We start from the raw sequence: 72089 nt of genomic DNA, 5'->3' as shown, positions 1-72089 counted from the left end.
ATGACCATTAACTCTTGCACTATTATGTACTTTTGGTAAAAAGAACGATTTAGTAGACCTGGTCATTTATCCCATTTATTTAGAACTACTCATTGAAATCGACAAAAAAATTATTGAATGGGACAAACATAAAAGATTAAAAAATGAAATGAGGTCAGTAGCAAGTTTCAAGTAAGTTAAGCTGTAAAGGTTGTTTCTACCATTTGGGGTGCCAAAAAGGCAGGGCATATGGTATTTACGCAATAGGAGTGCCAAAACTTTTATTTTAAGGATTAATAAAGTAGGTATAAAATTTTTATAATTTTCAGTATGTATTCTTTTCAGTAATACTTCTTCCTTGCTCACTGACGGGTCGATTTTATGAACGAAGTGCAATGTTTTCTTCCTGCCATAATGTCCTGTAGATCTATGAACGTGCTCGATTTCTTTGAAGGATAGCGAAGTACCTATAATACCACTTGCTGCCATTTCAGAAGTTTTATCAATCAATTTTAACCAACTATTAGACACTCTAGTAAGGGCATCGGCCAGGTTAAATTCCGAAGCGACAAGCCTAATATCTACTTTGAGTTGGTGTACTGTTATTGATGTACCAAAAAATAATCCTATTAAAAAGGAGAATATTAAAAAAAGCTAGACTAACAACAAAAAAGGAAAAAGTGAATGAGCTGACATGAGAGATAATGAATAATTGAGATAACACAACATTTAATGATCAGATTCTGATCATTAAACGTTGTGCTATCTCATTTATTCCTTCTAAGAAGGGTGATAGAAAATAAAATATAAACAAAAAGATGTAAATAAATACTATGATAGGACAAAAAAAAAATGAAATCACTTGAATAATAGCAACAAATGCAAAATGAAACATAAGTAAAAATAATTAGCAACCACAAAAAAAAAAAAAGCATGACAATATAAACAGTACACATATGTCTGTATTGATGTACCAATGTTTTCAGAACAGTCACGAGTTATCTGATAATTTTATCTATAGGCCCTGATTCGAGATCCTCAAGTTGATCTCTTACGTTAAATGGGCAATGGGGGTTGAACCACGATTAGATCTGAAAATACACAAATTCACGCTTAATTTTTTCTGCACAAATTTTTTTTTTTTTTTTTTTTTAAATATCAAACATCAAGACACACATTTTTTTCTTCCATTATATTTGCAATATTCTTGAGTATTCTCCTTAACAGCATTTCGTTTGATGCGTTTGTCCTCAATCCAGATTTTTCCGCGAGTGTGTCGGTAACTAAATGGAACACCGCTTTCGAATCGATGCAGATGTGCAAAACATCCATTTTCGAGTTATTGCCCATATTTAGTCCTTTAATTACTGCATCAAGTTCGGACATGTTTATATGCGCTGTGTATGTTTTCTTAACCAACATGCGTCTTCAATTATATTGCCATTAAACTCGACAACCACGTCTAGTACGATTGAACTAGCATCTACCCAATTTGTTGCCTTACGTTTTTGTCAGGGCGTTTGCTGTTCTTTTAACATACGACAATGCTACACGCAACCAACCACAAACGTCTTGTTAGCCAATTCGGAATTTCACAAAAATCGTTATCTCTTCTCCAACGTAACTTTTTGTTTTCCATTCTGACTTGTAAACCAAGAACTCTTGCTCCATCGGATACGCGGACCGCCGGCTTACAATTAAGCCCAAAGATTTCCAAATGATCAAGCACGCGACAAACAGGTTCTATGTCTTCAACAAAAATATCATTAATGTATGATGACGTTCCTTTCCAGATTGTTTCACTTTGCGATAGCACTTTGTCCAATACCGCTTTCGTTATGACTGGCGCAACGTTTAGTTGGAATCCCAAACGTGTTAAACAAAACTTTGTCCACAGAACACAACATTTTGGTAAGTCCAGAGTTTCTCATCGATTTTTAGTTGCATATAAGTTGAAGATAAATCAATTATTAAAACATTTTTTCCAAACCGTCTCTAGTCTTGAAGTTTGTCAGCACACGCATCTGTGTTTGCAGTGAATGCTTTAATAAACGTGTTCAACTCCCTGAAGTCTAATACTGGTCGCACTTTCCCTTTGTTTCGCTGCACCATTGCCATGAGAGGAACCAAACCCTTTATTGGACCGTGTTTCTTCAAATTGTACTTTTGAAGCCATTTTTTCTCTATCCACCCTTCAATTTCTTTTTCGTAATCGTGTTTTATGCCAACAGGGATAGTGTATTCAGCAATCTTATTCTAGAGTTTCAGGTTTATTATTCCATTTTCAGAATTCAGAATTATTATTCCATTTCCACGCAATTATCCATTCTCGATTTTGTTTCTTAAACAAAGCTGTGAAATCCCGAGATATTATATTCGTATTACTGACATCTTTTGAAATATCACCTTTTAGTCCAAGTAAACATGATTCGTTTCTTCCCATAAAACAAACATCACGAGTTGCAGATATTGATACTCCACCAAAAGCCACTATTCCATACCCATCAAAAACAATAACAAAGTGGTTTGAAGTCAACTACAAGTGCTTCCACAAAAACTTCATTTTCATTAGGTGTGACAATTCTAGTTCGGCTAATGTTCTTCGTACTGTTGTTGTTGTCAATTAACAGTTACCACGCTAACTATTTTCTTCGTAATTTTTGGCGCACATTATTTATAAATGATGCAGCAGGTACATTCTGAGTCGATTAACACATTCCGAGAAACGCCATTAATGTCCAACCGTATAATAGGTAACGCCATTATTGATTGTTTAGGGAGAGAACTGGCGCAAACATCTTCTCCCTCGGCACGTTTTTTGGACATCTTGATGTGTCCTTTCTCTTGACACGAGTAAGACAAAACATCGCTTGTCTCCCGTCTTCGACCCGACTTGTTTCGATTACTATTTCTTCGCAGATGACTATCTCTTGCGAAATGAATGGGGAGTTAACATTCATAACAATTTGGTTGCGTTTGATCTTCAAACAACCTCGGCTCAGCACGTCTGTAGTTTACATACCAGTTCAACTTTTTCCAGCCATTCTGCGACTGATTGTTGATCGTTTCCACTTAACTCCGGAATTAACTTTAAATCAACTTTAGTCGACATTTAAGCCGAAATAGCTTTTTGTTTCAAAAAGCTATTTCGGCTTCATCAAAAAGAACTTTATAAGTCAAGCGTAAAACGCCTCTCTCTTAACGTAATTCAACATAATTTATATACTTATTCTCTTGATATTTACAATTATGTCTTTACATTATATACAAATACGTCTATATACATATACAATTATTTACAAGTAACTCAAATCGATCGTTACCTTTAAAACAATCATTAACTATAATTACACTTTACAACAAAATACTTGAACTCAAGAGATTTCATTTATTAAAATATTTAAACTAGAGGGACAATAGGAGTTGAGCAATTTGAAAAATTATATCATGAATTAAAAGTAAATCCTTAAATATTTTTTACGTTGTCATAATTATTTGTGATATAACGAAATATGATAAGTGCTAAAAAAACATATAATTAAGATTTACAATCGTAATAAAAGCTTTTATCGATAATGACTTTTATCGATAATCACAAAAACAACATGTTGTTTTTGTTATATATTTGTCATCAATGTTACAGTGTAAAACTAAAGAGCTGAAACACAATCAACTATAAAAGTTTTGTAATGTTACCATCGGCAACTAATGGTAATACCAGTAAACAAAATCATTTTTACCTTAATTATGTAGAATTCCAATTTCTCCCTAACTGTTATCTGATGATTAATAGAGTAAATTTCACATCATATAAATTTACTAAATTAAAACCATGTTTCAACAGTAGGCAAACTAATAAAGCAATGACAAACGCAACTAAAAAAAAAAGGAAAATTGTTGTTTAAAAAAATTATTATATATTAAAAAAATATATATTCATTGAAATGTAATTAATAATAAATACTTATTACAAATACTAAGATTTATACTTAGACTGAAACTAAAAGTGTTTACGGTAAAAATAAATAAATTGAAAGACAACAACACCACTTTCAGAGTTGAAAAAGAACCATTTAGTTTGTAAAAATTGATCTTATTCTTGAACATGCCTTTACTTAACCAGATCATCTTACTTAGTTAACCAGACCATCTTACTTAAGGGACTCTTGACTAAAATAAACCTTATTTATGTAACACAACTTTTTAGGCATTGCTATCATTCAAAAATCATGTATTCCTTTAAGACTATATATTAGAAAATTAGAAAATGAAAAACTATTTAAATAAGATTTTTTATCTACCATACACTTTTTGCCTACCATAACAAAAAAAAAAAAAAAAAAAAATTCTTAAGTACTAAAACTACATAAAAAAGGATTATAAATGTTAAAGTCAAAATCTCTTTTAAGTTAAAGTACTACATGGTAAAGTTATTGTGCATTGCGAACAAAACCATTCAACACTCTCACATTCTAAAATAAAATCAGGTATGCGTTCACAAACACGATGAAACCAACATTCACATTTTCCACATTGCACCATATGCCTAAATGTATTAACACATAAAAAACAGTAAAAAAAAAGTGAATAAAAGTAATGTGTAAATAAAATAAAAGTAATACGTGTGTGTGTGTGTGTGTGTGTGTGTGTGTGTGTGTGTGTGTGTGTGTGTGTGTGTGTGTGTGTTTGTGTGTGTGTGTGTGTGTGTGTGTGTGTGTGTGTGTAACTAGTTAGATTGAAAAGCTAAAACATAATTTAAATAATTCACTTATTTATCTTTGACAACTTTATCAGAAGCCATCCAAATTTGCCGACATACGCAATAAAGAGTAAAATTAAATTCTTTTTCTTTGCAAAACCTAGTCAATTTTCCAGTCTTTGGAAACTCATTTAAGTGGTTTTCTATAACACTTTTAAATAAATGGTTTCTCATTTCATCATTTTCAAATGAAATGTAGTGTGGATTTGAGCTGGTACAAGCAATGTGCTGTGCAAACGCCAATGCAAACAAACCACAGTCTACACCATTTGTTTGTTGTTGCACAGGTAAGACTCGTACTTTCAAACTGTCTTTGGTGCACTGCATTATTGCACAAATTTGTCTGACAACAAAATTTGTCTGACAACATATTTTTGCCCTTAAACATGCTGTCTAACAGAAATACCTCACCTTCAGAGCACCCAAAAGTGCTTACTGTCAGCCAGTGTACATCACCATCATGTAATACCTGTACAAAGGAGTCCTTTACCACACAAAATGACAAATTTTGCCCCAAAACTGGATCCTGCAGACCAGAAACACCAGTTATCATTTTTTGTACCGAATGGATGACATTGTCTGACAACATCTGATGGTTTGTAATATCATTCATATCATCTGATGAGAGTTTTGTCTTAGGAAGTAAAACCAGTTTTTCTACTAAATGTTCATCATTATTATGTGAAATAACTATCTCATGATCAACAACAAACCTTTCTTTGTTTACAGGCTCATCAACAATTTTATGTTCAATCGAGTCAACTAAGTAACTCTCTGCTACTATAAACACTTTAGAAGCATTTGATGTTTTTTCTTTTTGTGATCCAACACGCTTAGTTTGAGCTTTTATTGGTTTCCGTACAGGAATAGAAATATGTTTTTTGCTTAATTTATTATTTGTTTGAGTGACAGGAATCCCAGATTCTCTTACTCTTCCTTTGTTTAGTTTGTCTATTAGAGTGGAAAGAGTTTTATGTAACATCATTAGTTCATCAGAGTTTGCCTCAAATTCAAATGATAAGTTCTTAATAGTATTAAGCATCTCCCTAACATCGACACCAGAATAAATGGGAATATGTTTTTTACATATGTCATTCTGATCTTCTACAGTTGTATTTTTTTTTAAAGACAAAGATGACTCTTTTAAAGGTGAAAGCGACTTAGAAAAATTAAAAGGTTTTTTTTCATGGAATATATCATAGTTATCTTCATCTAAATTTAAGAATGGAGAATTTACATAAAGTTTTGATAATGTATTCCATGACCAAGCAGGATACTTTTTGAATATAGCAAAAAAATGTTTGCAGGGATAGCCTGTTGATATCCAATCATAACAAGTACATTTTGGCATAATATTTTCATCACCAAAATGCACAAAGTATTTTGTAGAAGAATCAATGGTACTAGATACAGTAAAGATAACATGTTTCATCATTACAACTGTGTTCAAATCCATATAATCAGCAGTAGATTTTCGCAACAAGCAATGCTTAACTAAACTACGAGGGCGATTATATAAATATTTTGGCACCCAGCAGCCATATCTCCTGTATCTTGCATCCATTTTGAAGTTGGCATCAGTGTAGCTAAATTGAATAGATAAAACTTTATAAAAATAAAAAGATTATATTAATATCATTACTGTGAACTTTTAAATTGACAATAGTCCCTTTTAAACATCAGTTCATTGACTTAACTTTTCTTTTAAACTAACCTTTTTAGCTTATCAGTGAAGAATTCTTCAATTAATAAAGTTAACATGCCTGTCAAAGAAGAGTTGTTATATTTCTTTAAATAGCAATACTTAAATGACTCATTTTGTCTTTCAACACCATTGTTTGTGTTGCAATTAATTAGAAGACGATTTTGCCTATACCACCAGATCCATCTCTAACCAATAAGAAAGAAATTCTACTTTTACATACCTCACCTTAAAATAATACAAACCAAACCAAATGATTGCCACAAAATGTATTCTCAAATAAAGGTTTAATTATTTAAACTCATGCTTAATAATAAATACCTTTTTTATAGGCATCCAATACATTTCAACATAATGTTTTAATTTAGAAAAACCATCTTGACACCAAAAGTCAGAAAGCTCTAACGCTTTTATAGCATCTACTTCTTCTTCACAAGATCTTGACCAAGCTATACATCTTAACAATTTTAAAATATCTTCTTTTTTACTAAAACAACCATTGGAAGTTTTTTTTATCCAACGATCCCATGCCTGTTCTCTATGAAAGTCGCAGATGAATACTTCACGCCCTAATAAGAGAACAAAATTTTATTTAAAATGATTATGAACTTAAATCGCATGAAATATAAAAAATGATTCCTTTAAAGAAGTTAATAACTTAAAAATTAAATAAGTAAATACAGATTGGAAAAACAAACCAATAAAAACAGATTCCAAAGCACGTATCTCCTCATTACAGTAGTCAGTCATGCAGTATAAAGGTTGAAAATCAAGATTCCAAGACTTGATGACATTAAGTGCTTTTTTTATTGTATCAAAAGTTTCACTTTCAGATACAAATGTTGCAACTATTTGAAAATCAACATTAGTTTTAACAACTAAGAAAAACAATGGTAATGAATATCTAGTGGTCTTATATGTTGCATCTAAAAACACCATTTCATTATCATATTTATTTAGAAGTTTTTTTTGCCAACCAGCTTGATAAACAAACAACAGCTCATCCTTACTATGACTTCTTTTTGGATGGTAATGTATTTTGACAGTGGCGTCAGAAACCTTCCACTCATTTATTTTGTTTTCTAAACAATCTTGATCAATGTTTGAGAATCTGAAAAATTAATAAATCAAAAAACTTTTTGATAATATGAAACATCTAAAAGTACTAAAAATTAAATAAAAAAATTACCTAAGCTTTTGACGTTCAATGACTATGTGTGTACGAATGATATTATTTTTTGGATAGAACCTTCTGTTGTTAGAAGGAGGCAAATCTTTTTTTCCAAACATATCACTAACCATAATTTTTAAAAGCCTCTTCATCTCACATACAGTGAGATGTGAAATGCCTTGTTTCACAAATTCAGAAATCTTTGTTGACAACCGATGGTCAATTTTCTGAGACAGGAGTTCACTCTAAAAATAGTATTGAGTAACACAAAATGTAACTACTTATCTGCATTAGTACTACTACATCAATAAATAAAACAGTAGCAAGATATGAAAGGTACATATTATTACGCACAAATAATATAAAATTAGTTATAACTTTGTACATGTATAAAAATCATGCTTAGCATTACTACTAGCATTACAATATGAAAAATATGTTTCAAAAATATAGTAATAATAATAATAAAAAGAAGAATTAATGATTAACACAGTTTGCAATATAGTATCAAAGCGCAAAGCAATTACTTTTCCAAGTGGATGATTTCGGTGACATAATAGGCAGTCTATTTCAACTTTAATTTTTCTACAAAATACAAAAGTATTATGCTTCATCAAAGAATTTCGAATATCTCTTGATACTTGGTTTTTGTAATAATTTGTCATGTTGACAAACTGAAAATAAAATGACAGAATTGATCATTCTTTTTATTGTTATAATTTTTCTAACAACGATAGATTCATTAAAAATGTGACTAAAAAAAAAAAATGCTGTTTTGTAAAATACCTTTAAACTAGTAAAATATACGATCTCTTTCATGTTAACTTTTGCAGGACATTCAAACTTCTTGGTGTCTTGAATAATCACATATTCACCTCTGTACCAATGATCAAACTTCTGTAATAATAATAACAATAATAATATCATATTATTATTATTATTATTATTATTATTACTACTACTATTATTAGTTGTAGTAGTAGTAGTAGTAGTAGTATAATAAACATAAATATCTTTAATTTAAAGAATTTTAAGTGAAATTAAAGAACATTTGTTACAATAATAAATAAGACTATTTAATTGTTACTTTTTGATTTTCTTTTGCATCGATATACTTTTGCTTAGCATTAGAATTCCAATCAACGCCATGATGACAATCAAACCTTTTTGATGACAAAACAACATAAAGCGTATTAAAAAATTCTGGGGATGTTTCCCTTAACACTTTGTGCTTGTGTGAAAATATATCTAAAAAATGAAACAAAAGTTATTCAAAAATGTATTTATATAATATTAAACTCATTAAGCTTTAAGCAGTTGAAAACAAATATTTAAAGAGAAATGGAATCATTAGGGTGTCTGTCTAAGAGTTGCTCAACTGCTTTTTAATAAGATGAAAAGGTTAACAGTTTACTTTTATCTCATCAATACACAGTTTAGTCTGTCATTCAAAAGTCATTCAAAGCTTTCATTGACCTCCCTGATTGAAAACCAGTTTTAAAAGCATATTGGATTACATGAGGTTGCAACTTTTAGTTTTAGGAAGTTTAGGAAATTCTTGTTGCTCACACTGCTTTTTAATAATATCAAGAGGTCACCATTTTACTTTTGGGCCATCCACACACAGTTTCGTCAGATTTATGCAATTGATTGTTGCCAAAGATGTTGTACTCAAGTAAATTTTTTGGGTGGCCCAAAATTTGAGTCAAAGTATTTGTATTCAGCATGATTTAGATTGCTATTCCAAAATCAAATATTTAGATCCATTTGAAAATTTTGAAAAGAACCATTTAAAGATTTCCTGATATTTTCTGTTAAAAGTGTAAACAATGCTAAAGACCAAAACTAATAACTAAATTTTTTTTAGAATAAAACTTAAATTTTTTTCATAATGATTAAATATTAATATATTTGAACAATCTTTTGAGCGATATGATTTTTAAAATAGTAACCTAAAAAAAGAATATTAATACAAAATTAAAAAATTCCCTGACTTTCCCTGATTTTAAACGAAAATTCCCTTGACTTTCCCTAAACTCCCTGATTTGGTGGCAACGCTGTATGAACTGTTTATTATTTAAACTGTATAGATATAACCATAAGCTGTAAACACAGTAGAGACAAAAAACTCCATAAATTTGAATAACTGATTATTGCAAAGTGTATATCACAACTTAAATAAAGTAACTCTGAACTTTCATTTAGTTTACATTGTTCCAAAACTTTTTACCTGTACTACCAAAATCCTTTGGAGTTGAAAAAGCAGCAAAGCGAACAGTATTATCTATCTCATAGTTATGAAGACACTGATTGGCTTCTTTAACCGAATCACATATGAAGATATCACTTTTACCTGAAATGTGAAGATCTTATTAATTTCAAAATAAATGCAAAGAAAATATTGTAGAGCAAATAATAACTAAAAATCTTGCAAACTTGAAATTTTTGTTGGTTCATTAACAGAGAGAAGATAGTGTTCAGCTTCTTCGACAGAATTGTAAATACAAACCGTTTTTTTATCTAAAATTTGAATTTGCATAAGTCAAAACCATAATTACTTTGAATGTTTTTGATATAAGTAAAAATTAAATATTCAAAAAAAAAAAAAGTTAAACAAATCACCCTGAAGACTTAAATCATCTTTTGCCTCATTATTTGATATGTCTGAATCATCGTAATCTGATACATCTGAACTAATAACGTAATGATAAAAATTGATAACAATATTATCGTAATCAATAATTAATATTATTATTATAATATTATAATAATACTACTAAAATTATATGATTATTATAATATTATTATTATAAATGTTATTATTGATTATTAACCTACTAATAATAATAAATAATAAATTACTGCTATTTATTTTATTTACATTAATCAATTAATCAATATATTCTGAATTACATGATTTTACAATTCAAGGATGTTTACAAATAGTATAATTACTAATGATTTGTAAACACCTAATAATAATGAATAAGAGTAAAATAATAACAACTATAAAAATCATAACGTTAACAATAATAATAACATTAATAATAACTATCATAATAAAAATGGTATTAATAACAATAAAAATAATGGTATTAATAAAAATAATGATATTAATAAAAAAATGATATTAATAAAAAATGACAATATTAATAAAAATAAAGGTAATAGCAATAATAACAATGATAATAATAACAATGGTATATTTAAATATATCTATACTTATACACGCACACATACATACATACATACATACATACATACATACATACATACATACATACATACATACATACATACATACATGTCACACATACGCTTATATATATACACATAAACACACATACATCCATACACATACTCACATACAAACATATATATATATATATATATATATATATATATATATATATATATATATATATATATATATATATATATATATTATATATATATACTATATATATTATATATATATATTATACATATATATATATATTTATATATATATATATATATATATATATATATATATATATATATATATATATATATATATATATTTATACACACACACATACGCATATAAACGTATACATACGCACATACATCACATACATACATATACATACACACAACACACATACATACACATATACACACACATTATACACGTACCCATACATATACCCACACATGCATACGTACATACACATTCAATTATTGTACAAGGACGACAAAAAAGCTGTACAAAAATGTAAAGATTCTTAAAAAAAAAAAGGCATAAAATAAAAAATATATACATAAGAGAGTATTTTTTAATAAGACTATTAACAGTGATATATTGCTTTTATTGGAGTTATTATTCTAGTAGCTATCCAAATATTGTTTTTTTAATCTATTGAGAAAATTATAACGAGAAATTGAGTTTTCGGTTTTTCTCTTTTCAAAGAATGAGGGAGATTGTTCCAAGCATTGGTGCACTAATGTTTAATTGATTCGCTGCCAAATTTTATTGTCCTAGTATGTTCTACAAAGATATTGTTGCATGAAGAGGATCATGAAGGAGGAAGTGAGAATGTTTAAGTTTAACTATAAATAACCAAATTATAACTGATAATGCCCTAATCACTAACTCATTTAATGACTATTTTTCCACAATTGCAGAAAATCTTTCTAAAACAATCATCTCTCCTAAGCATAACTTTAACCACTACCTTAAAAATACTCCTTTTATATAACCCCTGTTACACCACAAGAAATAAATGATTATATATCCAGTATGAACCCTAGAAAAAGCACTGATCCTAATAGCATTCCTACTCAAATATTGATCTTAGCATCGAAAGATTTAAGCTACCCTTTGAGCATTATGATGAATAAATCATTCGAAATTGGAGTGTTTCCTGACTTGTTTAAAGTTGCTGAAGTTGTACCTATTTTTAAAAGTGGATCCAAACTAGATAATTGTAACTATCAACCTATATCTTTACTTTCAAATATTGGCCAACTAATTGAAAGATTCATGTTTAACAGACTAGAAAACTTTTTAAATCAATCTAATAGTTTCTATAGCCTTCAATTTGGCTTCCGCAAAAAGCACTGTACAAATCAAGCACTCATTGATATAAATGTGACAATACGTGAAGCTCTGGATCAAAAATAGTTTGCTGCTGGAGTGTTTGTTGATTTGCATAAGGCGTTTGATACTGTTGATCATGAGATTTTGCTGACTAAATTAAATCATTATGGTGTCAGAGGAGTTGCTCTCAAATGGTTCAAGTCGTACCTGTATATGCGCTCTCAGTTTGTAAGCATTGGAAACACTTCCTCCAATACTAGGTTTACATGTATTGGTGTTCCACAAGGTTCAATCTTAGGTCCTCTACTCTTCCTCGTTTATATAAACGATCTGCACACATGTGTAAAGTTCTCCAAAACATATCATTTTGCTGATGATACCAATCTTCTTATTGTTAGTAAATCTCTTAAAAAACTAAATAAAAATCTTAATTATGACCTCACATGTTTGGTACAATGGCTACAATCAAACAAAATTGTACCAAGTCTGAAATAGTTATCTTTAAATCTCAAAGCAACAAAATTACAAAAAAACTTAATTTCAGAATAAGCGGTAAAAAAATTAATACTATATATAATATCAAATAATATAGGCATTATATTAAATGAAAGTCTATTGTTTCACCGACAAGTAAAAGCAATATCTTCCAAACTAAGTCGAGCTAATAGAATGCTTTCCAAAGTAAGGCATTTTGTCAACTACGAAACATTGATAAATATTTGGCATGTTATATTTAATTCCCACCTAAGGTATGGCTGCCAAATTTCATCTACTCATCTTAAAAATCTCATAAAACTTCAAAATAAATCTATACGAATAGTTCATTTCCAGCCAAGTAATTTTAATACAGACTTATTGTATAGTTTATCAAATATCTTGAAGTTAGATGAACTCATCTTTTTTTTAAACTGTGTTTTTGTGTGGGATATCATTTATAATACCATGCCTATTGCTTTCAACAACTATTTTAAATTCACAAGTGATATCCATAGTTACAAACTTAGCACAATATCTTGTTATAAACTAGCTCTACCTTCAAAAAAACTAGCAAATATGGTATTCAATCAACTAAATACCAATCAATTCACTCTTGGAACTCTCTGCCACTTTCAATAAAAATAAATCTCCCAAACATTACTAGAAATGCTTTCATTGCCAATATCAAAAAATTTATCCTTCATAAAAATACTCAATAAAATTCTAACACAGCATTTTCACTATCTTATATCTTCAATTAATTCTGTCTATTATTCTAAAATATAACAGCTTTTAGTTTTCCCGAGTTTTCTCTTTTTGAAACTACCACAAAATGCTATTTGAATTTATATGTATCATATATGCTACTATGGACTTTTTAAGTATACATTGTTACCAATATATATATATATATATATATATATATATATATATATATATATATATATATATATATATATATATATATATATATATATATATATATATATATATATACATATACATATATATATGTATATATGTATATGTATATATATAGCTCGAGTCTTCTGCGGCTGAAAATTCAGCCTCTCTAAACGTTAATAAATTGCTTCTGCGGCTGAAAATTAACGCATGCGCAAATTTCACACTTTCTACTGTTTGTTTTGATTTCAAGTTTTGATTTTTGAGCGACATTTAAACTTGTGACTTGATTAGTGACGAAGTCAAAAAAAAAATGTGTTACAAGTTCTGTCAACAAAAAAGATTGTAAGAATTTGAATTAAAGAATGAATTAATTATAATTTAGCTAACTACAAGAAGCAGTTTTTTATGTTAGCAGTATTAATGGATTTAATCAACTGAAATTATTTAAAAGTTGTAAAAAAACTAGTTTTTTTACAAATTGGAATCAATTCTAAAACATAAAAATGCTTGATCGTAATCACTCATAAATATAAAAGGATGGAAAACCATAATAGCACACTTGTTTGGCACATTACTAGCCTTTAGAACCTTATTAAAATTTTATAAAATTATGAAAAAAAAAATTTTCAATTTATGTAAACTACAAATACTTTTAAATGAAAAGTGTTTTATTGAATTGACACAACACAAAACTTGTCTTTCTGATCTATAGAGCATTATATACAAATGTTTTTATGAATAACATCTTTATGATTCTGCAAAAGGTATAGAAAAATTCTTAAAAATTTTTCATTTATATAAATAGTAAATCCAATAACTGAAGAAGTAAAGAAACCTGATTTAGGTACTGTATTAACATATTTTAAACATTATACAATGGTGTTTTTTATAAATAATATATTTATAATAATTTTATATTATGATATCTATAATACAAAATTAACTTTATATAAACAGTAAACCAAAGGTTTACTATTTATATAAAGTTGTTGTGAATTGACCTATCTTAAGTACGTCTTTTATTACTTTTAAACATTAAACAATTGAGTCTTTGTAAATAAAATTTTTGATTTAAAAGGTATAGAATAAATATTAAAACATTTTAATATAAATAGTAAATCAAATAATTGAGGAAGTAAAGAAACCTGACTCACATACTGTTTTAATTAATTTTAAACAATATTCAATAATGTTTTTGTAAAAATATGTACTATAAATTAAAAAAACAATTTATATTTATTTAAAGAAAAGAAACCTGCCTCAGGTATGTCTTTTTATTTGTTGTAAACATTAAAAATATGATATTTTTACTATAACACAAATTTTTTATCACAAAAATTTATGGTATATTTATTACAAGTTTATTTCATATAAATAGTAAATCCAGTAATTAAAGAACTAAAGAAATCTGACTAAGATATTTTTTTAACCTGATTTAAACATTATACAATAAATTTTTTAAGAATCATATAATTATAAAAAACTTTTTCATTTTATATAAAGTTTCAACTTTATATAAATTGTAAACCAAACAGTTGAGAAAGTGAAGTAACCTGATAAAACCTGAACCTGAAAAAGATGACGTTAAGCCTGTTTATATGAGAAGATTAAAATCAAAAGTTGTGAGTAGGCCTGACCCTATTCTTGTTGAACTTTCTGATTTAAGTATCAGACATCCCGTTCTGTTGGCTGCAAAAAAATTTGACAAATGGACTTTATATTAAGGAGGGAGAGACCCTTTCGACATGGCATATGTGGGAATCAAGTACCAAGATTTAAAAAGTCTTTCTAATCAAGCACAATCCCAAAACAGTTCAGTGTTTTTGAATTCATTAAACATATGGCTCCTAAAGAAACTTTGAAATCCATGTACTTTAATGTAACATCTTTAGAAGATAAATTTGAATCTTATTGGTGTTAGCAAAACTTGGTTTAAAAATTTTTCGGTTGTTAACATAAATGAATATAATCTTTACAGCAAAGACCGATGTGATGGTAGAAGTGGAGATGGTGTATGTCTTTATGTTGATAATTCGATTGATTCATATGAAATCAGTGAAATTAGGTTACTTTGGTTCATGCAAAATTGAATAAGTATGGATTGTCGTGTATTTTGGTAAGAAAAGCCTAATTTGTTGTCTGTATAGGCTGAGTGATTTTATTGATATGGTTGATTTTGATTTAGTTTTTCAAGAAGGAATTGATAAGAGAGGATTTAAAGATGTTTTGATAATCGGAGATTTAAATTTTCTGTCAATCTGTTGGTCTAATGGTAGTGCATCTTCAATCAAAAACAAAAATGACATTGAGCAAAAATTCATAAATCTGTCAAACGAAGCCTTTTTATATCAACATGTAAATATCCCTACATTCCAAATGTTAAATGAATTCGCATCAATTATGTTAGCTGTAATTTTTCCAACTGAATCTGGCAACATGTTTGCAGTAGAAAAGAAATCTCGTGCTAGGAAATATTGACAAGGGGCATATGATTATCTTTTTTTGATTGCTATTTAAAAAATAAAGTAAGTACTTTCAAAAGACAGATTTGTAAATTCTTTTACAAAAAAGTAAAATTTGATAAAATATCACAATTCATTTTAAATGTTGACTGGGTCAATTTATTTGAGAATAAACAGGTCCAGGATATTATTAGTTCTATTTATTATACCATCGTATAATAAATAAACAAGTAATTTATTCATTCACTTATTTATTTGCTGATTTTCACTTCTTAATAATAAAGCAACTCTGTGGATAAAGAATTAAAAGATCTTATCAGAAAAAAAAGAATCTATGTTATACAAACTGTGCTGGTAAATTAAAAGATGTGAATTTGGGCAATGACTACAAAAATTTATATGCGTTGTCTTGTAAAATCAAGAATGTATACGATTTAGCTAACTAAAGAGATTTAGTTTTGAAATCAACGAAAAAATTAAATTGTTCGCTAAATACATTAACAATCAGTTAAATGTAAAAGAGTCAATAAAGACTTTGAGAAAACCTGATGTAGAATTATTTCAAGATCAATTAGAAATTTCAAATATTTTAACTAAATTTTTTGTAATTGAAGACCAAGGTGAACTACCATTCTTTAAATCAAGAGTACAAAATTGCACTAGCAGATTTACAGATCTTTATCCTGAGGAAATAACATACAATAAAGTTTTAAATCAACTTCAAAAACTTGATTAAAACAAAAGACGTGGTCCAGACAATCTTCATCCGGCAGTACTCAAAAATTCATCAAATGCTTTTGCTCACCATTAACATCAAATTTTAGGAATCTTTAGTTACTAGTCAACTGCCGATTCAATTTAGATCTGCAAACCTAACTCCACTTTACAGAAAAGGCTATAAAACTGTAGCGGTAAATTATTGTCCAGTTTCTCTCACTTCAGTTCCATGTAAGATACTAAAACAATAATCCAAGCAAATTTAAAAAAATATTTTTATGGTAACAATTTGTTGGCACAACAGCAACATGGGTTTGTGAAAAAAAAGTCATGTACAATGCATAGAAAATGGTTTAAAAAAAGATACTGTTGCGCATTTTTAAACTGAATAAATGAAGCTTTTGTGTGACCTAAGGGGGAGTTAATTAAAATTGTCCTATTCATTAAGAGAAGTACCTTAATGAATAGGGCAGTTCTCTTGAAATGCTCTTTTTAACTTCATAAAGTTGCTTAACTTATATATTGAAAACAGTTTGATGACCATTAACTCTTGCACTATTATGTACTTTTGGTAAAAAGAACGATTTAGTAGACCTGGTCATTTATCCCATTTATTTAGAACTACTCATTGAAATCGACAAAAAAATTATTGAATGGGACAAACATAAAAGATTAAAAAATGAAATGAGGTCAGTAGCAAGTTTCAAGTAAGTTAAGCTGTAAAGGTTGTTTCTACCATTTGGGGTGCCAAAAAGGCAGGGCATATGGTATTTACGCAATAGGAGTGCCAAAACTTTTATTTTAAGGATTAATAAAGTAGGTATAAAATTTTTATAATTTTCAGTATGTATTCTTTTCAGTAATACTTCTTCCTTGCTCACTGACGGGTCGATTTTATGAACGAAGTGCAATGTTTTCTTCCTGCCATAATGTCCTGTAGATCTATGAACGTGCTCGATTTCTTTGAAGGATAGCGAAGTACCTATAATACCACTTGCTGCCATTTCAGAAGTTTTATCAATCAATTTTAACCAACTATTAGACACTCTAGTAAGGGCATCGGCCAGGTTAAATTCCGAAGCGACAAGCCTAATATCTACTTTGAGTTGGTGTACTGTTATTGATGTACCAAAAAATAATCCTATTAAAAAGGAGAATATTAAAAAAAGCTAGACTAACAACAAAAAAGGAAAAAGTGAATGAGCTGACATGAGAGATAATGAATAATTGAGATAACACAACATTTAATGATCAGATTCTGATCATTAAACGTTGTGCTATCTCATTTATTCCTTCTAAGAAGGGTGATAGAAAATAAAATATAAACAAAAAGATGTAAATAAATACTATGATAGGACAAAAAAAAAATGAAATCACTTGAATAATAGCAACAAATGCAAAATGAAACATAAGTAAAAATAATTAGCAACCACAAAAAAAAAAAAAGCATGACAATATAAACAGTACACATATGTCTGTATTGATGTACCAATGTTTTCAGAACAGTCACGAGTTATCTGATAATTTTATCTATAGGCCCTGATTCGAGATCCTCAAGTTGATCTCTTACGTTAAATGGGCAATGGGGGTTGAACCACGATTAGATCTGAAAATACACAAATTCACGCTTAATTTTTTCTGCACAAATTTTTTTTTTTTTTTTTTTAAATATAAAAAATAAAGACAAACATTTTTTTCTTCAATTATATTTGAAATATTCTTGAGTATTCTCCTTAACAGCATTTCGTTTGATGCGTTTGTCCTCAATCCAGATTTTTCCGCGAGTGTGTCGGTAACTAAATGGAACACCGCTTTCGAATCGATGCAGATGTGCAAAACATCCATTTTCGAGTTATTGCCCATATTTAGTCCTTTAATTACTGCATCAAGTTCGGACATGTTTATATGCGCTGTGTATGTTTTCTTAACCAACATGCGTCTTCAATTATATTGCCATTAAACTCGACAACCACGTCTAGTACGATTGAACTAGCATCTACCCAATTTGTTGCCTTACGTTTTTGTCAGGGCGTTTGCTGTTCTTTTAACATACGACAATGCTACACGCAACCAACCACAAACGTCTTGTTAGCCAATTCGGAATTTCACAAAAATCGTTATCTCTTCTCCAACGTAACTTTTTGTTTTCCATTCTGACTTGTAAACCAAGAACTCTTGCTCCATCGGATACGCGGACCGCCGGCTTACAATTAAGCCCAAAGATTTCCAAATGATCAAGCACGCGACAAACAGGTTCTATGTCTTCAACAAAAATATCATTAATGTATGATGACGTTCCTTTCCAGATTGTTTCACTTTGCGATAGCACTTTGTCCAATACCGCTTTCGTTATGACTGGCGCAACGTTTAGTTGGAATCCCAAACGTGTTAAACAAAACTTTGTCCACAGAACACAACATTTTGGTAAGTCCAGAGTTTCTCATCGATTTTTAGTTGCATATAAGTTGAAGATAAATCAATTATTAAAACATTTTTTCCAAACCGTCTCTAGTCTTGAAGTTTGTCAGCACACGCATCTGTGTTTGCAGTGAATGCTTTAATAAACGTGTTCAACTCCCTGAAGTCTAATACTGGTCGCACTTTCCCTTTGTTTCGCTGCACCATTGCCATGAGAGGAACCAAACCCTTTATTGGACCGTGTTTCTTCAAATTGTACTTTTGAAGCCATTTTTTCTCTATCCACCCTTCAATTTCTTTTTCGTAATCGTGTTTTATGCCAACAGGGATAGTGTATTCAGCAATCTTATTCTAGAGTTTCAGGTTTATTATTCCATTTTCAGAATTCAGAATTATTATTCCATTTCCACGCAATTATCCATTCTCGATTTTGTTTCTTAAACAAAGCTGTGAAATCCCGAGATATTATATTCGTATTACTGACATCTTTTGAAATATCACCTTTTAGTCCAAGTAAACATGATTCGTTTCTTCCCATAAAACAAACATCACGAGTTGCAGATATTGATACTCCACCAAAAGCCACTATTCCATACCCATCAAAAACAATAACAAAGTGGTTTGAAGTCAACTACAAGTGCTTCCACAAAAACTTCATTTTCATTAGGTGTGACAATTCTAGTTCGGCTAATGTTCTTCGTACTGTTGTTGTTGTCAATTAACAGTTACCACGCTAACTATTTTCTTCGTAATTTTTGGCGCACATTATTTATAAATGATGCAGCAGGTACATTCTGAGTCGATTAACACATTCCGAGAAACGCCATTAATGTCCAACCGTATAATAGGTAACGCCATTATTGATTGTTTAGGGAGAGAACTGGCGCAAACATCTTCTCCCTCGGCACGTTTTTTGGACATCTTGATGTGTCCTTTCTCTTGACACGAGTAAGACAAAACATCGCTTGTCTCCCGTCTTCGACCCGACTTGTTTCGATTACTATTTCTTCGCAGATGACTATCTCTTGCGAAATGAATGGGGAGTTAACATTCATAACAATTTGGTTGCGTTTGATCTTCAAACAACCTCGGCTCAGCACGTCTGTAGTTTACATACCAGTTCAACTTTTTCCAGCCATTCTGCGACTGATTGTTGATCGTTTCCACTTAACTCCGGAATTAACTTTAAATCAACTTTAGTCGACATTTAAGCCGAAATAGCTTTTTGTTTCAAAAAGCTATTTCGGCTTCATCAAAAAGAACTTTATAAGTCAAGCGTAAAACGCCTCTCTCTTAACGTAATTCAACATAATTTATATACTTATTCTCTTGATATTTACAATTATGTCTTTACATTATATACAAATACGTCTATATACATATACAATTATTTACAAGTAACTCAAATCGATCGTTACCTTTAAAACAATCATTAACTATAATTACACTTTACAACAAAATACTTGAACTCAAGAGATTTCATTTATTAAAATATTTAAACTAGAGGGACAATAGGAGTTGAGCAATTTGAAAAATTATATCATGAATTAAAAGTAAATCCTTAAATATTTTTTACGTTGTCATAATTATTTGTGATATAACGAAATATGATAAGTGCTAAAAAAACATATAATTAAGATTTACAATCGTAATAAAAGCTTTTATCGATAATGACTTTTATCGATAATCACAAAAACAACATGTTGTTTTTGTTATATATTTGTCATCAATGTTACAGTGTAAAACTAAAGAGCTGAAACACAATCAACTATAAAAGTTTTGTAATGTTACCATCGGCAACTAATGGTAATACCAGTAAACAAAATCATTTTTACCTTAATTATGTAGAATTCCAATTTCTCCCTAACTGTTATCTGATGATTAATAGAGTAAATTTCACATCATATAAATTTACTAAATTAAAACCATGTTTCAACAGTAGGCAAACTAATAAAGCAATGACAAACGCAACTAAAAAAAAAAGGAAAATTGTTGTTTAAAAAAATTATTATATATTAAAAAAATATATATTCATTGAAATGTAATTAATAATAAATACTTATTACAAATACTAAGATTTATACTTAGACTGAAACTAAAAGTGTTTACGGTAAAAATAAATAAATTGAAAGACAACAACACCACTTTCAGAGTTGAAAAAGAACCATTTAGTTTGTAAAAATTGATCTTATTCTTGAACATGCCTTTACTTAACCAGATCATCTTACTTAGTTAACCAGACCATCTTACTTAAGGGACTCTTGACTAAAATAAACCTTATTTATGTAACACAACTTTTTAGGCATTGCTATCATTCAAAAATCATGTATTCCTTTAAGACTATATATTAGAAAATTAGAAAATGAAAAACTATTTAAATAAGATTTTTTATCTACCATACACTTTTTGCCTACCATAACAAAAAAAAAAAAAAAAAAAAAATTCTTAAGTACTAAAACTACATAAAAAAGGATTATAAATGTTAAAGTCAAAATCTCTTTTAAGTTAAAGTACTACATGGTAAAGTTATTGTGCATTGCGAACAAAACCATTCAACACTCTCACATTCTAAAATAAAATCAGGTATGCGTTCACAAACACGATGAAACCAACATTCACATTTTCCACATTGCACCATATGCCTAAATGTATTAACACATAAAAAACAGTAAAAAAAAAGTGAATAAAAGTAATGTGTAAATAAAATAAAAGTAATACGTGTGTGTGTGTGTGTGTGTGTGTGTGTGTGTGTGTGTGTGTGTGTGTGTGTGTGTGTGTGTATGTGTGTGTGTGTGTGTGTGTGTGTGTGTGTGTGTGTAAATATTTATATTGAAAAGAAAAAAAATAATTTAAATAATTCACTTATTTATCTTTGACAACTTTATCAGAAGCCATCCAAATTTGCCGACATACGCAATAAAGAGTAAAATTAAATTCTTTTTCTTTGCAAAACCTAGTCAATTTTCCAGTCTTTGGAAACTCATTTAAGTGGTTTTCTATAACACTTTTAAATAAATGGTTTCTCATTTCATCATTTTCAAATGAAATGTAGTGTGGATTTGAGCTGGTACAAGCAATGTGCTGTGCAAACGCCAATGCAAACAAACCACAGTCTACACCATTTGTTTGTTGTTGCACAGGTAAGACTCGTACTTTCAAACTGTCTTTGGTGCACTGCATTATTGCACAAATTTGTCTGACAACAAAATTTGTCTGACAACATATTTTTGCCCTTAAACATGCTGTCTAACAGAAATACCTCACCTTCAGAGCACCCAAAAGTGCTTACTGTCAGCCAGTGTACATCACCATCATGTAATACCTGTACAAAGGAGTCCTTTACCACACAAAATGACAAATTTTGCCCCAAAACTGGATCCTGCAGACCAGAAACACCAGTTATCATTTTTTGTACCGAATGGATGACATTGTCTGACAACATCTGATGGTTTGTAATATCATTCATATCATCTGATGAGAGTTTTGTCTTAGGAAGTAAAACCAGTTTTTCTACTAAATGTTCATCATTATTATGTGAAATAACTATCTCATGATCAACAACAAACCTTTCTTTGTTTACAGGCTCATCAACAATTTTATGTTCAATCGAGTCAACTAAGTAACTCTCTGCTACTATAAACACTTTAGAAGCATTTGATGTTTTTTCTTTTTGTGATCCAACACGCTTAGTTTGAGCTTTTATTGGTTTCCGTACAGGAATAGAAATATGTTTTTTGCTTAATTTATTATTTGTTTGAGTGACAGGAATCCCAGATTCTCTTACTCTTCCTTTGTTTAGTTTGTCTATTAGAGTGGAAAGAGTTTTATGTAACATCATTAGTTCATCAGAGTTTGCCTCAAATTCAAATGATAAGTTCTTAATAGTATTAAGCATCTCCCTAACATCGACACCAGAATAAATGGGAATATGTTTTTTACATATGTCATTCTGATCTTCTACAGTTGTATTTTTTTTTAAAGACAAAGATGACTCTTTTAAAGGTGAAAGCGACTTAGAAAAATTAAAAGGTTTTTTTTCATGGAATATATCATAGTTATCTTCATCTAAATTTAAGAATGGAGAATTTACATAAAGTTTTGATAATGTATTCCATGACCAAGCAGGATACTTTTTGAATATAGCAAAAAAATGTTTGCAGGGATAGCCTGTTGATATCCAATCATAACAAGTACATTTTGGCATAATATTTTCATCACCAAAATGCACAAAGTATTTTGTAGAAGAATCAATGGTACTAGATACAGTAAAGATAACATGTTTCATCATTACAACTGTGTTCAAATCCATATAATCAGCAGTAGATTTTCGCAACAAGCAATGCTTAACTAAACTACGAGGGCGATTATATAAATATTTTGGCACCCAGCAGCCATATCTCCTGTATCTTGCATCCATTTTGAAGTTGGCATCAGTGTAGCTAAATTGAATAGATAAAACTTTATAAAAATAAAAAGATTATATTAATATCATTACTGTGAACTTTTAAATTGACAATAGTCCCTTTTAAACATCAGTTCATTGACTTAACTTTTCTTTTAAACTAACCTTTTTAGCTTATCAGTGAAGAATTCTTCAATTAATAAAGTTAACATGCCTGTCAAAGAAGAGTTGTTATATTTCTTTAAATAGCAATACTTAAATGACTCATTTTGTCTTTCAACACCATTGTTTGTGTTGCAATTAATTAGAAGACGATTTTGCCTATACCACCAGATCCATCTCTAACCAATAAGAAAGAAATTCTACTTTTACATACCTCACCTTAAAATAATACAAACCAAACCAAATGATTGCCACAAAATGTATTCTCAAATAAAGGTTTAATTATTTAAACTCATGCTTAATAATAAATACCTTTTTTATAGGCATCCAATACATTTCAACATAATGTTTTAATTTAGAAAAACCATCTTGACACCAAAAGTCAGAAAGCTCTAACGCTTTTATAGCATCTACTTCTTCTTCACAAGATCTTGACCAAGCTATACATCTTAACAATTTTAAAATATCTTCTTTTTTACTAAAACAACCATTGGAAGTTTTTTTTATCCAACGATCCCATGCCTGTTCTCTATGAAAGTCGCAGATGAATACTTCACGCCCTAATAAGAGAACAAAATTTTATTTAAAATGATTATGAACTTAAATCGCATGAAATATAAAAAATGATTCCTTTAAAGAAGTTAATAACTTAAAAATTAAATAAGTAAATACAGATTGGAAAAACAAACCAATAAAAACAGATTCCAAAGCACGTATCTCCTCATTACAGTAGTCAGTCATGCAGTATAAAGGTTGAAAATCAAGATTCCAAGACTTGATGACATTAAGTGCTTTTTTTATTGTATCAAAAGTTTCACTTTCAGATACAAATGTTGCAACTATTTGAAAATCAACATTAGTTTTAACAACTAAGAAAAACAATGGTAATGAATATCTAGTGGTCTTATATGTTGCATCTAAAAACACCATTTCATTATCATATTTATTTAGAAGTTTTTTTTGCCAACCAGCTTGATAAACAAACAACAGCTCATCCTTACTATGACTTCTTTTTGGATGGTAATGTATTTTGACAGTGGCGTCAGAAACCTTCCACTCATTTATTTTGTTTTCTAAACAATCTTGATCAATGTTTGAGAATCTGAAAAATTAATAAATCAAAAAACTTTTTGATAATATGAAACATCTAAAAGTACTAAAAATTAAATAAAAAAATTACCTAAGCTTTTGACGTTCAATGACTATGTGTGTACGAATGATATTATTTTTTGGATAGAACCTTCTGTTGTTAGAAGGAGGCAAATCTTTTTTTCCAAACATATCACTAACCATAATTTTTAAAAGCCTCTTCATCTCACATACAGTGAGATGTGAAATGCCTTGTTTCACAAATTCAGAAATCTTTGTTGACAACCGATGGTCAATTTTCTGAGACAGGAGTTCACTCTAAAAATAGTATTGAGTAACACAAAATGTAACTACTTATCTGCATTAGTACTACTACATCAATAAATAAAACAGTAGCAAGATATGAAAGGTACATATTATTACGCACAAATAATATAAAATTAGTTATAACTTTGTACATGTATAAAAATCATGCTTAGCATTACTACTAGCATTACAATATGAAAAATATGTTTCAAAAATATAGTAATAATAATAATAAAAAGAAGAATTAATGATTAACACAGTTTGCAATATAGTATCAAAGCGCAAAGCAATTACTTTTCCAAGTGGATGATTTCGGTGACATAATAGGCAGTCTATTTCAACTTTAATTTTTCTACAAAATACAAAAGTATTATGCTTCATCAAAGAATTTCGAATATCTCTTGATACTTGGTTTTTGTAATAATTTGTCATGTTGACAAACTGAAAATAAAATGACAGAATTGATCATTCTTTTTATTGTTATAATTTTTCTAACAACGATAGATTCATTAAAAATGTGACTAAAAAAAAAAAATGCTGTTTTGTAAAATACCTTTAAACTAGTAAAATATACGATCTCTTTCATGTTAACTTTTGCAGGACATTCAAACTTCTTGGTGTCTTGAATAATCACATATTCACCTCTGTACCAATGATCAAACTTCTGTAATAATAATAACAATAATAATATCATATTATTATTATTATTATTATTATTATTACTACTACTATTATTAGTTGTAGTAGTAGTAGTAGTAGTAGTATAATAAACATAAATATCTTTAATTTAAAGAATTTTAAGTGAAATTAAAGAACATTTGTTACAATAATAAATAAGACTATTTAATTGTTACTTTTTGATTTTCTTTTGCATCGATATACTTTTGCTTAGCATTAGAATTCCAATCAACGCCATGATGACAATCAAACCTTTTTGATGACAAAACAACATAAAGCGTATTAAAAAATTCTGGGGATGTTTCCCTTAACACTTTGTGCTTGTGTGAAAATATATCTAAAAAATGAAACAAAAGTTATTCAAAAATGTATTTATATAATATTAAACTCATTAAGCTTTAAGCAGTTGAAAACAAATATTTAAAGAGAAATGGAATCATTAGGGTGTCTGTCTAAGAGTTGCTCAACTGCTTTTTAATAAGATGAAAAGGTTAACAGTTTACTTTTATCTCATCAATACACAGTTTAGTCTGTCATTCAAAAGTCATTCAAAGCTTTCATTGACCTCCCTGATTGAAAACCAGTTTTAAAAGCATATTGGATTACATGAGGTTGCAACTTTTAGTTTTAGGAAGTTTAGGAAATTCTTGTTGCTCACACTGCTTTTTAATAATATCAAGAGGTCACCATTTTACTTTTGGGCCATCCACACACAGTTTCGTCAGATTTATGCAATTGATTGTTGCCAAAGATGTTGTACTCAAGTAAATTTTTTGGGTGGCCCAAAATTTGAGTCAAAGTATTTGTATTCAGCATGATTTAGATTGCTATTCCAAAATCAAATATTTAGATCCATTTGAAAATTTTGAAAAGAACCATTTAAAGATTTCCTGATATTTTCTGTTAAAAGTGTAAACAATGCTAAAGACCAAAACTAATAACTAAATTTTTTTTAGAATAAAACTTAAATTTTTTTCATAATGATTAAATATTAATATATTTGAACAATCTTTTGAGCGATATGATTTTTAAAATAGTAACCTAAAAAAAGAATATTAATACAAAATTAAAAAATTCCCTGACTTTCCCTGATTTTAAACGAAAATTCCCTTGACTTTCCCTAAACTCCCTGATTTGGTGGCAACGCTGTATGAACTGTTTATTATTTAAACTGTATAGATATAACCATAAGCTGTAAACACAGTAGAGACAAAAAACTCCATAAATTTGAATAACTGATTATTGCAAAGTGTATATCACAACTTAAATAAAGTAACTCTGAACTTTCATTTAGTTTACATTGTTCCAAAACTTTTTACCTGTACTACCAAAATCCTTTGGAGTTGAAAAAGCAGCAAAGCGAACAGTATTATCTATCTCATAGTTATGAAGACACTGATTGGCTTCTTTAACCGAATCACATATGAAGATATCACTTTTACCTGAAATGTGAAGATCTTATTAATTTCAAAATAAATGCAAAGAAAATATTGTAGAGCAAATAATAACTAAAAATCTTGCAAACTTGAAATTTTTGTTGGTTCATTAACAGAGAGAAGATAGTGTTCAGCTTCTTCGACAGAATTGTAAATACAAACCGTTTTTTTATCTAAAATTTGAATTTGCATAAGTCAAAACCATAATTACTTTGAATGTTTTTGATATAAGTAAAAATTAAATATTCAAAAAAAAAAAAAGTTAAACAAATCACCCTGAAGACTTAAATCATCTTTTGCCTCATTATTTGATATGTCTGAATCATCGTAATCTGATACATCTGAACTAATAACGTAATGATAAAAATTGATAACAATATTATCGTAATCAATAATTAATATTATTATTATAATATTATAATAATACTACTAAAATTATATGATTATTATAATATTATTATTATAAATGTTATTATTGATTATTAACCTACTAATAATAATAAATAATAAATTACTGCTATTTATTTTATTTACATTAATCAATTAATCAATATATTCTGAATTACATGATTTTACAATTCAAGGATGTTTACAAATAGTATAATTACTAATGATTTGTAAACACCTAATAATAATGAATAAGAGTAAAATAATAACAACTATAAAAATCATAACGTTAACAATAATAATAACATTAATAATAACTATCATAATAAAAATGGTATTAATAACAATAAAAATAATGGTATTAATAAAAATAATGATATTAATAAAAAAATGATATTAATAAAAAAATACAATATTAATAAAAAAAAAGGAAATAGCAATAATAACAATGATAATAATAACAATTGTATATATAAATATATATATACTTATACACGCAAACATACATACATACATACATACATACATACATACATACATACATACATACATACATACATACATACATGTCACACATACGCTTATATATATACACATAAACACACATACATCCATACACATACTCACATACAAACATATATATATATATATATATATATATATATATATATATATATATATATATATATATATATATATATATATATTATATATATATACTATATATATTATATATATATATTATACATATATATATATATTTATATATATATATATATATATATATATATATATATATATATATATATATATATATATATATTTATACACACACACATACGCATATAAACGTATACATACGCACATACATCACATACATACATATACATACACACAACACACATACATACACATATACACACACATTATACACGTACCCATACATATACCCACACATGCATACGTACATACACATTCAATTATTGTACAAGGACGACAAAAAAGCTGTACAAAAATGTAAAGATTCTTAAAAAAAAAAAGGCATAAAATAAAAAATATATACATAAGAGAGTATTTTTTAATAAGACTATTAACAGTGATATATTGCTTTTATTGGAGTTATTATTCTAGTAGCTATCCAAATATTGTTTTTTTAATCTATTGAGAAAATTATAACGAGAAATTGAGTTTTCGGTTTTTCTCTTTTCAAAGAATGAGGGAGATTGTTCCAAGCATTGGTGCACTAATGTTTAATTGATTCGCTGCCAAATTTTATTGTCCTAGTATGTTCTACAAAGATATTGTTGCATGAAGAGGATCATGAAGGAGGAAGTGAGAATGTTTAAGTTTAACTATAAATAACCAAATTATAACTGATAATGCCCTAATCACTAACTCATTTAATGACTATTTTTCCACAATTGCAGAAAATCTTTCTAAAACAATCATCTCTCCTAAGCATAACTTTAACCACTACCTTAAAAATACTCCTTTTATATAACCCCTGTTACACCACAAGAAATAAATGATTATATATCCAGTATGAACCCTAGAAAAAGCACTGATCCTAATAGCATTCCTACTCAAATATTGATCTTAGCATCGAAAGATTTAAGCTACCCTTTGAGCATTATGATGAATAAATCATTCGAAATTGGAGTGTTTCCTGACTTGTTTAAAGTTGCTGAAGTTGTACCTATTTTTAAAAGTGGATCCAAACTAGATAATTGTAACTATCAACCTATATCTTTACTTTCAAATATTGGCCAACTAATTGAAAGATTCATGTTTAACAGACTAGAAAACTTTTTAAATCAATCTAATAGTTTCTATAGCCTTCAATTTGGCTTCCGCAAAAAGCACTGTACAAATCAAGCACTCATTGATATAAATGTGACAATACGTGAAGCTCTGGATCAAAAATAGTTTGCTGCTGGAGTGTTTGTTGATTTGCATAAGGCGTTTGATACTGTTGATCATGAGATTTTGCTGACTAAATTAAATCATTATGGTGTCAGAGGAGTTGCTCTCAAATGGTTCAAGTCGTACCTGTATATGCGCTCTCAGTTTGTAAGCATTGGAAACACTTCCTCCAATACTAGGTTTACATGTATTGGTGTTCCACAAGGTTCAATCTTAGGTCCTCTACTCTTCCTCGTTTATATAAACGATCTGCACACATGTGTAAAGTTCTCCAAAACATATCATTTTGCTGATGATACCAATCTTCTTATTGTTAGTAAATCTCTTAAAAAACTAAATAAAAATCTTAATTATGACCTCACATGTTTGGTACAATGGCTACAATCAAACAAAATTGTACCAAGTCTGAAATAGTTATCTTTAAATCTCAAAGCAACAAAATTACAAAAAAACTTAATTTCAGAATAAGCGGTAAAAAAATTAATACTATATATAATATCAAATAATATAGGCATTATATTAAATGAAAGTCTATTGTTTCACCGACAAGTAAAAGCAATATCTTCCAAACTAAGTCGAGCTAATAGAATGCTTTCCAAAGTAAGGCATTTTGTCAACTACGAAACATTGATAAATATTTGGCATGTTATATTTAATTCCCACCTAAGGTATGGCTGCCAAATTTCATCTACTCATCTTAAAAATCTCATAAAACTTCAAAATAAATCTATACGAATAGTTCATTTCCAGCCAAGTAATTTTAATACAGACTTATTGTATAGTTTATCAAATATCTTGAAGTTAGATGAACTCATCTTTTTTTTAAACTGTGTTTTTGTGTGGGATATCATTTATAATACCATGCCTATTGCTTTCAACAACTATTTTAAATTCACAAGTGATATCCATAGTTACAAACTTAGCACAATATCTTGTTATAAACTAGCTCTACCTTCAAAAAAACTAGCAAATATGGTATTCAATCAACTAAATACCAATCAATTCACTCTTGGAACTCTCTGCCACTTTCAATAAAAATAAATCTCCCAAACATTACTAGAAATGCTTTCATTGCCAATATCAAAAAATTTATCCTTCATAAAAATACTCAATAAAATTCTAACACAGCATTTTCACTATCTTATATCTTCAATTAATTCTGTCTATTATTCTAAAATATAACAGCTTTTAGTTTTCCCTTATTTTAAACCTATTATCAGTTATCTCTTCTACCACTCCTTACCCTTCTGTATATGTATATATTTGTATGAACCTGAGTGTGCATTGTGTGTATGTATGTGTATATGTATAATGTGTTTACTTATTTTTTTATATGTTTTTATTTACATTAATGCATATGTGTGATTATGTATATGTATGTATTGTGTGTATGTTTGTATATATATATATATATATATATGTATATATATATATATATATATATATATATATATATATATATATATATATATATATATATATATATATATGTGTGTGTATGTATATGTATGTATGTATGTATGTATCTGTATATATAAATGTGTGTATATGTATATATGTGTATATGTGTGTATGTATATATATATATATATATATATATATATATATATATATATATATATATATATATATACACATACATATATATACACATACACATATATATACATATACATATATACACACACACACACACACACACACACACACACACATATATATATATATATATATATATATATATATATATATATATATATAAATATAATGTATGTGTGTGTCTTAAATAAATGTAGGTATAGCTTATATGGTATTATTTATAGCACTTCCTCAAATGACCACTTCTATGCCACATATTGTTATTGTAAAGTATTAGTATCTCTATAATTGACATTATTATTTTTATTATTGCTACTGTTGCAAATTACTAATGTTATTATTAAAATTATTATTGTTATTACTACTATTATTATCACAATTATTATTACTGTATTATCATTATTAATTTTATTACTATTATTAATTTACTAATAAGTTTATATACTTTTACAAATTTACGGATAATATTTGTAGGTCGTCACGTTTTTGTCAGTTACATAACTGTTTGTGACTGATCCTAGCTTTGTATTAATTTTATTTTATAAAGTAAAATAAATGATTGATTGATTATTGTCAATAATCAATCAATCATTTATGTCAATAATATTGACAATAAGTGCAATTTTTTGTGTAAGTTACGCTTATTGACAATAAGAATAAAAAACTTATACAAACTGGAAAAATCCTTACAACGGCTTATTAAACTTTAGAATTAACACATACCTTGTCATTTCTATATCCATTTAAAACTTTTTTTAATTTTAAAACTATAATTTTATTATTTTTTAGCTTACGAGCACGCTGTCAATAACAAGCTTTATAAAGATGGAATAATTAAAATAAAATTCGCATAACTTAATTTAAATAATACACGCATAATTACGTATTTTTGTCATTGGACTTTGATCGTATTCTGAGTGATACTTTCTTGCGCTGACCTAATTATACCTTAAGCGAATTACGCATAATAGCAAGTGGACGTTGATCGACATTTGAGTGATAGTTTCTTTCGCCAACCATAAAAACAAGGCCGTTAAAATTTAATTATTGTGCCTTAAGCTCGTTTATTGGTTAAATATGTCACGTGTCAAAACAAACTCCGATTTCATATATTTTCAATTCCAATCATTGGGAAAATATTTGAACCGTATATTTAAAAAATTTCATTTCACTCATACTAAAAAGATGTAAACTAGTTTTGCATGCAAAGATACCTTGTTATAATTTAAGGATTAAAAATCAGTTATTAAGAAATGTTAAGATTCTCATTTTGTGCAGTTGTGAATTCGTGACGCCAAAACAACTGAAGCTACTAGAAAAACCATTCCAAGAAAAGCTGCTATAATAGCTCCACAGACAAAGTATCACTATATAAAGTATTGCTGTAAACACAGTGAGAGGAAATTTACAAATAAAGGCAATGGAAAACGTTAAACTTTGTTAATTGTTAGGGGGGGGGGGGGGAATATTCCGGACTTTTTCCGCAAACAATTTTTCGGATTTTTCAAACTTGACCTGGATGATCTATTATATATATATATATATATATATATATATATATATATATATATATATATATATATATATATATATATATATATATATATATATATATATATATATATATATATATATATATATATATATATATATATATATATATATATATATATATATATATATATATATATATATATATATATATATATATATATATATAACTTTTATTAAAATTGACCTATTTCTACAAAAAAAAAAAGTCATTGAATTTTTGAAATTTTAAAACCATTCGGAATTCCGCGGTATACGCGGTTCCATTAGGCTACCTAACCTGATATTGTATCAAAGTTTAATGTGTTTATAAAAGTAATAACTTTTTGTTGTAGGTTGATGACCAATGGTTTACAATCAAAGTTCAATAAAGCTGGCGGTGAGGGTAAAGAGAAATTTGAAGGCACAAACATTTGTAAGGTTGTTGTTGGTAAGTCATGAGAAATGTTATCTGTTATTGAAAAACACAATTTGATACTTTGGTGCTGCTTTAATTTCAAGTTCTTGCTGTATTTGTTGCAAATTACTCAGGCAATACTTTTTTTTATAGAGAGCGTCATGCTTAGTAAAGCGACTGCTATGGTTGCTGAAGTCAGAACAGATATCATGAGTTTGTTGAAATATGCCCCCGACAGATCCAATGGTGGTGGTCGGTGCGTAAATGACGATTCAAATATGTTAATATAAAATGTATAGATAAAATGTTAATATTCTATCTATTTCTTATATAAACTCCCTTAAAATAATTTTTTGAACATGAAATACACTACTTTTAGCGCAAAATATTGCAAATATTGCCAAGTCGAGACAATTTAACATGTTAACGATGACAATTTAACATGGCTGCAGCCTATTGGATATAAGTTATATCCAATAGGCTGTATAATTTTTATCAAATGACCAAAATTTAACGTTGAAATTAAGTTGTTTGAACGTTGTTCTAACGTCTTATCGACAATATATCAACCATCTATGGTTGAGATATTGTCGATAAGACATTAAAACAACGTAGTTTCAACGTTGAACTTTTAATTTTCATTTTATTGAAGTTGAAATATGGATGATATGTAGTCGATAAGACGTTACAACAACGTTGAAACAAAGTTTTCATCGACGTTGTTTCAACGTCGTGGTTTTCAACGTCGGATTTTGTTTCCAATTCCACCAAATTTCAACGTTGTTTCAACATTGCATTTCGTCGGTTTGCGACGTTGTTTCAACGTTATTTTAACGTCATTGTGCCCACTGGGATTATAAGTATAATGATATTGATAAGTTTCAGTTAGTAAATTTTTATAAACAAACCTAGACTTTCATAAAATATACTAAAAATGTCTTTCAATGAACAAGAGTTAAATAGTGAACATAACTTGAACAACATAAAATTTCCTATTTTGGGGGAAAAAGAAAATTTAGAGCATGTAAGTCATTTGTTTGGGATCATGTAGATTTGCCTCAAATAGTAAATCGGTCAAAAAAAAAGGTCATTATCGAACTAATTTTTACTGTAAACTTGTCGTTAGTTTAACTCAAAGACAGTTTTTCTCCTGTTCCTTTCTTTATATTAATTACTTACCCGAAGTTGTGAGAGACCAGTTAATTAGTCCCTGAGTCAGTAAGTTAATGGAAAAAAAGAGACGGTTTTATACGAATAAAATTGCGTGATTGGGAAACAATGCTGTTGTTGAAATCAAAAAAAGATATAGGTCATCTAATCAATCCTAAAAAATAACTACTCCATAAAGTACGTACACTTTAAATTTGATCCTCCCCTTCCCCGCAATTTTCAACATCGCAACGTTATTGGAACTACACAACCGCTGAAAGTTTTAAAGCTCTGGCTATTTTGAAGAGCAGTAAAATTTAGTTGCAAGATTTTGCAGCAAAAAAGCGGGTACGTAAAATACAACCGTTTCCCGAGTCTTCGCCCCGGGAAACAAAACATAGAAGCTCACCAGGAATGTACAAGCGCTGAAAGTTTTAGAGCTGTAGCTAGTCTGAAAATTAGTGATAAATTAATAAAAAATGTAATGGAACTAAATATTTTACTAAATTTTAAGACAATAAACAACCGAGTGTCGGAAGTGAACCAAAGTCGGTACTTGATAAATATTAATGCATGTAAACACTGGTATAGGGACATGTTGCGGAGAAAGCGTTGTCCTTTCCCTCAAAACTAACTTAAAGTTTCAGTTTTTTCTATTTAAATTTTAGCTGCGTAACTTTCTTAACCTTTCTAGGTCACTGTGTATATATATATATATATATATATATATATATATATATATATATATATATATATATATATATATATATATATATATATATATATATATATATATATATATATATATATATATATATATATATATATATATATATATATATATATATATATATATATATATATATATATATATATATATATATATATATATATATATATATATATGTAAAAACTATTGAAGAATCATTTAACAACATTCTTTTATTTAAATAATAAATAATAATATTTTTTTGTATAACAGTTTAATGAATGCTTTCGAGTTTATTCCGTAAGCGCACATTCCGAAACGCTCCTTCCGTAAGGAACTGTTTCGCAAGTATTCTTTCGAAATGATTTGTTTCGCAAGTTTCTTTTCGTAAAGAGCTATTACGGAATAATTATTATTTATTTTTTTCGTATAACGCATTACGGAAGGTGAATTTGCGAAAGAACAACTTCCGCAATAGCAACTTGAAATACGGAAGATAAAAATGCGAAATTTTCGTAAGTTTTTGTTTGCGGCGAACAACCCTATCGCAATTACAGATTTTTTATTAGGTAAAAGAGTTCAAACGTAAAAGAAAACCAAAGTGGCGCCTAGTGGCAGCCACTTTGGTTTTTGAAATTATTAAAGCAAACATATATAAGCTTTAAAATATCTGAGTATAAAAGCAAGATGTAGCAATAAAAAAAATATATTGTCAATTAAAAGCAAAAGTTAGACATTAAAATATAACAAATTAAGCATATTTAAATTTGCTATAAATATGTTAATTACATACCAATTTTAGTCTAACAACTTTTAAAATCTAGATAATATATAGAGTTATAATATTTTAAAAAGTGCAATATTTTATGTAAATTTTATTTATTTCCATCGATTTTTTAAACAACATTTTTTTCTTTATAATTTTTTTTTTTAATTTACATTCGCGCCTACTTCAACCACAGCATTATTTATTAAAACTTTAAGTGTATATAAACGGTTTTAAATTGTTTTATAATGTCTTTACAGAGGTTTGACACCATTTAGGCATCAAAATTCTGATTTTGGTTTTTATACTTTTGTCCAGTCACTGGCCCACTGTGCACTGCTTTTAAAAAACTAAAATGATAAAACTTTTTTAAATATTTATTAAGGTTTCTTATTAATGCAAAAAGTTTTCATAAGTCCTTGATCGAAAGAGGATTTTAAGAAGTCCGTCTATTATTTTTGAGCCCGTAGTCCATCTTTTTTTTTTTTTTTTTTTTTATTTTTTTTTTTTTTTTGCATATAAATTTATTAAAGTCGTAAAGCATAATATAAATACAAATAGCAGGGGCAAGAAGAAGACATAATTGGTCTTATCACCAAGCCCCTTAGTCTATACCGTAAATATAAGACAATAAAAATTAAAAAACGCAACACTATATAATATAAAACGTTTTTCTAAAGACTTAATAGATTAAAAATCAATCTTTAACAAAAAGTTAAAGTCCTACTTTAACTTTTTGTTTTTGTGTTGGTTAAGAAAAATTAAAAAAAAGAGAAAAAAGAATTTGTACAAAGAAACTATATTACTAAATAGCAAGCAAGTAAATACGCATATTCCTGATGCTTTCCTTTTAAAAAAGCCTGTACCTTTACATATGTGAATAATTCTTATAAACCATAATTATATATATATATATATGTATATATATATATATATATATATATATATATATATATATATATATATATATATATTTTTTTTTTTTTTTCAAACCTCATTAAAACTTCAGAAAAAGCTGAGCGCTACGTCGATCATCTGTTGTTTTTGCTTTAATTTATTCTTAAACTCATTTAGCATAGAAATTGTTTTAAGTTCATTAGTTAATATTTTATTCCATAACTTCGGCCCTCTAGTAGAAATTGAAAATTCGGTCGCCGCAAAATAACTTTTGGGTTGAATATAACTGTTATTTGAAAATCTGGTGAGATATCTATTCTGATTTATTTTGAATAATGGGTAAAATATTTTAGGAGATATATTTTTATTAATTTTGAACATAAATATAAGAACTTGATAGACATTTAATTGATAAACATTCATTATATTTAAATTAACAAATAATGCTTGGGAGTGTGTATAACGGCCCACATTGGAAATGATTCTAATTGCATGCTTTTGTTTATTAAATAGTTTTTTTATTTTATTTTTATTTGTACTGCACCAAGCAATATTTGCATAATTAAGATGGCAATGAATGAACGAGAAATATAAAAGCTTTAAGCAAGTTGGATTTAAAAAAGGCTTAGCTCTGCATAGCAGGCCTATGTTCCTTGAGATTGTATTTTCGAGATATTGTATGTGATCTCTCCACGTCACATTTTCATCAAGAAGCACGCCGAGAAATTTTAAAGTGGTTTCTCTTTTTATGTCCTGATTGGCAATACAAAGTTTTGGAAGTTTCAAGGGAATTTTATCTCGGTCATGAAAACGATGGAAAAAAGTATATTTTGTTTTGGTTACATTTAGAGATAATTTGTTTGCATTAAACCATTCAGTAAGATTTAATAGCTCTTTGTTTACTGACTTAAACAGAATATTTATATCATTATGTGCATAAAATAAATTTTTGTCATCTGCAAATAAAATTGTATCTAGTTCAGTACAAGCTTTGCTTAAATCATTAATAAAAATGAGAAATAGGAGTGGCCCTAATATAGATCCCTGAGGAACCCCACATGTTATGTTCATATTGGTTGTTTTACCTTCATTATAAGAAATGTATTGTTTTCTATTTGACAAATAGCTTTTAAACCACGCAATATTTATATGTTTAATACCATAGTTTTCTAATTTTGTTAATAAAATGTAATGATCGACAGTGTCAAAAGCCTTACTGAGATTAATAAATACACCTAATGTATATTTATTTTCATCAAATGATTTAAAAATATCATGAACAAGATGAACAATAGCGTGATCAGTAGAGTGGCTCTTTTTAAACCCAAATTGCTTACTATAGAGAATATTGTTTAAATCTAAAAAGTAATACAATCTTTTATATAAAATGTGTTCTAATAACTTTGAAAAGCATGATAGTATGAAGATAGGCCTGTAATTGGAGACACTAGTCTCATCTCCTGATTTTAGTATAGGTAGGGGAGAGTGGGGTAATGGCGAACGCGGGGTAACTCCGAACATGGTCAAAACAGCATTGTAAAAAAATAAATTCGACAATTTTTTTTTACCTGCTGAGAAGGGATCCTATGCTCAGTTCCAGACGTGCAGTAGTGTAATGAAGCTGCGGATGTTGTTCACTATAATTTGATTTTAAATTTTTCTGATAATTTTATGCAACTTTTTTCTTGAGTAACACTCTGTTGTAGCTTCTATGGAAATAAAGTCACTCCTTTTTTTTGTTTTTGTTGCATAATATAGTTTTTAGACTTAGTTATTACAATTAGCTTTTTATTCGCTATTACACAACAGTGCTTGTGATTGCCCCCCAATGTGTTCGGAATTACCCCACGTAGGCAGGGTAATTCCGAACACCAATGGTTTTATTTCTGGCATAAATTTTTATTTTATAATAAGATTTTTAAAAATTCCTTTTGAGGGTTTGTGACTGAGTAGTTAAACTAATTGATAAGCAATAAATATGATCAATTTTGTATAACTGGTGTCTTTAATTCGCATTCCCGCTTAGGTGTTCGCCAATACCCCACTCTCCCCTATTACCTATCCTATTACCCTTGCAATTTTAAGTTTATCGGGAAAGATTCCTTGGTTTAAAGAGAGCGTAAATATATGCAAAAGCGGAATTTTTAAATAAGGCATTGATTTAATTACTACATTACTGCTTACATCATCAACTCCATTACCTTTATTTGGTTTAAGTAAGTACATGGCATCTAGCAATTCTGTTTCTGTTAGCATATTATTGTCCATTATATTATTATTAGAGTTTAGGTATGATTTGAAGCAAGTTTTACTTTTATTTATTTTTGATGCTAAACTTGGACCTGTGCTAACAAATGCATGGTTAAACGAATTAGCAATTATTGTGTCGTTAATAATTTCACAGTCATTTATAATTAGTTTTTTTGGTAAACGACTAATACTCATATCTTTTTTACCTATAACCTCTTTTATTATGTTCCAAGTTTTTTGTATATCATTTTTGTATTTTAGCAATTGGCTACTATAGTAAAAATTTTTTGAGCGCTTTACAATGGTCACAAAAAGGCGATTATAGCTTTTATAGTTTGTTTCATTTTTAAAAGTTCTTTTTTTAATGAACTTCTCGTACAATCGTTGCTTTTTTTTCGAAGATTTTATGATTCCGGGTGTTATCCAGGGATTTTGTAGAGTTTTTGTTTTAATAAATTTAGTTGTTATTGGGAATGCTTTATTGTAGTGACATTCAAATATATGATAAAATTTATCATAAGCTTCATTAACATTTTTTGTTTTCAAAACGGATTCCCAGTTTGTTGTCGATAAAAGGCTAATAAATGTCACAAGAGAAGCGTCCTTAATTACTCGTTTTTTAGTTTTTACTTTTTTAGAAGGTTGATTTAACGATTTTTGTGCTGTTATAAAAACCGGAAAATGATCAGATATGTCTGTAATAAATATTCCAGTTTTAATTTTTATGTTTTTGAAATTATTAATTATAATTTGATCAATTGAAGTAGCAGTATTTTTTGTAATTCGAGTAGGTTTATTTATAGTAGGAATAAATCCATTTTGAAACATAATATTGAAAAAAGTTCTGACGTCTTTGTTTTTGTTGTATTCAAGTAAATCTAAATTCAGATCGCCTGCGAAGTAAACGCATTTGCCACATAATTTTTCGCTTATAATTAAGCTTTTAATTTGTTTGTTAAATGCTTTTTTATTACCAGAAGGCGGTCTGTATATGACGTGTACAACTGCGTTCTTGCAAGTTTTGTTTACAACTTCTATTAATAACAATTCAAAATCATGCGTAACAGCAAAATAAATTTTGCGTAGTTTGAAATCTAAGGAGTTGTGAATAAAAATGCATAATCCTCCGCCTGTTTTTTCAGAGTCTCTAATTTGATGCAAAACTTTATAATTATTAAGTTGAAAATTAGAATTGTTTTCAATTTCCTTAACGCGGCGCCATGTTTCGGTTAGACATATAATTTGAAAGTTAATTTTGACACTGAATAAAAATTGCTTAAATTTCTCAAAATTTTTTTGGAGGCTCCTTATATTAAGGTGAAGGATAGATAATGCAGTTAAATTTATGTCAGCAGTAATACATGAGATATCTGAACTATAGTAATAAGGACTTATATTTAATAATCCCTCCTCATCATTATAAAATTTAATATCTATATCTGATTGATTTTTTAACGGTATATATTTGTTTATTAGGAAAGGTTCAAGATTATTTATGTCAATATTATTCAAAGCGCTATTATCAAAATTATTCCTAAATAATCGATTAGTTTCCATGTTAAAAATATAAATTTAAGATAGCAAATATAAATAAAAATAAAAAAATAATAATTACTATTTCTTTCGAATCCACTCTCGAACGATTAGTTTATCGTAAGATATTACTGCAAACTTGCCAAGCTCTCGTTCCTTTTTCATTCGCTCTTTTAGATCTTTTCTTATTAATATTGCTTCTGCGCAGTAATCTTCATTAACGTAGATTTTTTTTCCTTTTAATTTTTGGACGTTTTTTAAAATAGCAACTTTATCTTTATAATTTAGAAGTTTAATAACAACTGTTCTAATCTTTTTCGAGTCTCTAATCCCAGTCCTATGGGCCGTTCAATTTTTATATTTTTCAATCCAAGTAAATCTTCGAAGAATTTTTGCACTTTTAATTCAGTCTCATTCCAATTTTCGTTTTCACTTTCTTTTAATCCGTCAATTCTCAAGTTATTTCTTCTTGAGCGGTCTTCTATTTCTCTAAGTTTACTCTTTATTTTTGTGATCTCACTATTATCTTTTATCTTGTTATTAATTTCTTTTATTTTTTTCTTCAGTAGTTCTAATTTACCTGAGATAATATCGTCGTTTGCTTGAATGAATTTCTGCATTTCACTGAATTCAGTTACTAACAACGTCACGGATTTATTTGTTAATTCAAGGTCGTTTGTAATGGCAATTATTTTATTTGAGTTATCAATATTATCTTTGTCATTCTTTTCAAGTCGTTCAGTAATAATTTTCATGTTTGTAGCTGTTATGGAAGCAAATATTTTTTCGTGCTCTTTTAATAATTTTCTAGTTTCGTTTAGGATGTCGATTTTTTGCTTTTCAAGCATTTCAGAGAATAATTTTTCGATACAATTTATATCCATAACAAGAATTTGAACGATACCAAGAAAATAGAAGAAAAAAGTTTTTAATAATAGTAAAAATAACAACAAAAATAAAAAAAAGTTTCAGCTGAAAATTTTCTAAGCTTTAAACGCGTCTGCTTTCAATTGAAGACCTTGTCTTGAAGACCATCGCCACCATTTAAAAAGACAATTGAAAGACCATAAATAAAATAAATTGAAAGACCATAAATAAAAGACAATTGAAGACCATCGCCACCATTTAAAAAAGTTTCAATAGATTAAAGGAAACTTGGTTTATAAGTTCTGAGAAAATCTCATTGTTGCTAAAGTTATTAAGGAAAATTCGGTTTTAAATCCTTCGGCAACAATAATACTTCTAACAATAAAGAAATGGATTATAAACAATATCCATAAGTATCTTCCATATATAACGCAAAGCTAAACTTATTTATAAAATAGAAGTAGCTGATCATTTGCTCTTTTGTGGGGTGATTTTCACTGGGTTTGAACGCCTATTGGTATTTTTGGTTTAAGTAAAGACTGTGAGGAAAAACTTTGGATCTTTTCTTTTTTTTTTTATTTGTTAAATTCAACGATACGTAAATTATTGACGACCTCTAAGTCCTTGACCAAAATAGAATTGTAGAAGTCCAACTAATTTTTTTGTTTCGTTGTAATTTTACTGGTAGAGTGTAGTCTTATGGCTTACTTTCTCGCGGTGTCCCTTGTTAAATAAGGCACGTTTTACCCCTACTTTATGAACGGAATAGTTAAGGCATCACGTAACAACTTCAATCTGAAGTTAGTTTTCTCAACTAAGTTATACAGTGACATTAAATATGAAAGCTATTAAATTGTATTCGAAAAAGATTTCAATATATAAAACAGATTATATAATTTTCATTAAATCATACCAAATTCTAAAGGTGACAAGAAGCTATGATACTCAAAGTGTGACACTCATCCCTTCGGCGAGTTTTATACATTTCAAATATGTAAATAAAATAGCGTGGGTGCGAATGACGTTACATCATAACAAACAGCGCATGCAAGCAGCAAGCAAGAAAATATAGTTTTACTAATATATTTTCTTCCATTTCACGGGCTGTTTCTTTTTCAACTCTGATCAATGCTAGACTGCCAACTCTCGCAAGCCTAATCGTAGATGGCTGGGATGGGTCGATAGAGGGATTAAACACAACGGTAAAAATTATATTGGGGTAACAAAGTAGGTAAAAACATTATTAGGTTTTATTTTTGCAAAATGTTTTCTTACTTTTGCTATTACACTGTAGTCTGTGGTTGTTTTAATTTTTGCAAGTTGTTTTTTTTTTTTTTAAGTTATCGTTAGAAAAAGAATAGGATTAAACTTTTAAATTTTAATAGATTTTTCAGCTTTAATACTTTTTCCAAAAATTAGAATGAAAATGATTATTTACTTTAATTTTATTTACTTTTTATAAATTATATACTATATTCCAAATGCCTTTAAATTATTTATCTACCATCGATACCATTTATGAGCTTCCAGCTTTTAAAAATATAAAAAAGTCGGATATAAATCTCATACCTTTATGTTGTATTTAAATTAGTCGAGTAGTAAAAAATGCAGTTTCTTGCTTTTAATTTGTTCTTTAGGCTAAAACTAGGAAGAAAAAAAGAGAGCCAAACAAGTTTTCACATTTGTCGTTATCTTTAGTAATATAACTTTGTCTATAATAAAATAAAATAAAACTTGGAATTTAAACAAAAACTGTGTCATTGGAAATACTCGTCTAGATACCTCCATCTCAAGATATGCAGGGTATATAAAAAATACTGACCGAGATTTTACCGACCATCACAAAACGACTAAAAAATTGGTATTTTTATTTTACCATTATTATATATCAATGTTTCGTTTAAAAAGCTGTTACTCATATGAGTTTTATATTTAAAGCAATTGTAAAAATGGGAATTTAAATTTGTTCGTTGGATTTTTCAATAACAAATGTATCATGAAGTAAAACCATTTTTTTTTTTGTTTAAAAATAATTTCTTTTTTTATATAAGATGATCTATCGAATTCATCAAAGGTAGACAAAATCCCGCAATCTTTGATACCTAAAACAAAATGTTAATTAATTACTATCAAATTGCACTTAAAATCAGTAATGACAAGAAGAAAATTATATTTTTTTGATAAAAGTTTACAAAAATTATCTTCTTTGATACAATCAAATTGCACTAGATATCAGTAATGACCGTAACAAAATTATATTTTTTTGCACATGTTTACAATTGTCTTCTTTGATACAAGTTTCATCTATGATTTATAGATGTAGTTATAATGAGCTTTTTCAATAAAGTTCGTTTAAAGACAGAAAAGAATTCATATATGTTTTTAAGCATCGCTTCATGTGCCTAATGTTTTTCTTTTGAATAGTTAATTGTATATCTTATGTTACAAATGCTTCATGGTTTCCAATTACAGATAAATTAATCTCGTGAACAATTTTCAACGCAATGTACTGTTTCCTTTAGTCAGTTGGATGAACAGGATGCAACGGTAGGCTATACGCGTTGTTTTTAGCAGCATTTTTTTTAAGAAGAGCTTTAAAAGCTGCCGATGTCGGCAATAGAGATGGAGCATTGTTTAACAACTAAAATAAAGTGCCCAAGTTCTTTTTCTCTCATTATGAGAATTTTATTTAACATAGGTTATCTAAAGGCTGGGAAAGCAATGCTTTTTTGTTCAGTCAGTAAGCGAATTTAAACTTTTTAGTTCAGCTAGTGGACATATTTGGGCTTATTAGTACATTTTTAAACTGATTTTTTAAACTTTTTTTTTTTTTATAATATTCGCCTTTTTATTACTTTGCCAACTTGAATTACTGATCACTCTGCTACAATTATTGATAATATTTTCTCTAGTTTAATAGTTAATGAAATTGTTTCAGGAAGATTGACAACTTCTGTTTCTGATCACCTAGCTCAATTTTATATTTGCCCCAATAAATTATTTATACCACGCAGACACAATTTCTATATAGCAGGAGTTTTAAAAACTTTAATAAAGATAATTTTTAATCTGATTTATCAAAAATTGACTGGGACGATGTTACAAAGTCCAATGATACTAACACATATTTCCAAAAATGAAAAGTTCCAAAGATCTTATTAATAAAACAAAGTTTGAAAGTATTTTTAAAAGATATAAATATATGATAATTACATTAATTAAACTTTGTAAAAAAAACCATTTAAAAAATATTTTCTCAGAAAATGTAAAAAATCTTCGCGATCTTTGGAAAGGCATTAACATTGTAATTAAGTAATAATTAACATTCTATTATGGCTAATCGTTATGAACCTTTATCGTCACGTTTAAAAAGTTATTGGCATTGTCATAACATTATTATGGTTAATTGATGTAATTTAATTGTCAAATCATAGGCTATTTTTGTAAATAATTACTCCCTCGAGTATTTATGTTTCTGTGTTAAAGTTGATATTGAATTTAATCAGAGTCAAAAAAAATAAAAGTTAGCAAAGTTGTCGTATTAACAAGAAATAGTAAAATTTATTATACTGTTAAATTTAATTTATTAAAATATTTTGATTGATTGTTTCCATATTTTTATTGTCGCTGAGTTATGTTTTTTTAATTTAGTAATACACATCATTAACCATGGAAGTTTTTACGGAAAAAGAAAGGAGAATGTTAACTGTAACTAAATCGCCGAGTGATGAATTGTCACTCACTAATTGTCTAGTTATAAATAAAGATCTTTTTAAAGATCTTAAATCTTTATATAGAGATGAACTTTTTGCAAAAATTTCTTTTAATAATGGTACAAAGTTCACTTATAAATTATGTTCCTATGATAAAATTCGACCTGAACTTATTGGACTTAGTTATATTCAAAGAATATGGACTGACCTTACTCTTGAGCGTGGAGTTGATGTTTCCATTTGTGTGTGTACAGCACCTGCTATTATTTGTAAAATCAATATTAAAGTAGATTTTCTTTATAAAAAAAATAAAATAATGGACTCTTTTAACACTGATTTAATGTCGAAAAAATTCAATGAATGTTTTGGTGATCTTCCCTTTACTATAGGTCAAAAACTGGTTTTCAAGTTTACAGATAAAATGCCGTTATTACTATTGGTTGTTGATAAAATAGAATGTATTGAAAATAGTGTCTCTACATTTGGTTTGCTTAATATGAACTCATTAGTCATCTTCGATAAGGCAGAAAATTCAGATATAAATCTTACTGGTAAGTATCGCGGTGCAGCAACTATGACAACCACATCAATATTAAATCCTGACTGGGACTTTTCGAAAATGGGTGTTGGTGGCTTAGATAAAGAATTTTCAGTAATATTTAGACGAGCTTTCGTATCTCGAGTATACCCTTCAGAACTAGTTGAACAACTTGGTTTGCAGCACGTGAAAGGAATTCTTTTATATGGACCGCCAGGTATTTTCTTGTTTTCTTTGTTGATTTTTTGTTATTGCTAATGTTTATGATTGGAAAGACATTTAATTAGTTAAATTAGTTTTAAATATTAAAATAATGAATAAATTGAATAAAATCTAAACTAATTGTTTAAATAATTAAATTAAAACAGTAGGTAGATTTTAATTAGCTTTTGAGGTTTTAATAAATCAATATACAAAACTAGCATTTATAGCAACTGACATTAGTGAGTATTTAGAATTTTAACTTATGATAAAAGATTTAGAAAAATTAACCATGTTTATGCAGCGCTTGCTTGATTTTATCAAAATCAGCTCCTGTCTAAAATTAGCCACTATCATTTACTAACTGATATGCAGCATTTTGTTTATTTTTACAACTGTTGTTATAACCCTTATTTGACCTTATGACTCTAAAACAAGAATCTAGTTGAACAACCAGGTTGCACTAAGAAACATGTACTATCAGAAATGTAATGGGGTTTGAACTCTGTACTTCTTGCTTGCAACATGATCGTTTTAACACGACACCAAGTTCACGTTAAATTAGATATTAAAATATAGTTTATACATAATACAGGCTTGGTCGGGAAAGGCGTGCGATCGCACTCTGATCTTGACCACGCATACAATATTTAGTTGCGACAACTTGCCCACGGCTTCATAGATGTTTTGAGAACATTTCAAAAAATAATCAAGCGCAAAAAAGTTCAACTGGACCGATGAGAGACAATTACAAAAATTAAAAGCTGCCTGATTAAATTGTTATAAAATAAGTTTAGAATAATTAATAAACTTCGTCTTTTATAATTAAGCGACACTCTTTTATATAAAGTAAAAACTTACTATTAATAATTGTTTAATAAAGAAACAATTGTTATTCAATTTATCAAAGAGTTTAGTATAATTTCTTTTATTTGAGTACTTCTGATTTATTTCAACAAGATTCTAATAAACAAACGTTTGTTGATTTATTTAATAAATAAAAAAGTCAATCTTTTTTTAACCATTTCGCGCTTTACGTAGTTGGCCTGAGTTTTGTTTTTACAAATTACATACGATTCTTTGTAGTACGACGAACAAAAGAAACAATTAAATCATTCCGTTACTATGACAATGTTAGAACGTTGTTTTTAGCAGTATCTTTAAAAATGTTAAAAACAATTCCGCAATGTGCTAGACCCCTGAATTAGCGGTCTATAATGATCAGTATCCAAAAAAATTACATTCCAAATGAATTATATTTTTATTTTTTATTTTACTAACCAAAACCAAATTTTAAATACGTCAAACTATCTGAAAGCATTTTTTTATGATTAAACTCAAAAGGTAAAAATAAATTACGAGGAGGAAGCGGAACTGCTTTACCACTGATTATGAATAGTGAGTGGGCTTTTTTTTTATTTTTCATTTTAATAAGTATTTAAAACAGAAATAAGTAAATTTAAGTTTAAGTATAACAAATTTGTAAAAATGACATCTGAAGCAAAAAAAATTCAAGATAGTAAACCAATATCTAAGAACTTAAAAACTTTTCTTTCGTGGGGGAAAGAATCAGTTATTGGATACACGGAAGAAAATGGCTTAGTTGTCAAAATATGGTGTAAGATTTGTGCTAGGAACAAAACTGAAATTTTAACGGATGCTTTAGTTAAAGGAGTATCAAATCATTCTTTGACAGCGTTTACGGAGGGAACTTGTGTGGTGACAAAGTATTAGGTAAAATTAAAATAATTAGCTTGTTCTTAATTTGTGACTCCAGGAATTAATTTAAACATAATTTTTCTACCATTATATAACTTATAACTGTAGTTATCTTATAATTTACTATATTACTAAGTGAATAAATTTTTTAGAAAATTGCTTAATTTGAACCGTGATTTTTTCTTTGATAATAATAAAGGTTGATCGCCATCTTAGAGGGCAAAGCCATAGATTAGCGGTGTTGATTGATAATGGTAACTCAGAAGATCCTGGAAGTAGTTGTATTGCTAACCTCGATATGGAAAACTTGTTAACTATTACACAAGACAACCGCGAAGCGTTATTAAAGATGATTAGAACAGCCTATGAAATGGCTCTAAAACCAAGCATGCCACATAGCCATTTCAAGACACTGATCAAATGCCAAAGACTTAATGGTGCACTCCTTTTACAAGGAAAAGACAACAATAAAGCAGGTTATTGATTTTTAGGTTCAGTTTCTTTTTCGTAATTTAATAAAATAATTCAAATGAAAAAATCAAATTAAAGTTACGTTACTATTATAATGAAAGTTTAATTTTTTTTTTTTTTTAAGATTTTACATTCGAATGGTCTTATCCTTTTGATTTATCCATTTTATTTTTTAATTTGAAAAATATTAGTTTTATTATTATTTTTTTATTTTATTGTTTTTAATTTCTTTTTTAGCACGTGAATATATCTCATGCATTGCCAGTGCCATTAAAGAAAAAGTTGCTAAAATTGTCAATGAAACAAACTTTTTCTCCATTCTTTCCGATGGTTCTCAGGCTAGAAAAACAAAGGATGAAAAAGAGTTGATTCTTGTGCGCGTTGAACGCGAAGGGACCCCTGCCTGTTTTGTAGTTTCTTTACTTGATATGAACAGTTTGGGTGGTATGAATGCCAATACCATTAAAAAGGCTATTGATAGCATTTTTATTGAAACCGGTAGTGTTCCTTTAACTGCGTCAGCTTACAAATACAAACTTGTAAGCGCTACGGCCGACGGAGCTTGCGTTAATTTTGGAATTTATAATGGCGTGTTAACACAATTAAAAAAAGATAGAATGTGGCTGATAAAAATTCACTGCGTAAACCATCGTTTAGAATTAGCAATAAAAGATGCTGTGAAAGATATTTCCCAGTATAAAGAGTGTGAACGTTTTTACATTTCCATATTTAATTTATTTCCCAATTCTGGAAAGCTAAAATGCGCAGTTAAAAAAGCTGCTGAGGCTTTGAACATTACATATTACACGTTGCCTAAAATATTTGGAACGCGCTTTATAAGTCACAGGAGACGCGGCTTTACAAAACTTTTACATAATTGGCCTTCGCTTATTGTGGGTTTCGATAATACTCTTGCTGATCGCGACACTAAAGCAGATATGCGTGCTAAACTTTCTGGATTGTCCAAACGGTTGCATGACTACAGACTATTATGTATGGTTTGTAGTTATTTGGACATCTTAGAAAAGTTATCACCATTATCATTGGTTTTTGAAAAACAAATGTTAATGGTGAATGAGTTAAAACCAGCGGTGGATATAACAAAGGCTAGCTTAGCGGAATTAAGCCATGAAGATATTGATAATATTATTGATTCATATTTACTCAAGTTTATAATCAATGAAAAAGATGGTTCAACCAATCTTCTTTCTTCGTATTTCAAAGAAGGTAACGAATTGAAAAAATCAAACCCTGAGTTTGTTGAGATTGAACTCAACAATATGGCTAATCTTAACTTTGAATGTATTCATTCTGCCATTAAAGTAAGAAAATTAGCAATTGAAATCATTCTGCCATTAATAAACGATAGATTTAGTTCGCTGTTAAATCCCATATTCGAATCAATGGATTGGTTAGATCCGCAAGTATGGACAGCAGACAGCATGTATGGTGATGCCAGCATATCTTTATTGCTAAACGAATTTTTTTACCCTCTAGAAAAATTAGGAATGGATTTTAAAATGGTTCTTTCGGAATGGAGAGCTGCAAAACTATTAATAAATGCGCAGTACACCACTGCACTCACACCATTGCAAATATGGCAGAATATTTTTCTTTATTATAAAATTAAGTTTCCAAACTTGAGTCTTTTAGTTGAACTTCTGATGTGTATTGCTGGTTCTAATTCAGCTGTCGAACGCGTTTTCAGTATTTTGACTGTGATTTTGACTGATAGGCGTTTAAAGATGAACCACTCAACAATGGAAGACTCAATAATCATAGCAGGGAATGACACGAATTTCACTCAACAAGAACGCGATGATATTTTAAGTCGTGCTGTGGATATTTTCTTAGATAAGCGAAGAGTTTTTTTCCTTGATTCAGCTAATGCTAGTATTGCCACTGATTATAGTAGCGAAGAAAGCTGCACCAGTGAAGATATAAGTTCTATATCTGAATCGGACGGATAAAAAATTTGTAATATAAATTTTATCCCACATAATTTTATATTTATGTACATTACTTAAGAGTCCTGAAGGACGAAAATATATTTAGCATTATATATATGATATCTTTGATTGTCATATTCTTGTTATACGATTGCATAAATAAGTTGAATTTAATAAAAAGGCAGCGTATAAGCTAATATATGTATATATTATATGCTGTATATATAAAACTTTTTAATAATATAGATCAAAATATGTTATTAAAAAGTTTATACTCTGCCATTTTATTAAATCTTTTAAACATCTGTGTGTGTGTGGCTCCAACAATAAGTCAACGTATTAAAACAAAACAAATTTATATTAGCGAATCTTTTAAAGCATTCGTCAATATAAAATCATTTAATTAGTAAAGATTAAAGTTATGAATTTAATTTTTTTGCGTGTATTTTTAAAACTTATTGTTATGCGGACAAACATGGAAACATACTTGAATGTTCTCAAAACATCTATGAAGATGTCATAGTAACTGAATGATTTAATTGTTTCTTTTGTTCGTCGTACTACAAAGAATCGTATGTAATTTGTAAAAACAAAACTCAGGCCAACTACGTAAAGCGCGAAATGGTTAAAAAAAGATTGACTTTTTTATTTATTAAATAAATCAACAAACGTTTGTTTATTAGAATCTTGTTGAAATAAATCAGAAGTACTCAAATAAAAGAAATTATACTAAACTCTTTGATAAATTGAATAACAATTGTTTCTTTATTAAACAATTATTAATAGTAAGTTTTTACTTTATATAAAAGAGTGTCGCTTAATTATAAAAGACGAAGTTTATTAATTATTCTAAACTTATTTTATAACAATTTAATCAGGAAGCTTTTAACTTTTGTAATTGTCTCTCATCGGTCCAGTTGAACTTTTTTGCGCTTGATTATTTTTTGAAATGTTCTCAAAACATCTATGAAGCCGTGGGCAAGTTGTCGCAACTAAATATTGTATGCGTGGTCAAGATCAGAGTGCGATCGCACGCCTTTCCCGACCAAGCCTGATAATATAAGTTTTACTTAAACTACTTTATTTTAAGTTTTCTTTCTTCATATTTTTTCACTTTTACCTCGATTTACCAGTGGAAGCATGCGTTGGAACTCTATTATGCCAGGTCTTTGAGTCTGGGTTCTAGGGGAAAGTTAATGAGTCTGATATTGGTACCCTATTATCAAGTTGTATTTTTACATGGTTTATTCTTAAAACTTTTATATGAAGAAACTAATACAAGAGTGTTTTCTTTTTAAATATTGGAACCACTTATTTAGCATGTAATAATAGTTTAACGAGAATTTAAGAGACTTCTGAAAAATACTTTTGTAATGATGATGATGATGATGATGATTATGATGATGATGATAATGATGCCAAGATGATAGTAGTTATGTTGATTTTGATGATTTTTATATTATAAGTATCAGGCCTTTCGGCGTTTTCGTTACGCATTTTTAAGTCAGCGTTATACGTATTGTTACGAGTTAGTAATACGTATTGTTATGAGTTATATTGTATTGTTAACGCGTAACGCATTTCAACTCAGCAAATATATTTTGTTATGTTTTGCGTCACTAGCGTCTTTTCAAGTACCGCATTGTAATTAAAGTTATTTTATTAACGCGTTAACAATCATAAAGTTTTTTTTTCTCACTGTAACAAAAGTTACAAATAAAATCTAAGTTCCTGTTTGAAAAATCATTTCTATTATTTTTTTTCAAATATAAACTAAATTTTATTTTGAAAAAAAGTATTTGTTTGAAAAAATTTAAAATAATATTTGTTTATTTTCTTATATTTTTACAGTTGGTTTTTGGTTATTTTATTAATTTTTAATAAATTTTTTCTTATTTATTTTTTAAACTCATTTTAAAAATGTTTTTAAACAATAAAGAGTTTTTTTTTATTATTTATCAGTTACCGATAACATACGAATATGTTATCGTTGTTTATTTTCATAAATTAAACGAACGTCATTAAAACTTAACGTTATTGAATACAATAAACAAACAATTCAAACAAACAAAATATCTTATTAATAAGATATTTATATCAAAATAAATCGTGCATTTTTTAACTATTATGACAAAAATTAATTTTTATATTTAAAAGGAATTTATACATTTAATTCCTTAAGATAAAACTTAAAACACTTTATTTTTTTTTAACTAATTTTTAACAACAAAAAAATTATTAAACAAACTGTTTCTTTAAACAAAAAATTTATTAGATTACAATTGCGGTTACTGTAAATGCTTTTACTTGCGACTTTTTTTCTTCTAAATAAACCTCAAGTTAACAACATCAAAAGATAATTTAAATATTCTTAAAAGATAAAATTTGCGTAGCGCAAAACTCCTGAACGCGGAGGCAAATCGCCTTTTTGCTGGCAAAATGCGTGCTGCGTAACTAAATCTTGTTAACAAGGCTGCGTAACGCTTCTTAACAAATATATATAAAAAAACATTCATCACACTGAAAAGTTAAAAGCTATGGTTGTTAAATACGGTTAACAATATTTTAAGAAGTTTTTTAAAGATTATATTTAGACAAAAATTCTTTAAAAAGTATCGCTGCTGAAAATTATTACTTCACTATTTTATCTTTTGGGTTTGTTTTACACTCAGTCATTTTTACTTCTCCAAATTATTGCAAAAGTAAAACTTATAATGAACGATAAAATGTATTGAAAAATTCACGAGTTATAACATTTTATTGTTGTTTTTATCCATATTTTTTGTTTGTTTTTAAAGGTGTTTCTTGTCAGGTAGCGTTTTCCTAGTTGTAAAGTAGAGATTATTTCTAAAAATTCAATGGAATTAATTTGTCGGATTATCAATGGAATTTGTAAAACTTTATAATTGTTAATAACTTAATCAATGTAACAAACTGCTTAAACCTTATTTGACTTTTGTTTGTAGTTACTTTACCAAACCAAATTTTAAAAAAGCAACTAAAAACCGCAAATACAAATACAATAATAGCAAAGGCGCAAATGCAGAAAAATAAAAATAAAACTTAAAATAAAAATACCGCAGTTGAACCTTATATAGCAAGGAAAAGTTTTCAGCATAAAAGTACAACGTTATCTTTTCTCAAATATTAACACAATAATAAACGTACCTATTGCAAATGAATCTTTTAAAATATTATAATTCATTGTCTTTAATTTTTCATTTCACTCTTCATGTTCGTTTAATTCGAGTTTAAACTCTTTGTTCATTTTACGAAATTTTTTCTTCATCTTCATTACAACGTATAACTTATTAAAATTTATGGAGCGCATAGCCAGGGCCGTCCCGAAGAGGTCTTCCATGGAGGGTGTATGTATTTTTTTGCCAACTAGAGACACCAAAAAAAAAAAGGTTGCAATTTGCCAACTATAGTTCAAAACTTGCTCAATGTGTCTACTCAGATTCTTATATGACAGCTTTGGGGAGTGAGACACCCCTATACCCCCTCCCATTTCGGGAGAGCCCTGCGCATAGCAACACGTTACTAATTTTTCAAAAAGAAAATATTCTACTTATCGCAATTCTTGGCAATTTATTTTTTTTATACCTGGAGTATAAAAAAGTTAGAATTAATTTTTCAAAAAAAGCGGAAGATGTTTGTAATCTGGCATTCTTTTAAATCCTCGTAAAATCAAAAAAATAATAATAATTTTTAAATTAAGAGAAATGGCGAGAAGGACTTTTGTTGAGGCCGAGGTAGAAGAGGAAAGAAAGATGGTTGAGGAATGTGATATTTTAAAGTTTTGTTCCTAGTAACATCATTTTTCCTAGTATAACAATACTATGAATTAGTGGAAATAAGTTTATTTTAATTAAATTTTTTACTTTTTTTTACATAAACTTTTTGAAGGCAATAATTAAAAATAAGTTTAATACTTAACACCAATTTTTTTTTGTAAATGACAAATATTATTTTTGTAAGTACAAAAAGCTTATTAAGGTTACCTTTATAACATTTTTAAGTTACATTACATCTCAAATTTATTACAAGAGGTAACGTAGTTGCACAAAAATTATTTATCATTTTCATATTGCTATTAACCATGTTGTATTTTATATTTGATGTACAAAAGTTTTGTCTCAATTAAATAATTTACCACATAAAATATGTTTATATAATATCTCCCATTATTTTACTTTAATTTAACCGTAACATTCAAGTTTTCATGAAATGGTTCAAGTTTGTTTTTTCAAAATTGTTTTAATTTCTTTTGGCCTTTACATATATTTTGTTAAAATAAGTTATTGTTTTTAAAATTCTGATCTATTCTTACTTTGAAACAACTTTTATAAATATAGTGTATAAATATTATATTTGAATCTAAAAATTATTTGTTTTAATTATTTGTTTATAAAATACCATGCGTTTTCACACAAGACATTGTTACATCTAATTATGTAAAAATGTTACATGTCCATTTGGTAAAAATAACAAACATTTGTGATTAAACTGTAATGTATAATGTCTCAATACATAACATTGTTATATAGGTTTAATCCAAATAAGTTAATGGATTTTTGTTTTACAAATATAGCCTTTTATTTCCTCGCAATAGTTTTTTTGCTTTTGTTTAGATTTGATAATGCTGAAGATAATAATTTCCTGTTACTATTATCACCGTCACGCGGGGCTATTTGAGCTACCCGGGGTTACTTGAATCCAAAAAAACAAAATGTTTATTTATTTGTTTCCTTTTTATAGAATTATTTGGTATGAAATTAAATAAGTTAGTTTTACACTTACTCAAATCAAGTAACAAAAAAAAAAATAATAATAAATTTTTTTCCGAGAGTTAATCAAAAAACATTTTATTAAAGAAAACTACAATTATGGTAAAAATTTTGTGTAAAACTTTTGTCTATCAAGACAACTAAAAAAAGATAAAAAAGAATATTTGACAGCATTTCTTAAAAGAAATATTAATTACTACAAAATGTAGCAATTAAAATTGTCTTTTATTTTTATTATTTTAATAAAAAAAATGTATTTATGTTTGAATTTCAAAATTGGGGCTACTTGAACCAAAATGTCATTTTGGCAGCTTATTTTTGAAAATGATTTAATTTGTTTTCCATTAACATTAAACCTCAAAGTGTTGTAATATATTTAAATTACCACTACACCACTACGCGGTTGTGGCGTAGTGGTAGAGCGCTCGCCTCGTAAGCGAGAAGTTACAAAAAAGTGCTTTAAAAATAACTTATCATATTTAGTTATTTCTTATATTGATGCATATTTGTATTTTTGCTTAATTTTATAAAGGTACTGGAAAAACTTTAATGGCTCGTCAAATTGGCAAAATGCTTAATGCTTCTGAACCAAAAATTGTTAATGGTCCTGAAATTTTAAATAAATTTGTTGGTGAGTCTGAAAAAAATATAAGAGTGCTGTTTGAAGATGCTGAAGCTGATAAAAAAAAATATGGAGTTAATAGTCCACTCCATATGATTATTTTTGATGAAATAGATGCAATATGTAGACAACGAGGAACTGCTACAGGCAGTACTGGAGTAGCTGATACTGTTGTTAATCAGCTATTATCAAAGGTTATATGATTATTTAAATTCTTTTATTAGGAAAATTTTATAGAAAAATAAAAAGTTAATTTATAAACGGTTGTTTTATAAATACTTTTAGTTACTGCTACTTTTTCTAATATGTTTTATTTCTTTTTCATCATCTTTATTTTATTTATTTAGATGGATGGTGTGCAACAGTTAAACAATATTTTAATTATTGGAATGACAAACCGTAAAGATCTTATTGATGAGGCGTTGCTAAGACCTGGAAGATTAGAATTACAGATGGAGATAAATCTTCCAAATGAAGAAGGTAGATTGCAAATTCTCAACATTCACACATTAAAACTTCAAGAGCATAAGAAACTTCACTCAGAGGTTGATCTTAAGCAAATATCTGTTCAAATAAAGAACTACAGTGGTGCAGAAATAGAAGGTTTGGTGCGTGCTGCTACTACTAATGCTATGAATAAATTTGTGAGTCAAGGTCAAGGTAAAGTGGAAATTCACCAAAATGCAGTAGAATCTTTATTGGTTACCAAAACAGATTTTGATGTTGCAGCAAGCGACATTAAACCAGCGTTTGGTAGTGGAACTGACGATGCTGATCATTACCTTGGCATAGGTATTTTTGAGTATGGCAATCCAATTTCCAGTATTATTGAATTTAGTAAGTCACTAATTAAACAAGCTCAATCCGGTTGTTTGGTTTCACCCGTCAGTTTGTTATTGCATGGTCCTGAAGGTAGTGGTAAAACTGCACTTGCAGCTCACTTGGCATATAAGTTGTCAAATTTTCCTTTCGTGAAAGTTGTTTCTTCTGAAAATATGTCTGGTTATTCTGAAAGTTCCAGATGTCAAGCAATTACAAAAATCTTCGATGATGCATACAAGTCTGAATTAAGTTGCATTATAGTTGATGACATTGAAGGTTTGTTCGATTATATTCCAATTGGTCCGAGGTTTTCTAATTTAGTGTTGCGAATGTTAATTGTGCTTTTAAAAAAAAAGACACCAAAAAATAACAAGCTATTGATTATAACAACTTGCAATAGTTTAGATGTTCTTCGAAGTTTGCAAGTACTTAACTGCTTTAATGCCACTATCGAAGTTCCAGCAATAAGGGATGTTGTATATATGATAAATATACTTAATGAGCTCAAACTTTTTAATAATGAAGAGATACGAGAAATTGAAAGTTCAATAAAACAAAAAAGTTTTAATATTAGTTTAAAAAAACTAATCTGTTTAGCTGAGAGGGCTAAGCAATATGACGATTCAAAAGTTGTAAAGTTTATTTATTCACTAGACCAAGAATGCGATAATATCTATTAAGATCATTGTGGTAAAATCTATTCAGTCAAGAGATGAAAAATGGAGTATAACAAATGGGTTAATACAGTAGGGGTTTTTTTTAAAAAAAAAACTTTTTCATGTTACTGAGAGCTTTTATGACTTTTTTAGAAAGTTTTCTGAGGTGCATAATAACCGTCTTTGTTTATTAATTTTGAATTTTTCCCCACTCATTACGTTTTTTTTTTTTTTTTATTTTATCAATCCTTGTTTATTAACTAGGTAGTTATTTCCCCTCATTTTTAAAAATCTTTTTTTGGGATCAATTAATGTGTAAATATTTTTTTTTGTTATTTTTTGTTTGTTTTCAAAGTAATTGAAAGTTGTCTGATTTTTCATAAGACTTGCTCCTCCTCTCATATCTTTCTCCCCCTTTTATTTGGCATCTCAGAATATCTTAAATTATATTTTTAGGAATTGTTAAGTATTTCTTGTATGGTGTTTTACTAAAACATATTGAATAGTTTTGTGCGATAGGGGTAATTTAAAATTTCTCTTTATCATCCTTATATTGAGATTAATTGATGTCTATCAGTTAATGACTTAACTTACTGCATATATAACTATATACTCCCACGTTGATTTTTAAAATAATTTTAATTCTTACTTTTCATATTTTTAGTTTTCATATGAAAATTGTTTATGGTTTGAATAATTTAAATAAAATTATAAATATTGGAGTTATTAGGATTTTAATATTGTAACTTTTTAAGTTGATTTCTTAAATTAAGTTTTCAATTTACTTTAATCTTAATATTATTTAGATACGCAAGCGAACACTTTTCTTTAAAGTTGCATTTTTATGTTAAAGTTTAAAATCGATTATTAGTGGATTTTTTTTTCTTTATGCAACTGTTTTGTTATCTTCATATGCGTGTTAATCAATTAACAATTTTATGTTTTAAAAATATAAAAAATACAAGGATGCGAGTCTGATTAATATACAGAGAATACCATCAATTTTAAAACTGTTGGTAGGATAAACTAATTATAGTTAATACTGTTTTTCATAAATTTCTCAATTGATATAAGAAAACGAAAAAACAAAATAAAAAATTCTACACTAAGAAAAACTTCGTTATTTACAATGAACTGTATCTGTCGCTATTTCACCAATGGGTTTTCAGTTATGTTAATGGATTAAAATTTTAACGGATTGAAGTTTGTCGATATAAGTCCGTTGAAATAACGGATTTATTCCTGTTGTGCAAGATGCAGTCTATTAAAATAAAGGAATTGTTTACGCTTGGTGGTTTTTGCTTTGATAAAATAAAGAATTAACTACGTCATCGTATTGAATAATTTATTATTCCTTTTGTTAAAATTATGTTATTTTATTAGTTCTACATTTCAATGTATTAAACAAAAATAAAATTCGCTATAAAAAATAACCTTACCTGCTATGTGAAAGGTCTAAAATTTTTTCACATCAATAGTTGTAAAATTTGTAAACACATCAAAAGAAAAGAAAAGTCTCTCATCTTTTTATTTAATAGTAATAAACACGTTAAAATTATTAATATTAGAAATTAAATTTGATGCCATATCTCTGAAAGCCACATGTCTAAAGTAGCAAGTTCTACACAAATATATCGTCGCTGCAAAACAAGACTATTTTAAGTCCATTTTTATTTATAAACTTTGGCATATATATAATTCTGACATATATAAAATTCGCCGAATGGTCACACACGATATTTTAAGTCCATTTTTGCCGTTTTGAGAAAAAGGCAATTAAAGTTTTAAATGTATCAATGCGTTTTTATCTTTTGAATCCCCTTTTGAATGATTTTAGTCTATTTATGGCAAATTTTATTATTTTTTATAAAACAAAAAAAACAAAAAAAAATTAAATTTATGCAATTTAAGGTGGTTTACCCGGAAATAAAGTTTATATTTTTCAAATTTTCAGTTTAGATTGTTTTAAGATAATTAATTATCCCTGAATTCATTTCTGAAATCTGTTTTTCAGAAAAATAAACAAAAAATGTTTATTTTAAGATTTAAACGAGGTGGTTAAAATAATTTTCCATAGCAACGGCCCCTATCAACACACTTTTCTTTCTTGTTTTGGACTAATTTTTGTATACTTGGCATACTTTTCAAAAAATTGAATTTTAGTATGATAGTTAAGTCTGTTCTATACCGTAGATTAAAAAAAAATAAACAAACTACATTTACTTTCAGTGTTATATAAGAGATGAATAAATGACAAAACTTTACATTTATGTTTACCTTTACTAATGAAGTTGTTTATGGATTTTAGTTCTTTTATTTTTTAAATATAGCTTATATAAAAAGTAATGGGAAATAAAAAAAATCATTTAAGAAAAGTGAAGAGGACATTCGCTGGGAACAAGTTCCAAAAAGCAAGTAAAACCGAAATAGTAACAACAACTTTACTAAAAAAATCATGTAGTGCTAAAAAGCTTAGCAAATTTAAATTGAATGTAAAACAGTGTTCACATGATTTTAATTTAATTATGTATTTTCCTATTCTCAAAGAAATATTAATGCAAGTTGGTAGCTGCCCAGGTTCTCAAAATGGAGTAACCATACAAAATGATGATTCAAAGAGAATGGGATTTTCACACAGTTTGAAAATCAAATGCACATCATGTTCATATGAATGGTGCACTTTTACAAGTAATACTGCGGACAAAACCACACAAAGTAAAGGCAGGAGTGCATTTGATATTAACTTAAGAATGATTATTGCTTTTCGTGAGATTGGTCAAGGGCATGAACCTATGAGTCGTTTTGCTTATATTACAAATATGTGTTGCATTAATGTAAATGCTTTTCAACATAATCATAAATTGATTCAAGCTGCTTATGATTCTGCTGCTAAAGATTGTATGAAGTTTGCTGCAAATGAAATTAAAGCAAATGCTGTTCAAAAATTCACTACCGGTATTTCATTAATCCAGGTTTCTCTTGATAGTAATTGGCAGAAACGAGGACATTCTTCTCTTAGTGGTATAGTTACTGCTATAAGTAGCGGTCGATGTGTTGATGCAGATGTATTAAGCAAGTATTGCAGAGGGTGTCAAATTTGGTTCAACAGAAAACAACATTCTAAATATGAAAACTGGAAAACAAATCACAATTGTTCTTTAAACCGCACAAACTTATCAGGGGCAATGGAAAGGATTGGTGCACTTAATATCTTTCAACACTCATTGGAATTGTATGGACTCATATATAAGTACTATCTTGGAGATGGGGACTCCTCTTCTTTTAATTATGTAGTAGCAAGTGATCCTTACGCTGAGTATGATATCAAACCAAAAAAGTTAGAGTGCATTGGACCCATTCAGAAAAGAATTGGAACCCGTCTCCGTAATCGTTGTAAAGAGAAACATGGAGGGCTAAAGTTAACTGGAAAAAATAATCTGACAGAAAGGGCAGTGAATATCATCCAGAACTATTTTGGAATGGCTATTCGCCAAACTGCTAAAAATTGCAAAAAAAATGATACACAAAAGATATACCAAATAAAAAAGAACATTAGAGCAGTACTTTTTCACTGTACCAATTTCAACAGATAATCACAACGCCATGTTTTATGTCCTGTAGGACCTGAAAGTTAGTGTAAGTGGAAAAAATCAGAAGATGACCAGGGAAATGACAATTATAAACCAAAAGTTAATCTACCTATATGGGTTCATGATATTAAATTAAGTGATTTCAATGATTTAAGTGATGAACAATTATTGAAAAAGTGTGTTCATGGAGAAACACAAAATTGCAATGAAGGGATCAATAATGTAATTTGGTCTAGGTGTCCCAAAAAAGTGTTTGTGAAGAAAGCTACCCTTGAAATTGGAGTGAATTCAGCTATATTGAGTTTTAATGAAGGAACATCTGGTCTTAAACGCGTTTTTGAGTATCTAAATATACCACACAGTGGTAAGACTGTAACCGGTTCATTGAAAAAGGACAAGCGTTGTGTTAGTAATATGGAGAGAAAAGAAAAAACTTTTATTAAAAAAAGAAGAATTCAATTAAGGGGATTATCTAAAGGCTGGTTTGATAAAGAACAAGAACTTGAAGCTAAAAAATCGTATGCTTCTGGAAGTTTTTAGACTGTTTTTTATCTTTATATTTTTAGAATGCTGTTTTCTCAATATGTCATTTTTTGCTATTTATTCAAGTTACAGCAAATTTTAATAATTGGCCTTTCTACTTGTGCAATGAACTTCATTTTAGTTCAGGAACTAGATAATATAAGCAAGATTATTTGTGAAAAATTTTGAAAGAAAAAGATAATTTATCTTTGAGTTTTCTTGTTTATCCATGTGTACAGTTTAATGCCTTTTTCGGCTAAAATTTGATGTTTTTTATAAAAAATTTCAGAAATTCAAAATTTTTTTTTATAACTAGTAACTAAATTTCGCTATTGGAACTATTTTATTTAATATTCTGAAAAAAAAAAATTCAATTTGACAAAAAATTTTTTTTCCTGGTAAACCACTATAAAAAGTAAAATTGACTTAAGATCTTAAATATAGAAAATTTCACAAATTAAATATCTTAAGTCCATAAATTTTAAAATTATTTAATTATTAAACTCTTATATTATTAGGTTATTTATTTAACGCTAATAATCAAAATAGTTTAAAAATAATAATTTGGTGATGGAATCATTAACATGTAACAAACTTGAAAAACACTTAAAATAAATATAACAAAAGGCGAACAAGTAACAAAGCTTTCATGTTGTAATGTCTAGCTTTTACTCAATTTTCTAAATGGTAGAAACCGGCTCTGCACAATTTCTTTTGGTTGTTTGATGACTTGTTTTGTAATAACATTTGGGTTGTTAATTTGGTTTTATCTTTGGTATTTCATCATCATCAGCATCGTTCTGGCTCGAATCTTAAGGTTTTGTAGAAATGATGATGCTGTTTTGGAATATAACCTTTGTCGCATAGGGAAAGAAGATCCTTTATTTTCAGTGCACTAATACCTCTTGGAGCGAGATACTTCTGCTTTTGTAATTGTATATCTGCTGCTGGTTTTGTGCGACCGGTCATTTTTGATCAAAAAATACAACTTTTATATTCTTCTTCATAACTGTATTTGAAGTAATGATTATCCAGATATTCTTTTAAAACTTTTAGCTATACAATACTGACCCGCATAACTTTTTTTAGTTTAGATTTCTTTGCACCTTTTGATTTGGTCGAGTTTGACATTTTAAAGCATTTGTTTGCTAATACTGAAGAGTATGCTGGAAATGCTTTTTCGTTTTTAAAATTGATTATGTCGTCATGATTGAACACAGTTAACACACAGGTGTTTTTTTTCAAAAGCTTGTTTAAATGTTGTTTCCCATTGCATAGGTCTATAGATTGTTCAATTTCGATATTGTTTTTCAATTATTGAGTGAGCTGCATCATTTTCACTCTGACTATACCCAGGTACAAAGAATGTAAGCTCAATTAAATCTAATTTGAATAATTTCAACGCATCTGATAACATTATGTTTATCATTCTATTTTGATATTTGCCCCCACATCGATCACAGAAAAGGAAAAATTTTGTTGCTCCTTCTTTGCTTTCAGATTCAATAAACTCAAATACTGCTGTACTCACTTCACAGCTAGCTTTTTCCCCTTCATACTCATTCCAAAAATACGAATATGTCTTTAAAGAATCAAGTTTTGTAACAGTGAGGTTATGATTTTGCAGACGCCTGGAATAATAAAAAGCTCCAGTTGTACCATAAGGTGATAAAAGAACTTGCTCTAAATCAAAAGCTGAAGTTACAACCGTCTTTCTTCCTTTCTTCTTTATAAGCTCGAGTAAATTTTTTGTCGTTTACATGTTTGTTATACTTTTGATAATCTTCATCATTCTTTTCTATTTTGTTTGTGAAATTTTTACCGGTTCCACACTGATCTTTCTTAAGTTTTTGGAATTTTTAACAAAATCTACGTTTAAAAACTCTCTGATAGAACTTGTATCCTTTGATAACAAGATTTTTCTTACTGCAATACTTTGAAGAGTCTATGCATTTCCTTAACTGATAGCTCCTGAGAAATAAACTGATTTTTCTGTGTGTCTCACGTAGTGAGATTCAACCACTCGAATTGTTTGAATATGATCGATGACATTTTTTTCCCATTCAATTGCTATTTTTCTTTGGTTTTTGTGGCGACCTCTTAAATTTTTTTAAAAACTTCCTGTAGCAGTTCTTTTTGTAATCGCTGTTTTTTTACTGTCTGCTGTGATATCCCTAAAGTATCAAGAAACATGGTTGCACAGATACGCATTTCAAGAGCGTCGTTTTCTTGACATGGAAAGCTGTATGTAAATGTCAGTTTCTATTTTTTTTTCTTTTCCACGTGCTCCCTTTTCCTTTTTCGTTTTGGTTCATTCTCTGTTACCCTTGCCCCAATGTATTGGCGCCTTAAATCAATACACTTCATTGACCAATATGAGAGTAACAATTCTTTACGATATTGCTCTGTAAGATTTTCTGCACACTGAAACAAGCATTTCTTGCCACATCCTATTGGCATTTTCTTACCCTCAACCACTACTTCCTTTCCTTTATTTGGACCAGTCTTTTGTACATGAGAAAATCTCTGACCTGTATTCACCTTAAATTTTCGAATGTTTTTATTCATCGTGATGGGTCCTTCTTCATTTTTGGGGATGTATCACATAAGGGTTGGGATAAGTTCTTCAGTGCCAGATTTTTCAAGTTCAACAAGTTTAAAACTTTCACAATCCCTTAGGTTCAGAAATATTGCTGCACCAATAATAGTTTTATCAAAATCAAATTTTGGGTATTTATTAAAGTTTTTCATTACTTTTGTCATAAAGAATTTTCCAAAACCTTTAGGTATCATCTCTTGGTGGAAAGAATCACTCCCTAAAAATAATGTAATCATTTAAAATAACTTTCAATAGCACTTACAAGTAACATATATATATATATATATATATATATATATATATATATATATATATATATATATATATATATATATATATATATATATATATATATATATATATATATTCTCATGCATATATATATTCTCATGCATAATTTATAAATTAATTCTAACGTCCCCTGACATCAAGATAAAACATCTTACTTTCCGTAGTAACTTCAAAAGTTCAACTGAAAATACGATTTCCATTATATGTCAGGTATACATCTTCGCCATTGTATAAGCTTTGTTTTAAAATTTTCATAGGTACGGAACATAGGTCATAGGCCAAATTGGAACGTTTACTGCATCCGATAAAATATAATGCAGTCATCTCATTGTAATAATCTATATTAATTTTTTTTTACAACTGATTATTTTAAGAGAGAAAAATTTTTGCAACGCATAAATTGTGTCTTTAAATTAATTACCTGCTACTGTAAATATTTACAATAAGTTAATAAATTAATGTAAACTGTAAAATATATTTAACTAACTTTTTATTTAACTAACCTAAAATGTCGCTTTTAACTATTGGAACTACCAAATTATTATCTTCGTTAACATGATCCATACAGTTACTTGTTGCAACAGTCACAGATGTCATATTAAAATCGATATACAAGCAATATACAAAAAAATAGGCACTATAAAAAAATTTTTTACAACTAATTAAACTTACAGTGTCATATAGCATGACACCTGTGTAAAATAGCAAATTATAAAACTGGTAGAAAAAAATGGGATATAATAAAAGAAGTAACTGGAAAAAAAAAACTAAACATAAACACTGTTTTTTCAAAGCGTTTACAAACAAAAATGAACAAAGATGTTTTTGACAGAGACAAAGTTGCTGATATGTTGGCGATGACTCTTTAGCATCCAACTATAGACCTATATCAATTCTATCTTGCTTTTCAAAACTCCTTTAACGTATCATGCATAATAGATTATATAACTATATTGAAATAAATAATATTCTATATAACAAACAGTTTGGTTTTCGCAATTGCCATTCAACATATCATGCAATAATTGAATTAGTCAATAAAATTTTGAATGGTTTTGAAAATAATGAATATACTCTAGCCTTGTTTATTGATTTAACCAAAGCATTCGATACAGTTGACCACGAGATTCTCCTACAAAAGCTGGAAATATATGGATTAGCAAACAACAATCTGAAATGGTTCAGATGTTACTTAAGTAACAGAAAACAAGGAGTGTCATACAACTCAGCATGTACACGAATACAAACAACTAGTTGTGGTGTACCCCAAGGCTCAATTCTTGGACCTTTACTATTTTACTCTTTTTGCTGATGATGCGAATATTTTCTTTACTCACTCAAATATAAAAACAATATTTTCTACAGTTAATCACGAGCTGCAAAACTTAAATGAGTGGCTTAAAGCTAATAAACTTTCCTTAAACATCCTCAAAACCAAATATGTTTTATTTCAAAAACCATCAAACACTGTTAATTTACCGCTTCAACTTCCCAAGCTTATGATTAACAACATTAATATAGAAAGAGACCATTCTATGAAAATCCTGGGAATAGTTTTTTAAGAAAATCTTAGTTGGAAGAACCATATTTTTGTCATTGAAAACAAAATCTCCAAGTCCATTGGCATCATGCATAAAACAATAAACTTGCTTAAAAGTATATATATTATTCGTTCATTCACAGTTATATCAACTATTTCAATATTGTATGGGCAAGCACACAATCTTCAGTACTAAAAAAAAAACATACGTTAAACAAAAGCAAGCATGTCGAATAGTATGCTGACAGATATACCCACGCCAAACCATTATTCAGGGAAGTTGGAGCTCTAAATATTTATGAACTGAACCTCCATCAAAATTTATTATTTATGTTTCAATCGCAAAACAACTTGCTACCAAAACACTTTGAAATTCAATTTTCCACTATTGATCCAAATACCAAACGAAGTACTCTTTTCAAAACTTTAAAGTTCTGAAGACTTTACTTAAAATAACTGATTTCACTATCTCATCTCGAGGACCGCAGCTATGGAATTCAATCCTTAAAGAGGAAATAAAAAATATGAAGTCAACAATTCTTTTTAAAACAGCAGTCAAACAGCATCTATTTAACTTAAGTGACGTCAACATACTCTCCTATTTTTAAAAACCAAATTAATAACAACCTACTAAAACGAATTTATCCCAAAACGGATAAATTCGTTTTATCTCTTTTGGGATAAAACGAATTTTCCCTTTATTCTTTATTCGTTTTATCCCTTGGAATAAAACAGATTTATCCCTAAGTTTAGTTACTTTTTGATGACTACAAACAATGATTATACCATGGTTTATCTCTATTTAAGAGATAAACCATGGTATAATCAAAGGGGCTTGATGATAAGATTAAAGTCTTCTACTTGCTCCTGTCATTATTCTAATTCTTATCTTATTTATAAATGTATTAAAGTTAATTGTATATAAAATAAGTAGTGACGAAATAAATTACAAAAAAAAAAAAAAAAAAAAACTTAAATATACAAATTATAGCAATCCGTAAACTTGGCTGTAACTAGCCTAAACAAATATCCATTAAAAAAAAATCCAAGTAAACATTTTACAATTGATTTATTTTACAACAGATGAAACTTATAGTGTGATATTGCATGCCACGTGTCTATTCAAATTGCAAATTATAAAAGCACATAAACTAGCCCTATGTAAACATAGCTTAAACTAACCTAAATAATGATACCCATCAAATAAAATGTTAACATTTTTAATTTTACAATTGATTTAAATTTATATTGAAAGTTAAAGAAAGCAAATGGATAAACACAGTTTAAATTACACTCTGTTATTTGTAATTTCGAAGGTTGTTAAACTTATTTTAAATTTTCTGTATAAAGCATTAAACATATTTTTAATTTCTTTTTTTTCTATGATAAACTAAAGAGTTAGTTGACAATTATTTTTAGAATACAGACAATATGACTTGTATATATTCATGTCACATTCAAAATAGAAAATCATACATTTCAAACTTTATAATTTCTAAATAAAGAACTATAATATCGACAAATCTTAATCAAACAAATAAGATTATAAAATGTCACAGGAAGCATATACACAGGAAGCACTTCATAATTTCTTACGGAAACCCTTTTTAATAAAATATTCTGTTGTTTTTTAACGGATTTGAATATTTAATTCGTTGAATCGACTTTCGAAGAATCCGTTAATAATTTTACTCCGTTAATTTTGTAGTTTTTGGTTACGAATTACTTCGTTAATTTAACGAAGAAAGCAATCCGTTGCTTTTTCTAACGGATTCTTTAAGAGTCATATAATAATAAGCTTCGACAACCTAAGTAACGAAACTCGAGACTAACAAATTTTTATATTTTGCAAGTGGGTGGGACAGTTAAAGAGCAGAAGTTGTTTGATAAACTGTAAAACTTTAAAAGTGATAAAAAAATTTGTTTTTAAATAAAAATTTAACGTAGATTTTATTCAAAGCCTATATTTAAGTAGTTTTTTCTCAATGTTTTTTACAAGTGCTGCACATCATATAGATATTAAATAAAAAGTTTATTTTTCCACTCAAATCACCTATCTATCTAGATCCCACTCTAGATGCTTATTACGACAATAATCAACCAGATTCTCGGTGAGAAATGAGCTAGGACTAGCCAGCGAACAACTAGTTAGTCGCTACCTATGGGTAAAAAACGTGTTTAACACATATAAATACGTAGTAATACGTTTTTTAGACGTCTTTTGTTATTGATATCTATTTCCCACCGGATTCGCTTTACTGCTTAAAAAATTACAATAAAAATGGTGATATATTCACAACCGAAAAACATCGTTGACAACAACAATGTTGAGTTCACTTTTAAGATTTATGATTGTAAAAACCTTTTTTAAAATTTTATTATAAAGTTATAAGTATGGGAATAAGGGAAAAACAAACTATAAAGCGTTCATACTCTCGTAAAAAAAGGCTCTTTGAAAATATGCACATAGAATCATTTTAAAAAAACATTAAGAGCCTATCTGAAACACTGGAATTTTGTTGTAAATCAGTGACCGATTAACAACAAAATTCCAGTGTTGCTCTTTGCTGCGGTTCTACTAATCAGGAAAATCCTATTGTTTCTTTTTGAATTTAAACGTTTCGGTAAAGTTTACTATTTCGCTACTTAAGGAGCAAGATGATACGATGTGTTGTCTTCTGCTTACTAACGTCAGAATTTAAAGAACATATTTTTTTTTTATTATTTTTTATATTTTTTTTTAAAAGTGCATTGTAAAAGTATTTATTGACGAAATAAAAAATACTTATTTAAATATAAATAAAAATACTTATTGTATTAAATCTTGCACTGTATCAAATGATTTTAAATATAAAGTAACAGATAAAAGATTATTGATGTCTCTATTTAAGCTTAAGATTTTGAGAAAATTTGTTGTCTAGAATGCCATATTGAAAAGTTGTCACTGACTAAAAACATTTCCAAATAAAAAAGGATTAGCTTCTTCTTTGAGAGTAATTTGTAAATGTGGTTATAATTTGTTTTTTATATTTAAAAAATGAAGATGGTTTATGCATGAAAAAAGCAAACTTTGCTAGCCTGTTTCATCTGGCATCATCAAAACTGATCAGTACCACAATCATTTTACTAAATCCAAAATCAGCTGGCGCTTGATAATATATGTTCAAAGCGTAATTATCTGGTGCGATAATTACGCTTTGAACATGCTAGACGTGTTTATAAAGCGAAAAAGTTATTACGTATTATTTTATAATTAAATATATATTATTTTTATTTTATAATTATTATATATATACCTGAATATAATTATTATGGCAGTTGCAATCAACCAAATAGAGAAAATGATGAAAAAAAATGTTTTAGGAGTTTAAGAAGGAAACTGAATGATAAAACAACAAGAAAAAAAAACAAAGAGAAAAGAAACAAAGAGAAAAGTGTTAAACATTATAAGTAGTAGCACAAAAATATTATACGAGCGATTGTATTAAACGAAAAGTATTATACGAGCGATTGTATTAAACGAAAAGTATTATACGAGCGATTGTATTAAACGAAAAGTATTATACGAGCGATTGTATTAAACGAAAAGTATTATACGAGCGATTGTATTAAACGAAAAGTATTATACGAGCGATTGTATTAAACGAAAAGTATTATACGAGCGATTGTGTTAAACGAAAAGTATTATACGAGCGATTGGAAATTGTTGAATCAAATATTAATGAAAATTGTAAACAGATTAAAACAATAAGAAAAGAGGTTGATGATAATAAAATGAGCCAAAATTTTCATGAACATCTACAGTAGTCTCTCGCTTAATTGCGCAAATTGAAACAGGCACTGCGGTGCCCAATTAACTAGGAGTGCGCAAATAAGAAAAAGATAAGAAAAAATTTAGCAAACTAAATTATTAACTATATAAACAAATCTTTATTAAAAAATATATTATGCATGACAAAAAATGTCATGAATTGTAGGCTGATATGCATTCTGCAGCTTTTCTCGTTTAATTTTTATAATTACTGACCGTATGTTTGATGATAGTTGTTCGTAATATTCATTAATTTATCGTTGTCGTCTTTAAAATTGATTTAGCTTTTTGACATTTTAATTGCTTGCCAATATTGATCAGAGATAAATGTATAAATTCAATACCTAAGAAGTATGTACTATTGACTATCTCATCATTATTAGCTCCTTCTTTGTCAGAATTGTTATCCGCTGCAACTGCGTTATCATTATTTTCTTCGAGAGACAAACAATCTTCAACATTTTCTATGATTGCTTCAATATACGTTGGAGAATGAATTCTATTTGAATCAATTCAATTCGCAGTCAATTGATTCAAAATTGCTAATATCTTCCGAACTGATCATATTCCTTATTACTTCATTTTCGTTCAGCAGCAAGAGCATATTAAAAGATGCAAAATCAGCCTCTTCAGAGCATAGTTCAGTGTTAAAGGGACTGGAAATCTGAAATAATTCTGTCGAAGCAACTTTTGAGAGATGAAGGTTGAATGGATTTCCAAGCCAAATTGACATACTTAGCAGCGTCAAAAAGATGTGCGGACTTCCCGTATTCAACTCCTGCTGCACCTCTTTTGCACAAAAGACTACTTTCTTTCAGACATTCCTTTGTATTTACATAGAGGCTGTAATATGACAATATGTCTGAGAGATGTAGATATCTATATCGCTTCTTGAGAGCCGCATTAATCCCCATATCAAATGGTTGCTTTTAATTTGTGCAATTTGGAGGGAAGAAAATAACTTTTCCAAGTTTTCGCTCAAACGCCTCAAAATGTCCAGGTGCATTGTCTTATAATAAAAGAACAGGCAAGCCAGTTTTGTGTTTTACTTTAGGATAAAAGACTTCATTGAACCATTTTCAACATATAGAGACATCCATCTATGCATTTTTCTGACAAAAATACGGTATAGGCCATGTCTACTGACTATACAAGCAGGTCATGCAGCTTTTCCAATTATAGAACAGGGTATTTTGTGAGATCCTGTTGCGTTGGAGCAAACAACTAAAGTCACTCTTTTTTTAGATTTTTTTTTACCTCTTGCAGTTACTAAGCTTTCAGTAGGCATTAACAGAGAATATCTAGGCAGCTAGCGAAAAAAATGTCCAGTTTTATCCATATTATATACATTTTCGAGTCTGTACATTTTAATAACTGAGAAAAGGTCCTCAAGTTGCTGAAGAAGAACAGGATCATCTTTTTCAACTTAAGCTCCTTCTCCAATGAGATGCATCAATTTTAAGCCTCGACGACGACGAAAGTTTGCAAGCCATTGCCAAGAATCTTTAAATTCTTCTTCTTTTATATTTAATTTTTGCGCTATTTCTTTTGCTTTCATAATTGCTAACGATGGAGGCACTTCAATCTTCGAACGACGCAATCCATCAATCCAAATATATAGCCCATTTTCTATTGCTTCAAATTTTCCAGACGATAATCAAAACACTTTTTTTCTAGCTTCTTCTGTCATTAGTAAACTTCTTTTTTCTATTGTATCTCGATTATTCCAGAGAGATTGAATTTATTTTCAGTTACATTATATTCTCTTGCAATTGCTCGTTTGCTCGGAGCATCACTTTTTTAAGTTTAGCTGTAATTTCGACTCGTTGATCTTCTGATAATCTTTTTCCTTTGCCTTTAGCCTTAAGAAGTAAGGATAAAAAAGTTGGAATAAGAGAACTGTGAATAGACGGCTAAGTTTAAAATGAAGTTTTTTTATTAAAGTTTTTTCAATGAGACTTGACTGATAAATCGTTAAAACCTATTATTATCTGATTAAAACAAAATTTATCATTTACTTCGATTCGAATTCGAATTCGAATTATTTATCTATTTACTTTCTGATAAAATCATCTTCTCAAAATATTTATTAAGCGAGAGACTACAGTAATAGATGAAAAATTTAAGTCTGTCATTAGTTCACAAGAGAAGCGTAAATCAACAATCGCAATACTATATAACGAATCTGTATTTATTAAAATTAGAAGCAAACTAAGAGAAATGGAAGATCGATCACTGCAGAATAATCAGAGAATTGATGGAGTTAAAGAAAACGAAGGGAAAAACTTTGACAACAGCGAAATAAAGGTAAACAAAATTTTTGAAAATTATTTAGGCCTAAAAAGTATTAAAATCGAAAGGGCACACAGAACTGCCCATAAAAAGGCAGGTAAACGAAGAATAATAATCATAAAACTTCTGGACTTTTGAAGATAAAGTCGTCATTTTTAAAAAGTCCACTAACCTTAAAGGTAAAAATATCAATATTAATGAAGACTTTTGCGCTGAGGCAGTGCAAATTAGGAAGAGTCTAAGAGAACAGAGGAAAATTGAACGAGTGGCAGGAAAGTTTACAAGCATTTCTTATGATAAACTGATCATACGCAATTGAGCTTAAAAGAAAAGTAATAATTTAATATCCCAGTATTTTAATTTTTTTTTTTTTAATATCTTATTTTCGTAATAACGAAATTATTTTATTATTTTTCTTTTAAATTGTCTGACAATTTTGTATTTAATTTTAATATGGAGAATAACAGCTTTGATGACTATTTCAATCATAAAAACTTTGAAAGTGAATACAATTCAGTCTGTGAATCTACTCAATTTTTCAGTAAAAAAAATATAATAATTTTTCAATTTTAAATCTAAACATTCGAAGTATTAATAAAAATTTTGATATTCTAAAATTATTATTGCAAATCTATTAACTTTATTTTGCGAAATGACCTCAATGTTAACGAAACAAATTGTGAGTAGAG

The 72089-nt window shown here is 28.3% G+C and overlaps 5 protein-coding genes across 5 annotated transcripts; 2 read left to right on the top strand and 3 right to left on the bottom strand.

The window, feature by feature from the left end:
* Positions 1 to 4684: 4684 nt before the first annotated feature.
* Positions 4685 to 9948, bottom strand: LOC136089558 (uncharacterized). The gene is made up of 9 exons (XM_065815609.1): positions 9842 to 9948; positions 8699 to 8859; positions 8398 to 8508; positions 8139 to 8285; positions 7630 to 7856; positions 7139 to 7551; positions 6762 to 7009; positions 6453 to 6628; positions 4685 to 6324 (listed from the first exon to the last, which is right to left on the bottom strand). Exons 3-9 carry the CDS (start codon positions 8428 to 8430, stop codon positions 4923 to 4925), a joined length of 2646 nt encoding a protein of 881 aa, XP_065671681.1. The 5' UTR covers positions 8431 to 8508; positions 8699 to 8859; positions 9842 to 9948; the 3' UTR covers positions 4685 to 4922.
* Positions 9949 to 22045: 12097 nt separating this feature from the next.
* LOC136089557 (uncharacterized) lies at positions 22046 to 26626 on the bottom strand. The gene is made up of 9 exons (XM_065815608.1): positions 26506 to 26626; positions 25987 to 26147; positions 25686 to 25796; positions 25427 to 25573; positions 24918 to 25144; positions 24427 to 24839; positions 24050 to 24297; positions 23741 to 23916; positions 22046 to 23612 (listed from the first exon to the last, which is right to left on the bottom strand). Exons 1-9 carry the CDS (start codon positions 26624 to 26626, stop codon positions 22211 to 22213), a joined length of 3006 nt encoding a protein of 1001 aa, XP_065671680.1. The 3' UTR covers positions 22046 to 22210.
* Positions 26627 to 33526: 6900 nt separating this feature from the next.
* LOC136089556 (uncharacterized) lies at positions 33527 to 40431 on the bottom strand. The gene is made up of 3 exons (XM_065815607.1): positions 38802 to 40431; positions 37324 to 37982; positions 33527 to 33556 (listed from the first exon to the last, which is right to left on the bottom strand). Exons 1-3 carry the CDS (start codon positions 40429 to 40431, stop codon positions 33527 to 33529), a joined length of 2319 nt encoding a protein of 772 aa, XP_065671679.1.
* A 4293-nt stretch (positions 40432 to 44724) lies between these two features.
* On the top strand, positions 44725 to 57273 carry LOC136089225 (vesicle-fusing ATPase-like). The gene is made up of 4 exons (XM_065815004.1): positions 44725 to 44828; positions 44926 to 45742; positions 55188 to 55471; positions 55625 to 57273. Exons 2-4 carry the CDS (start codon positions 44944 to 44946, stop codon positions 56777 to 56779), a joined length of 2238 nt encoding a protein of 745 aa, XP_065671076.1. The 5' UTR covers positions 44725 to 44828; positions 44926 to 44943; the 3' UTR covers positions 56780 to 57273.
* LOC136089226 (zinc finger protein 862-like) lies at positions 47490 to 50223 on the top strand. The gene is made up of 2 exons (XM_065815005.1): positions 47490 to 47921; positions 48154 to 50223. Exons 1-2 carry the CDS (start codon positions 47744 to 47746, stop codon positions 49884 to 49886), a joined length of 1911 nt encoding a protein of 636 aa, XP_065671077.1. The 5' UTR covers positions 47490 to 47743; the 3' UTR covers positions 49887 to 50223.
* Positions 57274 to 72089: the final 14816 nt, after the last annotated feature.

This window comes from Hydra vulgaris, chromosome 13 (assembly GCF_038396675.1).
Source record: "Hydra vulgaris chromosome 13, alternate assembly HydraT2T_AEP".
In the NCBI taxonomy this organism is placed as follows: domain Eukaryota; kingdom Metazoa; phylum Cnidaria; class Hydrozoa; order Anthoathecata; family Hydridae; genus Hydra; species Hydra vulgaris.
Note: the sequence above shows the minus strand (reverse complement) of the source record. Positions and strands in the feature narration are given on the sequence as shown.

Bases quoted from the DNA above. Each gene is read 5' to 3' on its own strand.
- LOC136089556 (XM_065815607.1), bottom strand. From the start codon at position 40,431: ATGGAAACTAATCGATTATTTAGGAATAATTTTGATAATAGCGCTTTG. The intron at 37,983-38,801 runs GTAATGTAGTAA...ATTACTTTTTAG, and splicing joins TGGAGTTGATGATGTAAGCA to ATTTAAACAATATTCTCTAT. The intron at 33,557-37,323 runs GTGACGTGGAGA...TATATCCAATAG, and splicing joins GCGTGCTTCTTGATGAAAAT to GCTGCAGCCATGTTAAATTG.
- LOC136089225 (XM_065815004.1), top strand. From the start codon at position 44,944: ATGGAAGTTTTTACGGAAAAAGAAAGGAGAATGTTAACTGTAACTAAA. The intron at 45,743-55,187 runs GTATTTTCTTGT...AATTTTATAAAG, and splicing joins TCTTTTATATGGACCGCCAG to GTACTGGAAAAACTTTAATG. The intron at 55,472-55,624 runs GTTATATGATTA...TTATTTATTTAG, and splicing joins TTAATCAGCTATTATCAAAG to ATGGATGGTGTGCAACAGTT.
- LOC136089558 (XM_065815609.1), bottom strand. From the start codon at position 8,430: ATGAAAGAGATCGTATATTTTACTAGTTTAAAG. The intron at 8,286-8,397 runs GTATTTTACAAA...TTTTATTTTCAG, and splicing joins TATATTTTACTAGTTTAAAG to TTTGTCAACATGACAAATTA. The intron at 7,857-8,138 runs GTAATTGCTTTG...TACTATTTTTAG, and splicing joins GAAATCATCCACTTGGAAAA to AGTGAACTCCTGTCTCAGAA.
- LOC136089557 (XM_065815608.1), bottom strand. From the start codon at position 26,626: ATGCTGAATACAAATACTTTGACTCAAATTTTGGGCCACCCAAAAAAT. The intron at 25,145-25,426 runs GTAATTGCTTTG...TACTATTTTTAG, and splicing joins GAAATCATCCACTTGGAAAA to AGTGAACTCCTGTCTCAGAA. The intron at 23,613-23,740 runs GTTAGTTTAAAA...TATTCAATTTAG, and splicing joins TTCACTGATAAGCTAAAAAG to CTACACTGATGCCAACTTCA.
- LOC136089226 (XM_065815005.1), top strand. From the start codon at position 47,744: ATGGAAAACTTGTTAACTATTACACAAGACAACCGCGAAGCGTTATTA. The intron at 47,922-48,153 runs GTTATTGATTTT...TTTCTTTTTTAG, and splicing joins AAAAGACAACAATAAAGCAG to CACGTGAATATATCTCATGC.